We start from the raw sequence: 72,089 nt of genomic DNA on the forward strand, positions 1-72,089 counted from the left end.
CCGTCCGATCTAGGAGATGATATCCTGCGTTCCTTGTTGTAGTTCCAACAGTTGGTTCCGTGCTGTAGCAGCCTGATTAGGAGATTTGAACAAGTCAAAATTTGCTTTCTAAAACCCAGCAAAGTCGTTAAGCAAAGGACTCTGAGATGAGACCTACGGCATCACCCGAGCCAATGCATTTCCAGCAAGGTGACTGATTATGTATCCGATTTTGGCATTATCCGTAGCAAAGTGGGTTAGACGGAGCATGAACTGGATGGTGCAATGATTACAGAATTCTGTTAACTTCCGGGAGTCACCATCGTACTTCGTGACATTGGACTGTCTGATTCCGATTACACTTTCTAAATAGGTGGAAAGGGCACCTTATAGGGTGGAGTTCTCAACGCGCAAGCCAGCCACCTCACCCCTCAGCTGCCTTAATTCGTCTCTGACTTCCTATAGTTCTTCCATCTCACGGTCAGAAGTGTCTGTCAGCTGTCACAATCTATCCTGATGTGCCCCAGTGATTCCCGAATACCTGTGGAGTGACGTAGATGAACCAGGATATTCAAAGTGGAGGTCTCCGTTCAGTCCAGTGGAAGAATCACATCCGGGTACCCAGCTGGTCCCGATGGGAGAGCACCGTGGAATTCTACCCCCGGAGCCAGGCTGAAAATATATAACTAGTCTGAAACTGGGAGCAGTTCCCCAGCATCATGGTAGATCGGCCTTCCCACTATTAACCTGGTACCAGGGAGTGCAAGCACTGAAGGTGGGAGGCCTTGATACTCAGGTGAGTACAGAAAAGAAATGAAGAAGGAATGAGCCCAAGGTAACAAAAGAGGAGCCTGCAGGCAGCCAAGCAGGAGCCCAGGGAAACAGAGAAGAAAATAATGGTCAGAAGGGGCATACAGGAGACCAGAAGGCAGGCAAGCCAGCAAGGAGGACAAGGGCGAGCCTAGAGCACAGCAGCAGGTACAGCAAAGGTACAGTAACGAAGCGTTTCACCTAGAGAAAAGGATGCAAAGCACCGAGCACCGTGGCTGGTGAGTTTATGTGGGACAGTGTGGCCAATGGAGCTGCGCACAGAGGCGCTGGTTGCCCGTGACAACAGACTATGTCGCATTCACAGCGCATGCACAAAATCCAACTGCCGGTTCCGGGCGCAAGCGCGGAACTCGCAACACGGCGGCCCACCACCCGTGAAAGATGATCTACATGTCGATACGGCTGCAGGGTGTCCCGGATCCTCCAGCGGGCTCGCCAAAGTAGGACACCAGTGCGTGCCGTGACACTCACTGAGGTTAGTACAGCCATTATCCTAGCTGGATAAGTAAGGCCAGTAACTTCCTCCGATTCCTTTTTTGGAACATATTATGCATGAAAATTGAATTAAGGTGACTTAGATCCCTAAAACAAATTGTTTGTGGGGAGAAGATTTCTGATTTATTTGTATTTACGACAAACCCTCGTGCCCTGCAGGAGATGTCATGTCTTCCGAGGATGAACTACTGCTTCTCAATGAGACTGTTATGACAAAAGGGTCCCAGCATGTATGTTTTAAATTTCATAAACTTTCCTATATTTTTAACACAGCACTAAATGCAAACCCTGTATATGCCAAGGCATAGTGTCAATAATTTAAATTGTCCACTTAATGTCTTCAATTATTTTTGTGTTCTTATGTTCATTTCACATCCTTGTGAAATTCAACTGACCAGGCCGCTACGAAGAGGACTATTATTTTTCGTATCTCAATCGGGCTATATCAGCCCAAATTCCACCTGAAGGCGCAGTCCTCGTCTTAACGGCCGCGGGTACAGGCTTCACACCAGATTAGTTGGCTTTAACAGGTTCTGTTTGGTCGAATTCCTTCCGCCCACTCACACAGTCGGCTCATCTGCAACTTCTCAGTGGTCAGGGTTTAAGGCCTCGCCCTGCAGTGAGACTATGCCATGATCAGCATGTAGTCTAGATATAGCAACAGAGGAATCCCTTGACTCTTGAGTGCAGCCATCGATGGACACATGAGCTTTGGGTAGCACCATGAAGCAAGAACTGCCTGAATGGAAGACATGTCTCGGGAGGATAGCTCAGGGGCAACGTGCTCGCCTTGGAAGCAATACGACATGAAGCAACACAGGTTCGATCCCCGTTAGGCGCTTAGAAACCTCTGGGTATTAACCGTGTTATAAATAACCTATCATATCATGTGATTTGAAAGTAGTAGCTGGCCCAAATGAACCGGAGAGTTTGTCTGTATGGTGAAAAGATACGCACTGATAGCTATGATCAAAAAACCATGTGATGTCACACCTGCTGACCCTGTGTTTGTGAGACAATTATGGGCTCAGCTGCTCCTTTTGAGGTGGAGCCTTGCATATGGTCTTTCCCCTTCGGTGATGGCTTGGCGTCCTTGAATAATGACAATCTGGGGGGTTGCTCAAAGCAATGTCCATGGTTATGATTAATTTAAACCTTCCAGTCAATACCCTTTAGTTTTCCTTAAAGTGACCCCTATTAGGGTAGGTATGTGCAGTGGGGGATCCCGAGTAGAACCATTTTTCTCCACACTGATGTGTCTGGGGTTGCTTGTGGTCTCATGCACACAGAATGTGACCTAGCAGTTGGGGATGGACTGGCCCAATTGGTATGTTGACAAAGACTGATTTGCATATGGTCTTTCCTCTTCCCAAAACCAATGATCTGGATGGTTGCACAGAGCAATGCCTGTCTTTATAATTAATTCAAAAATGTCCAGCTATCAGTCTTCAGTTTTGCTCTGATAAAATTACACCACAGGACTAACTATATATGCGCTGTGCTGCAAACCTGTATCTCAATTTAGTTGTCAAAAAAGCTAAAGCAAATCCCCAGTTTAAAAAGCTTTTTAGAATGTGCACATTGTCAAATATGGAATAGCTACACAAGTATGATCTTTGCTGCAGTTTTTAAATGATTGCAACAGATTCTCTATGTGGCAAATAATTTTGTACTGGTAGTCATAACCCCTAGCTAAACAGCAGATGTCACTGTTGCCCAGCTAATAAGAACCCATTTTTGTTAAGGTAATTTCTAGATAAACTCTGAAAATATCAGCACTGGCAGAAGCAATCTTTGTGTACTGCACTGCACAAAGCATTTGGCTTTAAGGCGAGAATTCTGAGAATTCACAGCATGGTAAACAAATGTTTTTCCCAAGTGCATTGCATTGTAACCATGACAATAATATAAGCTCAAGATGAAACCGAAGTGGTTAAACTATAGAGTAGAGAGTAAATCTTTGAATAGTGTCCAACAGATAATTAAGCCTTGTAAACCAATGCAGGAGTCATTATTGCAGCATAATGGCTTGCCCTCAAGTTATTGCCTGTGGAGAATCCTAGGGCTATATAGTAAATCGGGGAAAAGTCATAATCCCATGCGATAATTACTCCTTCCAAGGTCCATGCGGCTATTAGCATCTAAAAAGGAAAGTGTTTATATTGGGGAGGAGGGTCTTGGGGGGAGAATAAACACACACAAATACGTTCTAATGTTAATTTAACGAAAATTGTACTAGCAACAATCAACTGCATATTTTGTGTTTCTTTGCTGTCAATTAGGAGAATTGAGCAGCACCTGCTCCCGCTGCCTTTGCACAGCTGAAGACAATTATTGCTGAGCTGCTTGTCGTGCTGCCGTTCAAGCCAGAATGTTTGGAACGAGGTGCATGCCAGAGATGATGGGTAAGAGGAGGGTTGTCATAGAATCCAGGTGGCAATTAAAGTTATGTGTCTTGAGCGGACATGCATGTGTGCACTTAATGTTCACATCAGGTCCAAGGTCAAGAGGGCTCCCCCCACCGTTAGGGGAGTGCTTTCAAACCGGGTTCAGATATTCCAATACACTTTGCTGGAGATGGTAAGCATTCGAGGTCGCTCTGACTCTTGCTATCCAACGTAGATCCCACTGGTGTTAAAGGTGTGGCCAGATGTTTTGTTTGGTTCTGTGCATTTGGCAGCACCAGCGCTAGCATCAGGCAACCTAGGTACTCGCCTGGAGCAGCATTATAGAGGGGATTTACCTCTCCTCTAAGGTAGCATAAAATGCTTTTGTTTCGTGGGTAATGGTAATATTTGGCTGCAAGATATTCACAATGTCAGAGCACCCCCTTTTTTAGTGATGGTCTTGTCCATGAATGGCATGACAGTGCTCTTGTCTTGCGGTAGGTTGTCATAGTATTTGTGAAGGTTAGGACAGGCTGGTGTAGTCACACACGTGTTTCCATTGGATTGGTAAAGCCGCATGCGCGTTTTACGACAAGGTTAACGTCTAGATCTATAGCACCTTTTGAATTTTTATATTCTGACTGTCAGTGAACAAAACAACCTGGCCTAGATATGTAAGTGAACAAATATAAGTGGCCCTGATATGTGACCTCATCAGTGATGTCATCAATGACATTTGTGATGTCATCTTTGATGTCCTGGGTGTTAGTTTTAGTAGTGCACAAACATTCAAAATTGGGTCTCTAATCCTACTGAAAACTTATGTCCACATTCATCACACGGCAACAAAGTTATAAGCCATCTAAACATGTGAAGACCCCTCTCTAATTTAGCCCCCTCTTGACAAAATCCCACCAAACTTTTCAAAAACATTTATATCTAGATCTAAAATCATTTTACAAACTTTTGTGCAGATTCGTCAAATGGCACCACATTTATAAGCCTTTACAATATGTTCCCCCCCTCTAATTGTGTTCCCTCTTGACAAAACAGCAACGCACTTTCCAAAACCACTCAGAATCAGGTCTAGAATGAAATTCCAAAATTTCATGTAGTTTCATTGAATGGTGCCAAAGTAATAAGCCATCCAAAAACGGCTTTTCATCAACTCTGTAATGTAAACATAAGCATAGATGCCCCGTACATCTAAGATGTTCGCGGACATCACAATGTTGTCCCGGACTGTTCGCGGACCTTGGAGAAGAAAAATGCCTGTTTTTTGGCTTTTTAAGGCCATATCCCATCCCATCCTTATAACTCCTCACCTCCCCAAAGATTGTTTGATAAGTCTGACAAGTGCAATGTTGTGTTTTCTTATATGTTTATACTGCAATGTTCACGAACACCGGCATCTGTCTGTGAATTAAACATGGCGGGTGTTTCCATATATCAGACGCACTTCATGCTTTTCACCATCGAATCAATAGGTGCGTCCGATGTCCGCGGACCTCACGTCGGCCCCTGGGCCGATCGGAGGCCCATCCACAGAGCAAACAGGGAAGTGAGTCTGCAGACCAAACCCAGATATCACTAATTTCTTTTTACCTGCTTTTTGGTCGTTCTAAAAAATAAACTACTAGATGGATTTACACCAAATTTACAAAAGCACACTTTCGGGACCAAGCCACTGCTCCTGCCACAAATTTGTTGAAGATCCGTCCAGCGGTTTGGGCAGCATGCATGAGCAAATATTTTTTTTCCATTGCATCTGTGGGAAAGACACACATTTTGGGACCCCCCTATAACTTTGCCCCCATTTGACAAAACCTCACTGAACTTCGCAAAGATTGGTGAGGATTCGTCCTTTGGGGGCAAAGTTAGAAGCCCCCAAAAAGTGCTCTTCCTATGGGTTGAGCAACTTAACCATAACTACAGGGCCGCTACCGCAGGCCCTGCAAAATATATATATAAAACCTAAAAACCCCAGAATTTCGCAAGTTATGGTACACTACGCAACCATAACTCGAGCTACCACTGTGCACTGCAAGGACTAACACCCATGACATCACAAGTGTCATTGATGAAATCACTTGTGACATCACAACTCTGGCACCCTCTTTTGTAGTGTAGTGAGATATATACACTAGGTGATTTACTTGACTAGCAGTGAGGAATTGCAAAGTGAGAAGGTACTACATTTGTACACCTTACCATTCTCATATGTTCTTACACTTCTTTCTTTAGAGTTCAGTGACATCACATGCTACATATATATACAGGAAGAAAGAAGCCTGAAATACAGCACTTATTTCTGTGCATTAAAATAATCAGTTAGGTTATGAACACTTTGTGGTATTACTGCTACGTTTTTGCTTACTTTACATGCTTTGTATATGCTGCTATTGGTATGCTTTGTGCTGTCTTTCAATTTTGTGTGCAGTAGTATATTCATATGGTAACCAAGGGATTGGTAGCTACTTATCACATGTTTAACAATCCACAAAGGTCTAGCAGCAAAGCATGCATCATTTCACTATGCAACATGGGAAAAATGTGGATATTGCACCTGTAGTATGCATGCTGCACCCACTGCTTACGTTTGTACATGAGTTTGGTCTTGTAATGGAAAGAAATGTGTAATGCAATACTTTTCATAGCAATGCCTTGTGTAATGACCTACTTATGTAATGATAGTTCTCCCCATGATCTCTGATAGTTTTATGGCAACATAACAAAGACAATCCCTTCTGGAGGCTTTTCATGACAAATACATATACATGTTATGTCATCATTGATGTCATCTTTGATGTCATGGGTGTTAGTCCTTGCGGTGCACAGTGGTAGCGTGAGTTATGGTTGCGTAGCGTACCATAACTTGCGAATTTCTGGGGTTTTTAGGTTTTACCTGTAACCATAACGTCCCTGTAGCAACGTTTTTCCATTGAATTTCATGTTTTGTAGTGGTGCAACTTAACCATAATGTCCCTTTAACAAGGTTTTTTGTTAGTGAATTTCATAGGTTTTTAATAGTGCACTGTAACCATAACAATGCTCTAGGCTACTTTTTTTTGCAATAAAGTGGATATGGTTTTAGTACCACAACTTAACCATAACGTCCCTTTGACAATGTTTTTTGTGAGTCAATTGCATAGGTTTTTAATAGTGCACTGTAACCATAACGATGCTTTAGACTAGTTTTGTAAATAAAGCGGAAATAGTTGTAGTAGCACAACTTAACCATAACGTTCCTTTAACAATGTTTTTTGTTAGTGAATTACATAGGTTTTTAGTACGGCACTTTAACCATAATGTTGCTGTAGGGTATTTTTTTGCAGTAAAGGCAAAAGTTGTTTACTAGAGCAACTTAACCATAATGTCTTTTTAGGAATGTTTTTTGTTAGTGAATTTCATACGTTTTTAGTAGGGCACTGTAAGTAGAATGTTGCTTTAGGGTCGGTTTTTCAGGAAAGGCAAAAGGTTTGTAGTGGTGTAACTTAAACATAACGTCCCTTCAACAACGTTTTTTCTTAGTAAATTTCATAGGTTTTTATTACGGCATGGTAAACATAACTTTGCTTTAGCATACTGTATTTACAAATGATGCTATGTTTGTAATAGCGCACGTGTATCTTAACGTCCCTTTAGGAATGGTTTGTCTAAGTGATTATCACAGAAAGCACCTTTTGCAGTGTCAAAAAGTAAGTGGCAATGAAGGGAGTAAGTGTGACATGCATCGTATTCCCACCACACAATTGTTTGCTAAATGGAAGGAACGGTAGTAGTGTGGAAAACACTGCAGTGGAAACAGGTACAAATAGGTACCTGATGCAAGTGCGCAACAGCAATGATAAACCTTTTTTTTCGAGTACTTCCAAAAAATGCACCAAAACAATCAGTGTACAGCGGGCACAAAAGGAAAATGCAGTAATAGGAAAAAGAACGCTATTTGTGGGGGAAAAATGCTCATGCTGGCAAAAGATAGATTCCCATTTGTATAGTACGACAATGGCACAAGTTGTAAAAAGACACAAATACAATTCTTCACAATATACTGCACTTTCTCCATTTCCGCACCAAATGAAAAATAACGTCCCTACATGGGTAGCTGCATATTGGGAAATGAAATTATGCAGGAGATTGGAAACAGAATCATTGCCTGCCCTACTACCTCCCTGAGCACAAACACCACTAACCATTGTGTTACATGGTGTGCATTTCACCCTACACAATCAACAACAATAATGTCATCTGGATATAGCATCACCAAAGTCTCACACAAAGAAACCAAAAGCAATCACTGCAGTGTAGGTCCTCCATAGGCATACAAACCCACATGATACACTGCACACAACTCCCATCAGATGCACTTTTTCATTCACTATCAAGTAATGTATGTACAAATCACCCACAACATTCTGTGCATGCATTGCACACCCACAAAGCGTATTGCGCAATCCTGTGTTCTGCACAATCCCAAACAGAATATGTGCATTTGTAAAATCAGCGTATGTTACACGTACAACCCTGCAACTGTGGCGATGTCTGTCATTTTTTGCAAGTGTGCGCGCGCAGGACCAGGGGAATAAATGTCAACCAAGGTAGGGGATGTCCTTTGTAGTGGTGACTTTTAAAAATAGCCGTTTTGTGTTTTTTTTAAAAACACCTTCCACAGTTACAACTCCTTTTTTGGGCTTTTATAATGGTTTTTATTTGTTGCTCTGTGCCTCACATTCTTACAATAGCGTCTTCACTGCAGCCTGTAGATTCGAAAACCATATGTCATTGCCACTGTGCGACAATGAAATGCCATTTCCATTGAGAAGGTGCAGATATTGATGACCAATGTTCTCATTCTTACAGGAATACATCCCAGTAGCATGCAAAAAGTTGCCATACTTCTGTTGATAAAACGCCTTCCCCCTCTGGCTGCCGACAATATTCATTAGAATAGTTATTTACTGGACTTGGTGATATACATGAGAAAAATCACCTTTGCAGTGGCAAAAATGTGCTTCACTTCTTTCATCATCTTTTTCAGTTGACGGTACACACTTGCACAAGCTATTGTACCCAAAAGCAATGCTCCATAATGCACTTTCACTACGTGTACAGTACCTAAAGTGGCCACTCGTCGACATTCTTCAACCAAATGATGGAAACTATGGACAGGGACACCGCACCACAAATTCTACACTTCGTCCACATTCAAATTGCTATTAAGGCCTCTTTCAACAACATACTGGAGCAGATCGAGCACAAAGTGATCACCCACTATGAAAACTTTGCATTTCACCATCTCTTCCCGCCTCACTACACACAGGAATTAAACAAAATATGGCTGCCTTCCATCGTGTCACACAATCTAAGCACCTCATTGGACGATTGCAACAATCGCATTTCCATTGGCCAGCATGTTCAAAGGCACAGAATATAGCATGTGCTCCGCGCAAAGTACCGTTAGAGCCGCACCCCAACAGTTCAGTAACAGTCCTTCATCCCTTTCCACTATCCTCTTTCCACCACGCCCTGATTAGGCATTTGTAAGTACTGACACATGCATTCACCAATGGCCTCCAAGACTTCAGAATCCTACAATGTCACTTCTCCAAACAGTCCATATGTACCGTTACAACATTAGGCTGCATGTGTGCTGTTATTGGGAAGCACTTCCAGTTAAAACTTCAGTGAAACATTGGTGTAATTATACATGCACATTCAAGCACCCATCACCACAAAAGAAACTGATGGACATTTTTGTAGCCGTGTGTGCACAACTCTGTTAGAAGTACCTGTGTGCACGATATCTGCTTAGAAGCATCCACTACGTCTTTAAAAAGCATACTACTGTTCCACCCATCTGCCACCATGAAGTGGCAATTTGTTGGTACATGCTTCCAATGTTTTTATTTACCCATTCATACACTATATAAGCTAATCAGTAACATTGTTCTTGCCTTCCCACATTGATACCAAATGTGTTCCCCACTAACCCACCTACTACATAACTCGTAAATATAAGGCACTAAATGCACCACTGAATGTATTTTAGCAACCTACAGGCACTTTCCAAAAGGTTAGTGTCTGCACGGGTGTGGTGCTTTGTACGCTGCACTGTTGCCACAGGCTCTTTTTAAATTTGCCCACCTCCACTTTCTGTCCTCACCAACTCATGCATAAAAGAGGGTGCAACTTGTCCTTCACCTGCACGGCAGGTATCCTATCCCTGCTTTAGTAAAATGTGTGCATTACCTCCCACTAACTGCAAACAATAAAATAAAAGCTATGTGCATTATGCAGAATGACATCTGGTCCCTGGGACATCAATACCTTCCACTCTCACTTCCTAAATATGTGCTTGCTCCACCTTTTCCCTCATCAGCCTCCTACTACGTCCGGGGTCAGTTGCTTGTACATGCAAACAGATGATGGTACATGTCTTTCTTCTGCTGCAGCCTCCCTGTGCAACACGCTCTCTGTCTCCCTGCACCTTGAGGAGAATAATGGTAGGCTCTCAAAGCACCTGAAAACCTTTCCATGTACTTCTTATTTTTCCCCTCCTGTCCCCTGCTAACTTCCTGGCTAAAATGTATTGTGCACTGGTTTCTTACCCAACTTATCACTGTCCCATTCCACCTGCCTCCCTACACATCCACCCCTTCACTAGCTTTCAGCCAACCCCCGCACTTGTGTACTGCTTTCTAGAACCCTAACAGTGCACACATTACTTTATCTCAAGACTTTTCCTTCCACTTGCCAGCACTGGCCATAGTTGCATGTAGTTCTGTTTCTTATTGTTCCCATATACTGCACTTTGCCCTCCCCCTCACATTCACTTGCGCACCATCAATGTCATCTAGCCTAGAGGAAGCAATATCTCTGTATGACCTCCGTTCTTCATCCCTTTCCTCGGCGCTCCTTCACACATTTCTATGTATGTGCAATACAAATGGCAGAATGTACCATAGCACATCAAATGATAAAATGCACATGTGGGATGTATTGATCCACTCTGCTATCTTATGCGCCATCACTCTGATAGTTATGGTGCAAGAAACAGCAACAATGGCGGCAAAACTCTTGTGTGCGCCAAAAACCTCCAAAACCGTGTGTTTAAACGCACAAAAAGATGGATGCACAACCTGCCACCCATGGTGCATATGTGGTGGGATAGAGCACACACTGCAGAAAATGTGCCAGTGGGCTCCACGACCAGCAAACAGAGTGCAGAGAGAGAAGCAGTGCTTTGCAAATGAATCTCCAAAATGTGCCTATAAATGACATTTACCTTGTTGCTAAAAACTCCAAAATGCCTATACACAACACTTCTCAACATTTAAAATATTGCTTGGCGCTAAAATTCATGTAATCTAATGAAGCATGGCAAATATACAAAGTCCTAAAGTGTAAAGAGCAAAACATTTCCTCAGACAATCTGGATTGTCTGTAAACTGACAGCTCCTGTCAAATTCTGTGTGCAGTATACTGGGCTACCTGTGAATGACAGCTGTCAGATGATCTCCTGATGAAATTTCAAAGTATCTAAACTAAAAGTCTTCCGGATTTGCAAACATCAAAGGATTGTTGCTAAAAGGAATACAGACCTCAGTTGTGTTTTTGATCCCACAGAGTTAAAGCTAAGAGAGTTATGTATTCATGTTATATGATGCAACAAGTTTGGTTTCTGCTGGATTTAAGAAGTTAAGAATAAATTATCCTGGCTGAGCTGCAAGAAGTGGAAAAACAGGCTTCTCCCAAGGGGAGGGAAATCCTCTCAGCAGAAACTCACTGATAGATGATAATTGTGGGTTAGGCCAGACTCTTGTCTACAGAAAGAGAATGAATAATGGCAGAACCTTCAGCCCAGGAAATGGACATGTGAAAGGGTCATAAACTGCTCCTGGAAGGAATTCCCCAAAGGACGGGGCTGTTCCTGGACTCCCGGGAGAGACAACGGGGCGGACCATTTGCTGTTAAGAATGAACAATGAACAATTTTTAGAGACTCATAACTTGTGATTCAAAGTGGTGAAAAATATACAAAGGACAGATTGTTGGCTGTACGTTTTAAGAGGCGGTAGAACTGTGTAACATGTTCGGGACAGGAATGGCAATATATGCGGTTTTATGTGAACTGTGTTAATACTAGAATTGTGAAAATGTACACACACATCCCTATGTTAAACGCACACATTTGTGGTAATTTGCAGAAAATTTTGAAAATGTGTTCATGGCGAAAAGGACAAAATTCTGTAGAAAGGTGAAACAAGATCCCACAACTGCAGGATTTTGATGAACAGATGCTACATAAAATATGGAATCTTTGTGTATGATTTGTGTAGAGATTACCAATGTAGAAATATGTATTTAGGATCAAATCCAATTTGACACTAGTGGCTGAGGGGAGGTTTCTAAGGACTGTAAAGCTAAACCATAAATGTGACATCATCCGTCCAATCACTCAGATGCAAGGCGGAGATGAGATTCTGATCCAATCCCAGTTCACAGGGGCGAGCTTAGCTAAGCCGGCCCATACACCCATTTTGTGATGTCATTTGAAAGGATAAATAGAGACAGCTGACAACACAAAGAAACTCACTGATTCACTTCCTTTCCTGATTCCGGCGAAGCACTCTGATCCAGCATTCAACATCCAGCTTTAACATCCTTCCAGATCCAGATGCCAAGACTCTTGCCAAGCAGTAGAGAACTATTGACTTTCAGCAAGGCCTAAATCCTCAAACTTATTCTCGCAACCCAGTGAAGCGCTGTGGGAAAGCCTTCTGAGCTAGTATCCTGAAACTATCTGGCTTGATACCACAAGGCTTGCCTGAAGAACTCGCTATCCAGCTGATTTGAAATACCCACAAACAAGGAGGGCAGATCCTGTGCAAATCCGGTGACCGACCTAGCTGATCCAGTCCCACGCCTGATGTGCCGTCCTTCCAGACCCAATCCATGACCAGAACTGATGGTACAATTTAATTACAAAGGACTGTAAGTATTAATAGGAAGAACAGTGACCGATAATATATCTGCATTGTATGACCCCAATCTCAAACCCATCCCATCTTTAATTCAGAACCATAGTATTGCTAGAACTATCCTTGTGCTGACTTTTCTCTCATCTGTGTTACTAAACCCTAACTTCTTATTGATTTGATTAAGAAAAGTAATTCCCAAACCAAACGGAAACTAGAGTATCACACATTAATGGTTATGAGCGGTGTGAATGACTGATTCCTGTGTGGCATTATCTTTTTTGTAGTCCTTAATATAGCCTAAGAAAACCTATCTGTCATTTTTAAACCCGAATTTCTGTTTTCCATTCTCACAAAACGGCTTTTGCTAAAACCTCTATAACTCCCTCAGTTTTTATGATAGAAGTGACATTTCCACTCCCACTTGTGCCTAACATCCTTACCTATCCATAGAACTCTAAACCGCAGTGCCCATTATAGTGAATATCGTATAAGGACAAGTTTGCCGGGATTTGAGATTCTGAACAGTTTTACATGTGTGAATTAGCTTTAAATTATTTCCTACTTTGACTTTGAGATTTCAAATGTTTTCTTCTGACTGAATCATTGCTTGTGATTGTTTGCATCTGTTCAACGCGGCTCCCATAGGAATTTATAAGAATTTAAGTATTTCTGATGACATTTGGTGTTTGCTCAGCCAATTCCAAAGAGAATTTCAAAGCCATACTGACAGTTGAAAAGTCAATTCCGTTTTTCTCTTGTGTTTGAAGGGGGAAGGTGGGAGTGATATTCTGTTTGATTTGTGTTATTCCCGAGTACCAGCTCTCTCCTCACATCTATTTAAATTGCCTGTAGGTGGGTTGAGGTGTGTTGCAGGGGGAACCCCAACCATAGTGTCATCTGTTCTAAACCAACCCAACAGTATTCTTTTCTTTGCTGCATTTGTTTTTGTGCTCATTATTTGATTCCTAGTGCATTAAAGACTATTCAGTGTTCTGTCACCACATTGGTGATTGTTATTACCTATTAAAATATATTGTGATTACATTTCTAAATACATAAATAAATATTTACCTTTGCAAACTAGCCTGATTCCTGGTTCAGTGTGACCGGGGGGATCTCAGGAGAAGGGTGTGATATGAGTGGTTTATCGTTCCGAATATTTAACTTATAGATACAAATAAATAAGGGTTTCATTTGTGCACTACATGCTAGGCGTGACTTGGGTGTGTGCCAGATTGAAATCACTTACACACACACTGCATGCATTTCAACATCATGGCTGCCACATACTTTATACACTTCACAATATGGTCTTCCATTGTAATTCATGTACTACAAATGTCGGAAAAGTGATCCTACAAAAGCAGTAGGGAATGTATAGCAGCAACGTTACGCAAGTACGTTCAGTCCATGCATACACACATGATGCATGCCCCTTATCTTGCACACTTCACCATAGCCTCCTACCTGTATGTGTACAAACAAACCTTCTCTCACAGTCTTTGTGTACACACCACAACCAGTAAGCACATTGTCCAATTGCTTTGCCTCCTCAGTGGCATTGCTATAGTTGCCATCCTGAAAACAACCGGATGTGCCACGTGCAATCCTCACAGTACCGCGGATTGCGCAGAATTACCAGGCTATACACTAGAGGGGGGATTGAGAGGGTGTTAGGGGTGGGTGGAGGTGAAATAAAGGGGTGGGGATTGTGTCTTTAGGAAGGTGTGTAAAACCACTGTGGTGGCCTAGAAGGATGACAGGACGGTGTATGGTTTCTGTGGGTGTTTATTTAGACACCAGCACAATAACAATGTGGGGGGGTTGGGTATGGTCCAGAGCAGGGCAAGGGTCCGTACTCACTGGTGTGCTGTCTAATTATGTAGTTAACTTCACTGTATCCAAGGTGTCATGGAATGAGACACACTTAGCCAGCAAGAGAAACCAGGAAGCTGTCCTCAGCCTTGGTATTACGCTATGCTGGCTGTGCCTCTGTCAGGTGGGCCCTGTCACTTCATAAGGTCCTTCTCAGGAGGAGGGCCGGGACTGACAGCCTTGGTCATCTTCCCGCTGAGTTCTGACACTTTGTTCTCTTTGTGCTCTTCACGGTCCTCAATTCTTGCTAGATCGCGCAAGGGGGAATCCCAACAAACACATCTTTTTTTTTTCTTTTTGCAGTGTTTTTATTATATACATGCATTCATACTTTTTTTTCTTCTTCTTCTGTCTTTTGCTCACTGTCTGCTTCCTTCTCCTCCTGACATTTGTGTCCAATGAAGATTAACCGTTATCTTACATTTCTACAGGATTGTCTGCAAAGCTTCGTGCACAGTGGCAAACACAACAGCATTCCCAATGGAAGTTAAAAAAATGCCATTTCCCTGGAACCACTGGAAATCTCGCTAGTTATTAATGCTGTCATAGTCTGTGCACAACATCCCAACACTGGACATAAAGTCGCACATGCTTCTGTTGATCCAAAGTCTCTCAACCTCTAGCTGTGGACAACTGACACCGGCATGCTCCCATTTTCCTCTTGGTGTCATCGATGAGAAAATCACCTTTGCAGTAGGAAATATCTGCATCATAGCTCTCATCAACCTCTTTAAATAAACGAGCAAACATAAACACGACATGTGCCCCAAATGTAGTCCTCCAAAATGCACGACCACCACATCCACAGTACCAACAGAGGCCACATATTGCAAAGAAGATCCATGCAGCCCCATTCATAAACTGTGGCCCAAAAAGCCTGCACTCCTTCCAACTAAAAATCAGTATCAAAGCCTCTTTCCACGGCATACCTGTGCAGATCGTGCACAAAGCTATCACCGACTATAAGCACTCGCTGTCTCTCAATGTCCGCCAATCTCAATACATCTACCTTTCGGTAAATATGTCACCAACCCTTCACTTACACCACACCCTCCAATCCTCATTGGAGAATCCCCACAATTCCATTTGTGAAGACGCCATGCTCATAAAGCCATGATGTGGCACGTGCACTTTCCCAGCTACAGCTAGGGCCACACCCCAGTAAATCACACAAAATACTTCTTGTTGCACTCAATTTTTCCAAGAAACCCATGATGTGGCATGTGCGCTTTCCCAGCTACAGCTAAGGCCGCACTCCAGTAAAGCAGACACAATACTTCTTCCCTTTGCACTCGATTTCTCCAACAGTCCCTTACTGGCGCCTATTAACAACTATGACATTTTGTAAAACGCCTGCACCAATCACATACTTAAACTCTGCATTGCACACTTTCATTTCTGCACACAACTCCATATGTCCCCTGTAACACTCTGAGAACACGTTCCATTTGCTTCCAAAGCCCCTCCACCAGACAACAATCTGCCGGTGCACCCAGCACACCTTTTCCCATGCACACAACACTCCACCCTTGCGCACACCCACAACAACACTCTGAATGCATGCATACGACCATGTACGCAGCTAACATACTACACAAACGTAACATACATAGCGTCTCGGGAGGATAGCTCAGGTGCAACATGCTTGCCTTGGAAGCAAGATGACACTGAGCAACGCAGGTTCGATTCCCGGGTCTGTGCTTAGAAACCTCTGGGTATTAAGCGCGTTATAAATAACCTATCATATCATATCATAACCCAACTCCCTCACTCCATAAAGCACCCATTGACGAAAACAGGTCGCAATTACCAACATCCACAAACATACCATAGCCTCCATAACCCCTATCCACTACCATGCAGAAAATATTGTTTCACTAGCAACCTAACCACAACATTGTCACAATATTTGCCCTACCTCAACAATTCTGCACAGATCATAGTAAAGAACCCATATAAACTGCACTTCAACCATACCCTGTGCCATTCTGCCACTATGCACACACTGCACCAAGTGGGCACACTGCGTGACTTTTCATTGCACCATGTCCAATCACACATCCAGAACTTTACCATACTCTACGATCCACCTCACCTGCAGAACCAAACATACACACCTGCCAGCTCATTTGTACTGCTCTATGTCATCTGCAACGTACTGCACAACCATTCTTTGCAGGCCATCACTGTCTACCAGATGCACAGTCAACATTGCATTAGTGGCATGGTTGTCTCCAAATCCTAAGCTCTTCAATCCATGGCCAAAAATCTACCACCTTCGGCCATACACCCAATAGGCTACACCTTCAACACAGGCGCCGCAACTCCATAGTGACAGTATGCAAACCCAACACCCAGTGGACACACTGCATTTCTTTTCACAGCACCATCTCCAATTACACATCAAAAACTTTATCATGTTCTAACAGCGTCCTCTCCAGCAAAACCACACAAGCAGTCATGGCAGCTCACTTGTCCTGCTCTATTGAGTCTGAAATGTGCTCCACACCCATTATTTCCAGGTCACAACCCACTGCCTGCTGCTGAATCTAAAATGCCTTACTATCGTGTGTGCCCTAAACTCCTAGCCTCCTCAGTGCATGGCCTACGGCCTTCAGCCATGCACCCAACAGTCTAGGCCTTCAAGACTGTCACTGCTACGTAATAGCATCATCCATTTCACCATTTCACCAACTTCCCCTATCCACATACACAGCAGTACCACAAGCACTACTACCCAATCCGTGCACCGCCATGGACCTATACAGCAACAATTTGCAACACTTACCATAATGTAGAAAGAAAACACTCTCTCCTCCACCCCTGTGCATTTTCATTCACATACTATAGCCGTCCCCATTTCCATTCCCAAATTATAGTGCCACTGCCTAAGTAGCCACATTCAGTTCGCAACAGTAGCCTACTGCAATACATGTGCACAATCCACACTATGCAAGCACCACCCTGCACCATATGGACACCGACATTTGCTTTACTGCGGTAGATATGGTAAAGGCCCACAATCTTCACCTCATGCCCTACACTCTACGGCCTTCGTCCATGCAGCCAATATTATAATCCTTCCACAAACCAAGTGCACATCAAATACTGTACCATGTTGGAACAGTGTCCTCACCAGCCAAACTAAACATGCACCCATGGCACCTCACTTGTTCTGCTCTATTGCGTTTCAAATGTGCTCGACACCCTTTTTTTTACAAGTCACCTCCTTCTACGTGCTGCAAATGCAAAAATGCATTAGTACCATGTCTGGCCTAAAGTCCTAGCCTCTTGAGTGCATGGCTTACGGCCTACAGCCTTGGGCCATGCACCCAACAGTGTATACCTTCAACACTATCAGTGCTACATAATTGCACCATCCATTTGACCATGTGACCAACTTCACCTATCCACATACACAACACTACCACCAGCACTACTACCCAACCTGGCCACCGCCATGTACCTATACAGCAGCAAATAGCACCACTTACCATAATGTAGAAAGAAAACACTCTCTTTTGCACCCCTGCGCACTTTCATTCACATACTAGAGCCGTCTCCACTTCCATTCCTAAACTGTAGTGCCACTGCCATAACAATATCCAAACCCAGCACCCACTTCCCACACTACATTACTTTTCACATCACCATCTCCAAGTACACATCAAATACTTTACCATGTTGTAACAGTGTCCTCACCAGCAAAACCAAACATGCAGGCATGGCAGCTCACTTGCTCTGCTGTATTGTGTTTCATATGTGCTCAACACCCCTTTTTTTACAGGTCATCACCCTCTACATAGTGCAAATTCCAAGATACATTAGTACTGTGTCTCTCCTAAAGTCCTAGCCTCTTGAGTGCATGGCCTACGGCCTTCAGCCATGCACCCAACAGTCTAGGCCTTCAACAGTCTCACTTCTACATAATGACACCATTGTTTAACCAGACTGTAACTGCTGCACATTCCGAAAAGCATTAGTGCTGTGTGTGTCCTACAGTCCTAAGCGCTGTAGTGCATGGCCTACGGCCTACGGCCTTCGGCCATGCACCCAACAATTTACACATTCAACACTGTCACTGCTACATAATTGCACCATCCATTTCACCATGTGTCCAACTGCAACTATCCACATACACAGCACTACCACCAACACTACAACGCAACCTGCGCACTAGCATTTACCTACACAGCAACAAATTGCACAATTTAGCATAATTTACAAAAAAAACTCTCTCCTTCCCCCCTGTGCACTTTCCTTCACATACTATGCCCGTCCCCACTTCCATTCCTAAACTATAGTGGCACCGCCAAAGTACCCACATTTGGTTTGCACCACTACCCTTCTGCAATCAATTTCCACACACTGTACTATGCAAACACCACCCTGCACCGGATGTACACCCACACTTGCTGCGTTACTGCGTTATGTATGGTAAAGGCCTACGCTCTTCACTCCATGCCCTACGGTCTACGTCCTTACTCCATGTAGCTAATATTGTAATCCTTCCACTAACCCAACGCAAGTTCCTCAACCCATGCATACCACCATGTGGCCGACTACCGCATTTCATCCGCATCAGAAATAGGTGGGCGCAAACAAGTGGCAGCATAATGTATGGGGCCGTTGCGCCACCGGTCTCCAATCACCACACAAAATACTTGCCTGCGTAGGTACCCGCCAGTTCACAAAGTACGCGCCAACAGTGCAGGCACTCCTCGGTCTTCTTTCACCTACACACATATTTCACATAACCCAATTTTCACTCCTCCACCCATTCCGTATGGTCCATTTTCCACACCCTTCTACCACTGCACTGTCCTCCAATACACCATGGCGGCATTTCCCAAAAACTTTGACGCAGAGCACGCTTCCCTCCAACCAACCACCAGCTGCGTCCAACGTTTGCTGACATCGGGGCGTACCACAGGCCAATGACACTGCGGTCCGCGGAGTGAACAGGGAAATGGGTCTGCTGAGCGGACCCAGATATCACTAATTTATTGGGAAGGACATTTCAGTAATTTCCCAAAAAAGTACTGGTCGGATTTCCACCAAACACACAAAAGCACGCTTTCTGACCCAAGCCCCCGCTCCTGCTGCAAATTTGTAGAGCTGTTCGGCCTGTAGCCGTGCGCAATGTTTTTCCCGTTCACTCTATGGGGAAAAAATAAATGTGGGACCTACTATAACTTTGCCCCTTCCCCTACACCTCATCAAACTTGGAGAAAAAATTCAAAGCCACCCATATACTTTTTATGCAAAGTTTGGTGCAGATTCGTCATTGGGGAGTGAAGTTATAAGCCGCAGAAAAAATGCTCTTCCTATGAGTTTAGCAACTTATCCATAAGTACACGCCCGCTACCGCGGGCCATGTAATATATATATATGTATATATATAATCTATATAGATTATATATATATATAAATATATTTATTTATATTCAGTGAAAAAAACTTTGTTAAAGGGACGTTATGGTTAATTTGTGCTACTAAAAATCTAAAAACCTATGAAATTCAGTGAAAAAACTTTGTTAAAGGGATGTTATGGTTACACGTAAAACCGAAAAACCCTTGAAATTCCCCAGTTATGATAAACTCAGCACCCATAACTCGCGCAACCACCGTGCACTGCTAAGACTAACACCCAGGACATCCCATGTGATAACGTTACTTGACGCAGAACCCGGAATATCAACACACATAATCTCACTCATCTCACTATATAGCGCGTCCCAATTTTGAATATGAAACCATACTTAAAGGAAATAGCAAAACTGTACAATTTGTAAAGTACTTTTATTTCACAATAAACGCTCCGAGAACATCCAGAGACTTACATATGCAAGAAAATAGGTAATTGTTTTCTTTGTTCTTGATCCACAAATGTTTATCGTGAGTCACGCGGTGTTCCTTTTCTATATAGGAACGCATTGGACGCACTGTGAATCGCAAGACTTTGGCATGAACTTCACGCTAGGCCACCATAAACGATATCAAGTTGCTCCTTATCGCTGGTATGGCGTACGGGCATATGGGCCTGTGTCAATCATCCCAAAAAAGCGTCACTGTGATCCACCCACTCATGTGTATCTGTAGCTGACGGTTAAAAAAACATCAGTTGGTATCTGGAATCCATGACAATCGCAGAAAGTCAAGATGTAGCTGTTTAAAAAAATATAACAGAAATGTGTCTCAGTAACCGGTCTTATTACAGTTTATCATTTTAACCATTAATTTGGGCCCTGTTACAACTATTGATAAACACGGACGTCAAACAATGATAACTCAAACAAAACAACGTGCAAAGTACTCTTCAGTTTGCTGTACAAGTTACTGCTATGGAGTAAGGCCAGCTTGAAATGGGATGCTAAGGCTGACGCTGCAATCAGAAAGCTAAATAAAACCAAGATGAACACATACACAGAGTTTTAATTAAATATTAGTGTTCAATTACGCGTTTGTGAATCTGGGGGAACCCACTACTGAACTAAAGCCATCTCGATGCTGCACTGCCATGTGCTCACCACAAAACAAACTACACACACAAGTTTTAATTGCGTGTCATTGCAATATACCACACACAAGAAAAAATACAATGTAGCCCACCAATAATGTCACCAAATGATAATTTGACTAGTTCATGTATAAAATCGTCCAAAGTAAAACGTACATAATATTCAGCATTTCCATTCTATCGGCGTAAAACACACACTCTGTTCACTTCAACAAATTTTCATAAAATGAAATTGCATGTTCCTTTGTCCAATTTTTTAATGGTGAACATTATCATATTTGAAAGTCTTACATCCCTTCCTTCATGCATTCCGTTCGCAATCCTCCCTTTGTCCAAGGTCAAAAAACAATTGAACCTTCTACTGTGTTCCATGCGTGGGTTTGCTCAGCTAGGAAATAAAAATTCAACGGTGCTGACCTTCACTCAGAATGGGAGCCAATAGCGCTTCACACCACAGTGGCAATACAAATATTTTTGAAAAACATATGAATTGTTTGCTACCATTCACCAATGCGGACGACATTTGTACGGATTTATTTTGTTCCTCTGGAGAACTTCGCACTCTCCCAGCGACTCCCACAGTCAGACCACACCACCTGTCACCTCAACGCATCTCCTCTTCACACGGCAACTCACGCAAACATTTTTGAAAGGAGCAAGTCTCGAGCCCTGAAAAAAGTGGTCATATGAGAATGTCCAAACAAACCCTGCTACAACCCCCTCCGGCCACGCCGCCGACCCTGACCCCAATGACCGCACTTATATATTAATGGCCTATAAATTGCACACGTGTGTTTGTACTATCCCACTTTTGATCACTAGCGAAATGAACGGTGAGGGCATCTTACCACCTTACAAATACAGTCACATAGTAAAAACATAATAGCAATGCTTTCACGTTAGAATGCAAATGGTACCAAAAGCAACTGCAAGCTAACTGGATTTACAAATAGTAAACTATCACTTGATTAAAAAAAAACCTTCACACCATTATATATATTCCACCACACATCAGCCACAACCAATATACGTCACTATAATGCATATATAGAAAGGAATTGTGGATGGGTCAAATATAATGATACCAACATTACTGTAAAACAGAGAATGAGAAGTTCTGCCACCTACCTCAATAAACCACACCCTACATCTTCTTCTTTCCACCTGCTGAGCGCAAAAAACAAAACTATTGTCCCATATTGCACTAGGTACTAAACCAGAAAAAATAACCTTTACATTTGGAATTATTTTCATTACTGCCTAAACCAAATATTCAAAATCTGCCAACAAACTAGGGCCACTGCCATACCCCAAATACAAAGCATCACAGTGCAAAACAACTACATGTGTAATGTTTTCCCTGCCCACATCTCCACATACTTGACCAATTACCTGCACATTAAAACCAGGCATAGTGCTCCACACCACCTCCACTCCTTTAACATCAAAATGTTATGCCACATTCCTACATTTATCATACCACTCCAAACCATGCACAAACATATCTCCAACCATCAACACCCTGATTTTATCCACCTCTACCATCTTCATTACACACGGCCTCTTTCAACACAAACCACACCTCAACATCTGATTGGCTCATCCCTACATTCCCCTTTACATGCTGCATTTGTTGAGAAACCCCAGATGTAGCACACTCTGCCCGCGGACACCCAGAATGTTTGAGGCGCACGTAACACTGGGGCAGCCCTTCTACCCTTTCCACTTCACTCTCTGCACCATTTCCTCATTGGCTACTATTAAACAATCACACAATCATCCACCAATCACATCCAAGAACTCTACATCTAACTCTATCATCACACATAAGCACTTTAGATGTACTATTGATCACTCTCAGTACAATTCTGCTGTCACTGCAACAGACCTACAGCAACAACTACTATAAAACTGTCCAATATTTCTACTTGCAGATTCATGCACATCCACATGCATGAACACAGACTACAGGCATGAATATTTTCTACACAGTACATGTACAGCTCTTCTAAGAATACATATAAACAGAGTAACTTCCACTTGCCCTGTATAAACTGTCAAATGACCTTACTTCATTTATCCCATCTGGTATAATGAAGTATCAATTGCAAACCTGTCTTATCTCCAAATTTGTGTTTACTCACACAGTTATCTACATTTTTTATTTCATATTAAAAGATGGGAGAAATAACAGTATAATTATGAAAAAGACTGTCCCGTGTGTTATAAAATTACACGCAGCCAGGATGAGTACATGCATGTTCATTCAAGCACACACAGAGACAATATAATTACAAAGGCTCCCAGCTCAAACAACACCACTGCCTCTATATGAAATCCTACTCCTTTATTTCCCACACCTTCACAAATGCACACATTGCATGCTTCTCTGTACAGTCTCTGCTATTTACCCTGTAAAAATAGCAAAAAATGCATATGATTATTTCTTCCACCTCTTACCATCCAATAACATAACATTAAAATAACAAGTGTGCTCTATACGTTTACTATTATGCTCATTTGTAAAACATAATCAACTAACAGATTCTAAATAAAATATAAAAGATGCACATAGACAAAGGAAAGTGCATATGCATACTATGCTCAGTTGTAAGAAAACACTACTAATACAAAAACAAATAAAACAATGTCTACATTAACAAAAGTGCAATAAGCACACATATTCACTAACTTCTTTCTTTTACAATTGCATTGAAGACCACTCTCCTGAAAAGCAGCAGCGTCTGAAGTACGAACAAGGACTTAGAAGAAACCTACTCTTTCCATACAAAAAAGTAAGTACAATACTAACATAATGTTCTAACTGTTACTCAAACACACTAGCATTTTATTGTTGTAGAACAAAGAAGTGTATTAACCCTTTACCATTAGATGTATTATTACCGCTTCCCCTTACCAGTTGCATACTTTATATTGTCATCTCAAGCCCAGTATACTAACACACAAATACAAGAATAACCTTCCCAACTTAATATAGCTGCCCATTGCACAATCACACACCTCCACAATCATCCTTACCATCATACTCAGACACTCATGCACAAAGCACGCATACACTGCACAACAACCCAACCCACACTTTTTTTTCTCCAACAAACCCCAAAGAATTCCTACCAAAAAGCAACTCCGTAGAAACCAACGCAGAAGTAGTGCAAATCAAAATAAAAGTGTCCAAAATAATCATCCATCTCTACCAGATTTTGTACAAAAAGTTCAAACAAAAAAGCTAATACAGTCATTACGCGAAACAAAACAAGCTTCCACTACAGAAACTTTCCCTCCTTATAAAAATGTAAAACGAAACAAAAAGTGATTAACAAGCAGTGGTCGAAGTGAGCGGGAGCGGTCGGGAGCGGTGCTCCTCTACTTTTTTTAATTTCGTACTTTTATTTTAAAAAGAAACCATTCCAGAATGGTTTCATTTTAAAATGAAGGTATAGGAAGAAGTTGAAACGTGCACTTTCGGTGCTTTGTACTGAAAATTCCCTTAAACAGCAGGTGCAAGTGTTTGGGGGTTTGTATTGTGTGTGGAAGGGGTGTGGTGATGGGATTTGTGGGGAGTGGGGGCCGGCCAGCAGGGAACATAGTTCCACTACTTCTTTTCGTACACTTCGACGACTGTTAACAAGATTTCACTTACCACTATTGCTAACGCTGCACCTATAAATCTTGATAAAGTAGCAACTAACCATACCAAAAAACACATTTTACAAAAATTGTTCTGCCACAGACTCCTTCAGAACCTTATAAAAACAGGATAGAAATCGTGGACAACCCTTAAAACCTACCATAGAAAAGTAATCCTAAAAGCTCTCATAAACAGTGCAATCCTTCTGAAAAGGAAGTTATTTATTTTATATTAAACAGAATGAAACCACTAACAAAACTAACTACTAATTACAAAAAACACTTCTCAATAAACTGAATATAAACAAAAATAACTCCTTAAACATCTGTGGAGGTGAATGGAGTCACACCACGACCACAGAAGCATATTTTCATGAAGAAGCATATAAACAAAAACAAACAAACCCAATTGCCATACATAGCAGTGGACGAGGGTATGAAAAACATAATAACACCATTATGAAACAAGAAACTCTGCTCACAAATATATCCCCCAAAAACTCAGTAACACCTCTCCATTCTAATAAACCAAAATGTCCAGTGCACATCAATGTGTAACATTGCCGAAAAATCTTTCAAATCTTTACGCCACTTCCTCAATCAGTATGTAAAAAGCAAAGACAGAATCAAATTAAACTACTACAGAATATGGATACCTGTCCAGTGCACAAATACACATGACTACAAGCACATTCATTAGCCTGCATTTCAGGACCTATTTGCAAAACCACCTTTCATCATATCAAAATGATATCAACACATCATGCAACTATAAAAATCCGGTCCATAAACTCTACCATGCTAAAAGTCCTGCTTTAGCACTGGTCAATTTAAATAACAATCTACTACATGGTACAGTCAAACAACTACTCGAAGAAATAGAGCATATCCAGAGAAAATATTTTGGAAGTGAAAGCCACTTACAAAATGCATTAGCTTTACCACAAACTACCAACTACTGTTCAAATAGCAACCTTCTATTAAACTTTAAGTTTATAAGTACCTCTGCTGAAGTACCAAACCATGTGTGTGTGTTGCATAACACACCTATAATACCAAACATTTTGACTATGGTATGTGGGCTACTTATAGGGGATATTAATTACAATCAATCCTCTACTAACAACCCAAAACCAACATCATACTAAAATGAAATAGCCAGTAGTGCATTGATTATATCCACAGACAACCGCTACAACCGCGGACATGGCAAACACATCAGGGGCACCTGCCACATAAACAAATACAGTATTTGACACATCTCTTACTCCCCAACCCTCCCCAAGCACTTCTGCACACCAACACACTCAGCAAAATTGCGTTTTGCCTCTGTTCGCCGCCGCACTGTCAATACGCCTTCAACAAAAACAGCAAAAAGACCTCCCTCTAAATTAGCGTAAGACATTCGTGGCAAAGTAGTTTATTTACCATTAGATCTCAAAGAAAATGTACACAATCATACACCACAATCCAAAATATTTACTTCCAAAGGTAACTTATAACGCAGTCCTATTACAAACTCTACAATCTCAACTGCATAGCCTAGCCACAACTTCACATACAAACTCTACAAATGAAACAGTACACAAACTTTTGCATTCTGGATATTTGATGGGTATTTGATTCTATGGACGTGTTATGCTGCAGTGGTTGTGTCCAGGGCGTACAGTCTTGGGTGCATGGCCTACGGCTTATGGCCTTCGGCCATGCACCCAAGACTCTACGCCCTGGCCACAAGCACCCCAGCATAACCCACCTATATTACCAAACATTTTGACTGTGGTATATGAGCTGCTTATAGGGGATATTAATTACAATCAATCCTCTACTAACAACCCAAAACCAACATCATACTGAAGTGAAATAGCCAGTAGAGCATTGATTATATCCATGGACAACCGCTACGACCGCGGACATGGCAAACACATCAGGGGCACCTGCCACCTAAACAATTACAATATTTGACCCATCTCTTACTCCCCAAACCTCTCCAAGCACTTCTGCACACCAACACACTCCCCAAAATTGCATTTTGCCTCTGTTTGCCGCCACGCTGTCGGCGGATCCAAGATGGCGGGTGCATCGAAACAATGTGACGCACCTCACACCTCCCCCCAGCCAATCACAGAACACGTTGCCTGTCCGTAGACATGACGCAACCCAACTAGCCAAAAGTGTGTCCGCAGAGCCGACATAGATATCACAAATATTTCTGTCTTACGTTTTGGCCGTTTAAAAAAAACTACTGGATGGATTTACACCAAATTAACAAAAGAACGCTTTCCGGACTAAGCCGCCGCTCCTGCCGCAAATTTGGTGGAAATCCGTCCAGTGGTTTGAGCTGTAGGCGTGCGCAAAGTTTTTCCCATTATGTCTATGGGAAACAAAGACATTTTGGGACCCCCCCTATAAATTTTCCCCCCTTGAACAAAACCTCACTAAAATTTGCAAAGGAATTCAGAGTGGCCCATATACTTGGTTTGCACAGTTTGTTGAGGATTAGTCCAGGGGAAGCGAAGTTATAAGCTGCCCAAAAAGTGCACTTCCTATGGGATTAGCAACTGAACCATAACTACACAGCCACTACCATAGCTGTGTAATATATATATATATATATATATATATATATATATATATATATATATATATATATATATATATATATATATATATATTAATTGAAACAACTTTGTTAAAAGGACGTTATGGTTAATTTGCACTAATAAAAACCTATGAAATTCAATGAAAAACATTGTTAAAGGGGTGTTATGGTTACAAGTAACACCGAAAAACATCTGAAATTTGCCAGTTAGGGTAAGCTAAGCAACCATAACTCACACCACCACTTTACACTGCTAAGACTAACACCCCGGACATCAAAGATGACATCACAAATGTAATTGATGACATCACTGGTGACATCACATATGAAATGAATTTTGATGAAACGTCCCTACAAGGGTTGTGTTTATAATGTTGGTAACAAGGTGTCAGGGGTGATCGGGAGACCTATCATGAACTACTTAATCTACTAAAGAATGTACCATCCATTCAAAACATTATATCGGGGTGTTGTTGTTATGATCTTGTAATTTTGGATAGGAAATAATGAATACTACCTTATCAGAGTTTTGAGTAATGTTAAACATGCAATAACTTGCTAACAGTTCAAGACTTACTAGACATTTGTGCTAGTACAAACAATACATATGAAAACCCACAATGCATAAGAATCAGGGGCACATACAGGGAAATTAAAGAAAGGAAGAAAGAAGCAACTGAGGCTTGCTTATTGGCCCATGCATGTGCACCATGAGCTTAGATTAAACTCTAAGGAAAATTCTTTAAGAACATATAGAAAGATGAATGTGCAGATATATAAAACCTTTTACATTTTGGAAATTCTCATTGTCAGTAAAAACTAAAAACAAGCCTAATCATGTCAGTAAACAAAAACAAGTGGCCCAGCTATGTTATGTCATCAGTGATGTCATCAATACATGCGTGGTGTCATCTTTGATATCATGGGTGTTAATCTTAGCAGTGCACAGTGCTGGCGCGAGTTATGGTTGCTTAGTTTACCATAACTGGCTCATTTCTGGGGGTTTTCATGACGTCCCTGTAACAATGTTTTTTCAGTGCCCGGCAGACCAAGTTATCACCCAGAGCGAAGTGAGGGCAGATAACAGGGGCTCCAGACCGTTATCTCCCGTTCCTGCCCCTGCAATGGGGGTTGAAGGCCATGAGCACCCTGGGATCCCAAAGCGGGTACCCGAGGTGGTAAAAAAAAGGATTTTTCTTCCTTCCTGTGGCGTCCCGCTGTAGGAAGGAAAATCCTTTCCAAGATGGGCACCATGGAAAAGGGAAGGCAAAGAGAGAAGCCTATGACCATATTACCACAAGCAATTTTTTTCCCCTTTCAAACCTATCCAACTTTCAAATAACTTTACCACATAGCCGGTCCCGCGGTCCCATGGATGGACAGATGGACATGGCCACTTCAACCCCATTTGTCGTCCCTCGTGGTCATGGCCAGTAGCCAGATTGTCCAGGCCATGACCTTATGCCATGACCCGGACAATCTGGCCACTGCCCATGCCATATCATATCATATCATGACTACAGGCTATACCTCAGTCACCAAAGGTATATCACTATTTTTGTACGTACATTATGACACTTGTAATTTTTTTTTTAAAAAGGCACATTTGCAAAACCATGATTACACGAGTTTGCTGGAAATCCGGCCATGTTTTATTTTTTCAAAAGTGTCAAAATGTAAGTACATACAATAGTCCTATAACTTAGCCCCCACTTGACAAAATCCATTCAGACTTTACACAAACATTCAAGGTTGGGTCTATAATCTTTCTGAAAACCTTTGTCCACATTCGTCAAATGGCAACAAAGTTATAAGCCATATAAAAATGTTGAGACCACCCCTCTAATTTAACCCCATCTTGAAACAATCCCACCAAACTTTACAAAAACATTTATATCTAGATCTAAAAATAAATTCCGAACATTTGTGTAGATTTGTCAAATGGCACCACATTTATAAGCCTTTATAATATTTTGGGACCCCCCCCCCTCTAATTTTGTTATCTCTTGATCAAACAGCTCCACACTTTCCAAAACCATTCAGTATCAGGTCTAGAATAAAATTCTAAAATTCCATGTCATTTCATTGAGTGGTGCCAAATCTGAAGTGTTCGCGAACATCACAGTACTGTACCTGAACATCCGGACTGTTCGTGGATTTTGGGGACGCAAACCCACCATTTTTTGGCTTCTTACGGCCATATCCTATCCTATTCTCATCACCCCTCACCTCCCCAGAGTTCATTTGATAAGTTTGACAAGTACAATGTTTTGTTTATTAATATGTTTTTACTGTGATGTTCACGTACACCGCCGGATGTCTGCCAATCCAACATAGCAGGCATTTCTGAAAATCTGACGCACTGCACGCTTTTTAAAAAAACTACTGGACAGATTTACAGATCAAATTTACAAAAGCACGCTTTTGGGACCAAGCTGCCGCTCCTGCCGCACATTTGGTGAAAATCCATCCAGCTGTTTGTGCTGTAGATGTGAGCAAAACATTTTTTCTATTACGTCTACAGAAATAACTGACATTTTGGGAGCCCCTATAACTTTGCCCCCCCTTGACGAAACCTCAACAATCTTGCCAGAGAAAAATTCTGACAGGGCATATACTTTTTTGCAAAGTTTGGTAAGGATTGGTCATGGGGGGGCGAAGTTATAAGCTGCCCAAAAAGTGCTCTTCCTATGGGTTGAGCAACTTAACCATAACTACAGAGCTGCTACCGCAGGCCCAGTAAAATAAATATATATATATGTGTGTTTCAATTTATTATTTATTTATGTCCTTGTTTTTGGTTCAAAGAACCTTTACAAACAGCATAGATATCATGAAATACAATACATAGTAACATATTTCCAGTTTGTGCAAATTAGCATACATTCAATTCAATTAATCATAATACCATAATATAACAATTTTATAAAACAAATTTATACCATTTTAATACAGCATGCTATCTATTGTATTTATTATAAAACCTCAGAATATATTTCAAAACACTATCATACCTGATAATGCCCACTATAAGAACACCCTTCACAAACTAACGTTTACTGGTACCAACGCTATATATGAAACAATAATCCAAGACTGGGTTAAGCGAAGTCGCATACTAATTTGGCGGAAATAAACATTTCATTTCAATTCATCTCCAGGCAGGAATTCACAAATCTAGCTAATTTTAATGCAGATATATGTATTTTAATGCATTATACTGCACACTTTCTGAGAAAAATTGGCTAAAAGCCAGAGTGTTTGCAATTGTTTTGTAGGGTAACACCAATACAAAAATCTAACACATACAAGTCACAAACAGTGCACAGGAACATTCATGCTTTAATTAATGTACTGCTTTGCCATCCCACAATTAAAAAATGTCCAACTGGCTACACAATATAGACCAGTCTAGGCAGGTAATAACATACTACAGTAAGCAGGCCAGGCTACATTTAGACATACCAGGACTGGTTGCACCAAAATTCCAGTCGAAGCAATAACACTTATCATGGTTATTTTATCACAGATGCCCCGAAAAATATACAATGCCACATTAAGAAATGGCTAGACTGGCAGCACCCAAATGCCATTCTAGGAAGGTAATTTAGCAGGACTGCTTTATCAGAGATGCCCAGTTAAAAACAAATGAAGCCAAACTAAGAAATTACTAGATTGGCTGCACCAAAACGGCTCTCTAGCCATTAATACCACATATCATGCCTGCTTAGCCTGGACATGGACAACCATTGTGATTTATCACACAATCCCCACCCCACCCCCACACATAGGGGTAAAGCAGATTAGCAATACGTAATCATGGCATTAAACACAAGCAGTGGTGCAACACCATTGATCTGACTGGGCTTCAGCCCTCGCCAAGCCCCTGCACCTGAAATTATGGGCTATGTTGACTTGACCTGGCTGACCTACAGAGCAATTGCTGGACAGACCAGGACACACATGTTAAACTGCACCTGGGCTTTTGCATTAACAAAGGCCCAGCAATCACTAACGTAAAGCATTTCACTGTTAGTACCTGCATTCAAATGCATAATTATTTAGGCAATTGAAATCGTGATGTTGGTTTAGAACTTGCATGCCAGGGGAGTGATTGGAAGGGTAGACTAAGAAGAATATAAGCAATAGTGTTACAACCGGATCCTTTTATGTAGGTCTCAGTTGAAGGTCTATCGCTTGCGGCTCCAACATTACAAGCCCTAAGCCCAAGCATGGTCCACGTTTTAGCTATTTCGAGTGCATATCCATGCTGGCACCTAGACTTTTTGGCTACTAAATCCGGAATATCCCAGGTTTCATCTTATTCCTCCTAACACCCCTCAATTGATAAAATTGGTTCAAATTGTACATTCAGGTCGCCAAGTATTATGATATGAGTCTCTGTACCACCAGTTTCTCTCCTCGTTTCGATGCATGATTCGATCAAGTGAATGGTCTTTGTACTATTGTTCTTGGTGGGTCTATTGTATGAGTAAAACAGTAAGAACTCAGCTTCTCCTGGGAGCTTTATCAGGATTTCCTGGCAATCAACATTTTGTGCCCATTACTTGTAGAAATGTATTTAGGGAAACATTAATCCAAGTTGCTAGACCTCCACACACCCTGCCTATGACGCTCTTTCCGGAAAGTAGATCATAGCATGTGAACCCTTGGGGGCAAGAGGTGTCTAAGATCCAGGTTTCTTGGATGCAGATTATTTTCTGTTCTTTAATAAAGTTGCACCAGTATCATCAGTCAGGTGTTTCGACAGTCCGGCAATATTCCAAGATACAATATCCAAATTGCTACGAACACGGACGGTCTACACTCATCAGCTAATGAAATATTACGCCCTGCAGCATCTGGAGGTGGAATGCTTCATCAGGACTCTATAGGTCAGTGGGCTGCAACTTGAGACTCTCCAGATGTTTTGTATTAAGAATGCCATGATATCACACCTTTTAGTATTCAAGCAAGTTCTGCCAGGATTTGTAGTTCAAAACATCTGAAGAGCTAAAGGTTGAAGACTCCTGACCTGTCCAGATGAAGCATGCAAAGACACACTATATTCAGTTCATGAGGTTTTACAACTTGGCACAGTTGTTCACCACATCAGTGGAGCAGTTACAGAGAGCAACATACAGGCATCTCAGTTTCTCTGGTGCATGAGTCGCGTGTGTACAGAAATTGTCAGCAATGAAAGGATATACTCTGTATCTGCCACAGAGGTGCACGGCTCATCCACGGCAAATGAAGCAGTAACATAAACTCTGGAGTCAACCTCTGGGATGTCAACTAATGATGACGAGGCAGAACCAATTGTAATTCCAAGTTTAGATTTGCCACGCCCATTTACCAGTTTGGGCCACAATACTATTCCCTTACTGAAGCTTCACTGGTAAAATATACGCTGTGCTTTCTCTGTTACACTGGACAGGTTATTCAGGAATCCCGCAAAGTGTGTTAACTGGTTTAGTGAGTGCTTTAACAGATGCAAAAGTTACATAACTTGCAAAAAGTCTTGCAAAATAACGAAAAAAGTCATTAAATTGTCAGATTACAATTTGATAAATTGTCATCTTAGTAAAGGAGGAACAAATAACAGTAGGGTATTTCAGGCCTGCTATTGTGATTTCCTTCGAAATGATGCAACTCTTGTTATTTACAATGCAGTAAACAATATACAAAACTTAACACACAATATGCGCTGATAATGGTGTATTGTGTGTTCGGGAAGCAATATGAACAATATGGTTGCTGTTACAAAGTCCCATGATCTTGCCAGGATGTTATGTAGATCCAACTGGACCTCTGGGATACTTGGCACCAAAACCTCTAATGCATTCAATTCATCTTGATGGTGTCAGATGTCAGACTCTTTAACTTGTTTTGGGCACTGAGATAAACAGGCTTCTATCCCTTTTTTCCAGGTCTTTGACTGTCACCAGACACTTTTCCCATATTGGATGACTCTGCTTAGGGTAGAGGTTTGTGTCCCTCCTTCTCGTCCAGGTTCTTTTCTCTTTAGTTCTCTCTAGTCAGCAGTTCACTCCCTCTATCCATTTCTCTGGCCTACTGCAGTTCCCCCACAGAGCTCATTGCCTCACCTTTACCAACTCGCCATCCTTTCTGCCAACCTACAACCTCCTGCTTAATAGCTTTTTGTTATGATGTTGACTGTGTTGGACATCTCATGTTTGGTTTGTCATCGGAAAGAGAGGAGATGTGTTATGATGTTGCTTAGTGCATTGGTATGAGATGGCATGGAACACTTGGAAGGTGCTTGGAATCTTTGCCTATGAGACCTGCTCCAGAGTTCCAATGCTGTCAGTTGAGCCTGGGTGATGGGACCGGTGGTTTCTCTATGCTTATCAGCTCATGTAACTTATGATAAAGATCTTACAAGTAACCTAAGAAGTCTACTGAAGTGGCTATTTAACACTTTCTCTTCGCCTCTTAATCTCTTGGCTTCTCACCATCGTGTGTTCTTCTTTCGACCCCCACTCTTCTTTCTCCTGCCTTCCCTTTTCCTTTCGCTTGCTCCACTCCCCTCTTCAACTCTGTTACTGGATCTCCCACCGCCACTCGTTTTCCTTCACCCTCCAAGCTTCTTACCACTTTTGTACCTCTGTTTAGCACTGCTGTTCCTCGTCCACCCTCTGCTCTCATTTCTACCGCCACTCCTGCCTCTGATCTAATCTCTCAATCCTTCATCTACGCTTTGCTCCCTCTCTTTCCTCCTTGCCGCGCTGCTACACTTTGAACACCTCTCGTCCTCCGTATTCCTATCTCCCAGACAACCTATCTGGCATAGTACTTTTATATATGCATGGGAACCTGGTTTGCTGTTTTTAAAAGCTAAAAGGGTGCACATCTGTGTTTGGTGTGTGGGGAAAGAATGTGATTGGCCAGAAAGCCTCTGCCAGTGGCCCGCTTTGCATCTACACAGGGCAAAGTATCAAATCATCTGACCACCATCTTTGTTTCTGATTTATTTTAACTGTTCATGCAGGAACAGAGGCCCACAGCCTCCTGCTCTTTATTATGCTGACTCTGCTGGCTCACAATCTGTGCAGGCAAGGGCGCACAGAATCCCCGGACAGCCGGGTGAGCCACACTCGTGAGCTGTTGGCTTTGAACAAACCAGAGTTCGCTGTTTCGGAATCTCAGGAGGTCCGTGATGGTGGTTTTGTGATCTACTTGACCCTTGTTTGCCGTTCTGTTATCAGGCTGATATTGCAGCCTATCCTCATGCTGCCACGGTTAGTTGGGATTAACATGGTGGTTTACGCAGGAAACATTAGGGGTGGACTGGGAAGCCTGCAGTATCTACCACATACCTTGTCCGGGGCCTACATAATGGAGAGAGAGTTGAGGTCCCTACTCCTCATTGTCACCCCAGTCGCATCCCCTAGCCTCAAACAAGGGACTTCATTACTTTACATAGAGGTGGTTTTACCTTTACATACGTCACCATGGAAACACAATGCAAGGGAGCCTTCTTTCCAATTGTGTTTATTGGTGCAATATTTTTTGTGTACATGCTCTCTATGTTCCAGATTAATTCAGGAAGTGGAGAAGTGGGACTGGATTTGATTGACAAAGTGTCTGACATTGATTTGTATCGTTAGGTTCAGGCAACAATTGGGATGAGGGGACAATGAAGAACAACATAGCAAGTGCTGCGAAGGCATCTGACGCATTGCCATATGCATCACGGAAATCGCCTGCATGCTGATATGATTGGCATCACTGACCCACTTTCCTTCTCCTTAATCCATTGCGGCCATTTTGTCTTGTTTATTGGATGGGTGAAAAGGGGAAGGCAGAGTGGAGCACACAAAGTTACTGTTTTAGCTCAGTGTGACCATAGAGCCTAAAAGGCAAGTTGCTTTTGTCCAGCTAGTAAGCTTGAGTGATGCTCAGGAAAACCTCTATCTTTTCCCTTGACTTTAAGTGGGCGTGTCTCTGATTACTCTACTATTAATATTGTGGAGTACTCCTGCTTTCTGTGGATCTAAGCAGCCACTTACCCGTGGTGCTCTCTCACTTGATCTTACTACCATCTCTTTTCCCTGCACACCCCATCCCCTGCGATATCGAGTTTATGCACAAGTAACCAAGTACATTGCTCTTTTGCTGAATTCAAAGCTATGTCCAATTCAGAATATGTTTATGTACAATTTGATTTGATTTAAGTTTTGCGCAGTGTAAATTGCATTCCTTGTGCAGGGCTTGTTTGAGGCTAGCAGCTCCAGAACAAACAGGTGGCCTGGAATCCTTTGTGTGAGCACCAAATCCATTAGTTATTTCACATGTGAGGTCATGTGAGTTATCAGGAAAAGTGCCAAACGAAACCCGTGTGTCAATTAATCGTCCTTGTTAGTGGTGTTATTGATATTATTCAGAGAACAACATATTCAGAGAACAACATGCACTTTTTCCCTAAGCACATCTTTTACAGAATGCCTGCTTCTGTTTATTAATACACTGGAAATGCATGTGGATCCCCTGTTTTGAGTTTTTTTCTAGCCCAGGGTATTTTCAATACTTTTCGCTGCCATGGAACACACTGGCACCACCCCACCATTACAGACCAGCTGCTCTGGTGAGGCGCTGAGCAACTTGAAAATAAAATGGTTAATACAGGAGATGGACTACACCCTGAGTTCTTAGATGGCTAATGGACGCAGACATCAGAGTCAAGTTTTCTAGGTATCCCAGTGGGGACCCCTTTTTTATTAATCAATCTCAAATAGCCTTTCTTTTCTCCTTAAGAGTCCCCTGGCATGAGCAAAAGCTGAATGGGGCCCGCTGGAATAGCTCATCATGCCCTAGAGGGGTATCAGGGACCCTTAGGGGGTATCAGGTAATATTATCCCCATATATATGGTCGCCGTAAATAATATCGCCGGGAAAAGGTTGCAGCGATATTATATGGGTGACCATATATATGGGGACAGGGGCAAAAAACATTAAAAAAAAAAATTTTAAAAAAAAAAATCAAAAACAAAAAAAAATGGGAGTTGCGGGGGTGTCCCCTGCATGTTCCATGCAATAATGTTGCCACAAAAAAAAACGGCCATTTTTTGGTTTACATCGAACCCCTTAGGGTGAGTCTGCCGCAGAAGACCCCTTACCTAACCTCAGGTACCACCCACATAGAGTGTGAGGCCAGAGGGTGGTCCCCGTGGGTGGACCCAACATGCTAGGCAAGCCACCACACCATCCCACTACCTCATGCCAGGGTACCTCCCCTCTACCCCTTCGTAAACGAATGGTCATCTATATAACTTCCTATTCCGAATTAACAGTTAGCCTACTTAACATTCCCCCTAGTACTCAAGCTCTTTACTTCCCCTTACTTAACATTTACTCTACATAGCATTAATTAAATAAATATATAGACATAACTACTCATACATATATACATAGACTCACAAAATACAATGCTATGTCACAATGGGGTGACTGCTGCAGTCAGTCACCCCCTTCATAGTACCTTGCTGTCTGACCATTGGCGCTGGCTCTGTGCAGGCAGGTGGCTGATGTGTGGCTGTAGACAGAGCTGCTCCCATCGCTCCTGGTGGCTGGGGGCCTGATATTCACAGATGGCACTGGAGGGGTAGGTGGGGCCTAAGTCTCTGGATGGGCTTGTCCCCCTCTTCCTGCTGCAGGGTGGCCCTGTCCACCATATGGGGCCACCAGCATTCACTGTGCTGCCCGGCTCTTATTGTATTCCTGGTTGGCCCTCTGTGCAGTGGGGGTCCACCCACGCTTCACCGCCGCACCCATGGTATTCATAATATTCTGGGTGGGCTGCATTGGCTGGAGGGCCCACCTGACATCACCGCCAAGCCACACGGCAGACTTTATTTACACTGGGTGGGCCCCGTTGTCTGGGAGGCGACCCAGGCACCATTTCTCATCAATGTCCCAGTTGCCATGGGGATGCAGCCATGCTCACGGCCGATCCCACTGCCTTCATTTTCAGGCCCCTCCGCTGTGTGGCGAGGGGCTTTCTTCACCCGGGCCGCTTAATAGAGCAGCCTGGGACACCACTCCTCCTCTTCGCTCGGGTTGCCCACCAAAGCCAATCCGGGACTTATTTTTTCACCCCAGGGCGGTGAGGCGAGCTTTGTTGCTTTCCCTTCTTCACTTCTTGGGCTGCACCTTGTATGCACAGCCCGGGAGGACTTTAATGATGACGGGCCCACCTCACTGGCCTTTGGGAACAAAGCTGGGCAGCCCGGTCTGGGCATCACCCCACATATGGTCCGGGCCGGGCTGTCCGTTGTGGGCCCAGGCAGCCCCTGCCATGCTGCCTGGACCACGGATGTCCGTGGGTCCATCCAGTCTGGCCCCCGGACAGCCGGCAAGCGCCACAGCCCCTGCCCCTGGCATAGCAGCTCAGCCCCCATTGGCAAAAGTCTCTGGAGGGCTCCCTCATGCGCCACCGGCACTGCCAGATGGATTTAGGCCCCACCGGGGTTGCTCGAGGCAGCAACCCCCCTTTCCCCTTGCTTTCTCTTCTCATTCTCAACTGTTCTTTTTCAACCGTTTCTAGGAAAGTGGAGGAACTACCATGGTTGGGTGAAGGTATTTCCTCCATGCTATTACCAAAAAGGAAGGCAATATCACCAGTGGAATTGCCATTTGCGGTAAACCCACCAATCTGCAATGAAGTCCTATGGAAATACCACCACCTCACAATCTGTGGGATTCACTTTCAGTTCCAAGTTGGTATTGAGGCATTAACAGCAACCTATTATGGCAGAATGTCTACTGGTACTTGACCAGACTCGTAATGAGGTTCATGTCCTCAAATATGTGTCAGAGACACATGCCTCGTGACACTGCTTCACCTAAAGCCAACTTTCAAGATGGTAGATCTTAATACCCTCCATTGATGCGTCGCTGAAGAAGTGAAAAGGGTGGACAGCTCCATCTCGCTCATTTGCTTGTCTCTATCTAACTCAGCACTGCAACTGAAGCACCACCCCATTTTAGCTGAGTTCCCATGTTATGACATGGAGGGTGTCTATTTTATGGACACATTTAGAGTTGTCTGAAAAGAATGTGGAGATTTTTCCTTTCAAAAATATATTGATGACCTTATTCCAGGGGTCAGGAGTTATAAACTGCTCCGCACCCTGCACCAAACCCTGGTGCCTTGGCAACAAATAGAAAATGTTGTGCCCATCATTGTGGGCTTTTGGACGCATTGCAATGTAGAGGTTTATTATCACCACTGTCACATGTGCACTTAAGCATTAACCTCAAGACCATCAGTAACTGTGCCCTCTGTACCACTCCTTTCCCAAAGTCATAGTGCTCTAGCAGTGCATCGCCAAAAAGCAAGACCATTAGCAGGTCACAAAACCGGTGTGACTCAGACATAGAAAGATCCTCAAGAAACAATGAGAAAGCATTTTTATTCAAGGGAGCTTTAGTGTCCAAGAAAATTATTTTGAGGGGTTGGAAATTCCGGATCCCGCCTACAGCGGAAGGCTGGATTGATGATGTGATCTCTTTGGCGACTATTGAGAAGGTGATGTACAGACAGTTGGGGAAACTCCGTGTACATGCTAAGGTGTGGGATGTATTCTGAAATATGTATTAGCTAAAGGAATATATATTAATCTGTATTAGCAAGAGGAATGTATGTAATAAAGAATTTTTTTTTCTGTATTCAAATGTTTGTATTGATGCTCTTCGTTCGTACTATGATGTATTTGCTTCGTGATCCATGTATTCTTGTTTTGGTAAAATGTAAATAAACAATTAAAAAAAAACAACAAAAAAAATGATGTGACCTTCCTTGTTGTGTGAATGCTGATGAGCTCTCTCAACCCTGAGCACTCTGAGACAGAGCCATACTTATTCAACTCTAAATGCCACACCAGCTCCGCAACACCCTCATTCCACCTCCGGTGTGAGGCCAGTCGGGGGGGGGGGGGGGGAGGAGAGGTGGGCTGTTGGAGGGGTGTCGTCTTGATAGAAAAGCTTATTGCATGCAGGTGGCAGCCAATGTTTGCTTGTGGTTGGGTTCCTTGCAGGCAATTCTCATGCCTCAGTAATGGAGTCTAATTGCCTTTGCTTTTGCTCTCTGCTTTGTGACAAATAATAAGCTGCCTGCAAACAACACAGCAGGCAGTGCTTTATAATGGATTCCTATGGAACCCGCCTGCTATTTACCAGGTGTGAATGCACGGCAGATTCCTTAGAAAGCCTTTGGTTTCACAATGGCACGCAAATCTCACCTGGGTGTAAAACCGAGTGCCCTTCCGAGATGAAGGAAAAAAGTAACATGGTGATGCAAATTCCATTTGGAGCCCCGCCTATATTTCGTAAAGGCACGAGAAATGAGGCAGAGTGTTACATGGAGGCATAAAAAGCAGTGTTCCTCGCTTATGCACCTCCATTTAATGCACCACCACCTATGTCATTCTAAGCTCTCTGCTAAAAAACCACGTGAGTGGTCATCTCTTCCACGCAGGCATCATTCTTGATGCCCGTATGTAGCCTGTGCATGTATGCCAATGTGCCCCGTTCCATTCCGGAGAAGCTTGTGCAGTTTGGGTTCTTTTCTTTTTTTATCTCTAACTTGTAGTCCTGGTTTTCCATTGTGAAAAGAGGACTACAAATCACAAAATGTAAAAAAATAAAACAGATCCGGACAAAGATCCCCTGAAAGAATAACGCGGATTGGCATGCATGCTTGTGGCCAGTGCCTCTCACCTTGTCTTGTCCTGTGGTCTGACTCCTTTTACCCCATGGCAAGAGACATTATTCGTAGTTGGTAGCTGGAATCCTAAACAGCATATTGTTGTATGCTCTGAACCTATTACAAGGTTACCTGAATGACACTGTCAAACCTCCATTTTCAAATTGCCCTGTATGTTGCTTCCGGGTAAATTGATGTTTTAATAGGAGGGGCGGAAGTGTTTCCCGCGAATATGCGGCAAGCGACCAAATCTAGCGAGGGACCCCCAACTAAGCAAGGAGAATTCAGCGGCTTCTCCCTCAGGAATATTTTTAAAATATGGTGTTAAAATCGTGTATTTTCATCACACTTTCTGTGAAAAAAAGGGCAAAAAGCAAAGGTATGCAATGGGTTTTTTAGGGTAACACATGAAAAAAATGCAATAGATGCAAGTCATAGACATTGCACAGGAGCATTTTCCAGCTCATTTTTATGATGCCTTTGCACACCAGTGTCATGGTCCGCACCCGGGCCCAATGCGCCTTTGCACACCAGTGTCATGGTCCGCACCCGGGCCCAACGCGGTTGTTCAGCTTGGAAGTTGCCATGGTGACCTATACAGCATCTATTACAACTTCGACGGCTTGTCGGCGCAATCTGGCACAGGGACTGTGTCACACGACGGATGAAAACGGCACGCAACGTCATCACGAAACCCAAAACACTGTTCAGTGCAGCCCACCGAGAAGATTTAAGTCATGGACAGGCAGCTCTCTCTGTGCTTCTCAAACAAAGCAAGTCCCGTGGTGTTTGAACTGTGCTTTATTCTGAATGTCTGCTTCTGTGTACCAGACCCTATTCTGTGTTTTTGGATTCTGCTTTTTGGATTACTCTCTGGTTATGTTGACTGGTTTACTGCCTTCCTGTTCACGACCCTGCCTGTCTCTCAACGCTGCCTTTACCCTGCATTTTTCTACAGTCCTTTTGTTAGTCTCTATTCCCTTCCTATTTTCGAAAATGTTACTGTGAATTGAGACTTCTGTTTGAAACTACCCTTCATGTAACTTTTGTTCATTGCCCTTGCTTATATCATAAAGCATACATCATCTGGATTAACTGAATGTTTTCGACGTGGATTGGTTGCTTACTGGAGTTCTTCGTAAATTCTTCCCACAGACCTCTGCAGCTGATCTGCAGCTGATCAAAGACTATTATTTTTATTTTCTATTGTTCCTTAGTTTTCGAGCCCTCGTGCCACTGGGTCAGGTCCCGTCGAACTTTTTACTTATACTAACCTTTAACCCATTGGCACCTAATCGTCACGTGGTTCTCTGGTCTATGGACTTCTTTGACTACGTGTGATTAAGCTCCTTCTATGTGTCCTAACCATTCTAGACTAACCACAGGCAGGAACAGTTAATGGGGGGTGTCGTATTAGATACATAGTGTAACCAGAGCCATCCTTAACCTATTGTGTTTCTTAGTTTTCACACCCTCGAGAGCCCGCCTTTTCACTCAAATCCTTTGTCATCCGTGTATTCGCTTTTATCCGGGGACAATGTCTTTGGGAGGAAAGTCACCGTCCATTGAGGAGACAGACCCTGTGCATAAGCAGTTCCTGGCAACTATACATGCAAGTATAAAAATATGTTCATGTTGTCTGTGTCCATACATGTCCTTGTAGGCTGCACCAATATATGTCAGCGTTACAATATGAGAACATACTCATATTGGTTGTACCAGTACCAAATACCCTGGCACAGTAAGAAAATATTTCCAGACTGGACCACCAATGTGGGAAAGTACTATGTAGGAACACTCATCATGCTGCCTTCACACTTGAAGCCAAGTCAAAAACGACAATGCCACAGTAAAGAAACAAGTGTAGACTGGATGCACCAATGTGGGCCAATACTGCATAGGAACACTCATCATGCTTTCTTGTCCTTTGATGCCAAGTAGGAAATGCCCATGCCACAGTAAATATTTGTCTAAACTGGAGCCACCAATTTGGGCCAGTGCCATGTAGGAAGACTCATCGAGATGCCTTCACCCCTGATGTACACTAAAACATGCCATCCCACAGTAAATAAATATTCCCAGACTGGACCCACCAATGTGGGAGAGTATCACATAGAAACACTCATTATGCTGCGTTCAGCCCTGATGTCCAGTAAAATACATGCCATTGTATTCTAAAGCAACATGTCCAGAGTGGACCCCCTAATGTGGGCCATTGCCAGTAGAAATTCTCATTGTTCAGCCTTCTCCCTTGTTGCCAAGTAAACCAATGCTATGCCACTGTGAATATTTGTCCAAATTTGTCCAAACTGAACACACCATCTTGGTGTGTCCAGGTTGGACAAATATTCACATCACCAATAAAAAAAAGTCCTTCTGGCTGCCATCCTGCCCTCCTACTCTTCCTTGCCCCAATAAGAGGCCTGCTGCCCATCTGGCACACACACATCCGCATACATCAATGATCATTCCAACAGCCTTCATTCTTCATTCACTCTCACATTAACGCTCTCAGATATGGAGGACTCTTTGCTTTGGTCAATGCCCAGAATCACTGCCTCCTCCTCCTCCTCACCTGAATCTGGTCCTTCTGAGGAGCTCTCCGTGGATATCGTCCTTCTTTCTCTCCAGGCGCTGTCCAGCCTTTTTTTTGCAGAGTTTAGGACAGACTCTTCTGGAGGCCACCTTGCCAGTTAGCTATCTGCTTGGCAGTGGGACCCTCAGGTCATCCGCTCCCAATTCCAGGGAAAAAGCGTAGCTGAAAAAACCTTGGTAGGATGTTTCTATGTAGCACCGTTGATCGCAAAGTAGGAGGTGACTACAATTCCCAGAAGTCTCTTCCGGTGACTCGAATAGTGCGGGATCCAGGAATCCGAGTAGGACGAGCGTTCCAAATAAACTCCGAAAGGAAAGCAACAACAAATCAGGAACGGAGTTAGCCAACAGGTAAGCAAACAGAGCAGAGACCAAGCAATGCCGGAAAGGGGGAACGTAGTCAGGAGGCAGGCAGAATTAGGAGAAGACAGCAGGCGGGAGGAACAAGGAAAGAAAGATGGAAACGGTATGAGGGAAGGGGGAGGGATAACTGCAGCGGAATACTCACAAAGAAGAACGAAGGAAAGTAACACAGCGTCTTCACCCGAAGCAGAAGCAAGGGTTGCAATGCATTGGCGTTACTGACAGATGCGTACATGTACGCGTCGATCCCCTGGAGGCATGGTGAGCGATGCGAACACTAAACCGCTGCAGTCTGTTCCCATTAACGCTTCCTCCATAGCATCCACATTTTCCATGGCGGGTGCGCCATGACAGTATGACCTCTTCTCCACTGGCCCCCTCTGGGTTTTCCCAGATTATTTCTATGGAAAAGGCGTAGAAGTCTGGGCGCACTGAGATTTCTTGCCGGTTCTCAGGACCTCTCAGTCCAAGGGTATCCTTTCCATAGTATGAGATATTGAAGTACTCCGTGTCTGTATCGAGAGTCCAGGATGCGAGAAACTTCATATTCAGGGGTATCTTCTAGGCTTGGTACGTTCTTCTTGATCTGCCTCCTATAAGGATAATCTTTATATTCCTTGAGAAGGGACACGTGGAATACCGGATTAATCTTCCATAAGGAGTAGGGTAACTTAAGTGGGAAAGCCACTGGATTGATTTGTTGTTCGATGACATATGGGCCAATATACCTTGGGGTGAACTTTCCTGGATGTATCCGCCTAGGTAAGTATTTTGTGGATAACCAAACTTTTACCCTGGCTGCCATGTTGGGTTTGCTCATCGATTCCTGTCGGCCCATCTTTTATATGACTGACAGCTGGCTGACAAATTTCCCTGAGCCCTCAAATGGGTTTGTTTGAGAATGTCCAGCAATTGATCCACTGTGGGTATGTTGGTGGTTGGGATAGTTGACTGTGGGATATGTCGGGGTTCGTAACCGTAAGTACACTTGAAAGGACTCATTCCGATCGCCAAATGCAATGTGTTATTATAGGAGAACTCGGCTATTGGTAGAAGTTGACTCCAATTATCCTGTGTTTGGTTACATTAACATCTGAGATATTGTTCAAGCGTGGCATTCAGCCATTTTGTCTGCCCGTTACTCTCGGGTGGAATCTGAGGATAAAGCCTGCTGGATCTGTAATTGTTTACACAACAAGGTCCAGAATTTGGAGGTAAATTGAGTCCCTCTATCTGAGACTATTGTTTGCGGTAATCCGTGTAGTTTTACTATGTCTTTCAAAACAACTTCTGCAGTCTTAGTGGCAGATGGAGTCCCCTGGAGAGGAGAGAAATGAGCGAGCTTACTGAAGGAGTCAACTACTACCATGATTGCCGTGAATCCTTCGGATGGAGGTAATTCCACAATAAAGTCCATGGATATATGTTGCCATGGTCTTGCGGGTAACTTATCTTGTTGGAGAAGACCCAAAGGTTTTGCTGTACTATACTTGTTCTGCGCACAAGTAGGACAGGGGGATACGTATGCACAAACGTCTTTAACCATTCTTGGACACCAAAAGTGTCTCTTCAGTAGGTTCACCGTGGCAGATGGACACTTGTGTAATAAAGATGCTCCAGCAGAAGAGCTGGATTCTTGTATCAGTCCGTTCTGAAGATTGGTTGCCAAGTATTCTCTTAATGCTTCAGGGACAGCGGGAACATTCGTCCGAAAGGAACCACTGCTTCTGGTATAAGGTCAATCTTGCAATCCTCATTACGATGCAGAGGTAGAGATCTGGGTTGAATGTCTGCGAATACATCTACAAACTCTTGATAAGGTAGAGGTATGGTGTTAATACTCCTTACTGGTAGAGAAGTTCCTTGATGACACAATAGTTCTTCGTTGGAAAGGCTCTTATTAAATCGAATACCATTATTTCCTGATGTGACTTCATCTTGACTCCTAGCTCCTGAGTTTCTTGTCTGATCGGACCAGAGGATAAAGGGGTGCCGTCCACACCCTCTACAGGGACTGGAAGCGGTTTCTCCCTTCTCGGTACGGCATGTTCTTTAGCCCATTGATCGTCCATAAAGTTCCCTGCCGCTCCACAATCCAGCATGGCCAGACATTCCACTGAGGGACCCTTCTTCCATTCTAGAACCACTGAAAAAACCATCAATTGATGAGAGGTATCTGAAAACCTGGGTGTATTAGTGATACAGGGACCAGCCGTTTGAACCCCTTCCATGTCCCTGTTCAGGGTCGGGGCCTTTCGTTTCCCGACCTCATGGGAGGTACCTCGGGACAGTCTCGCAGAAGATGTTTCTCAGAGCCACAGTACATACATAGGCTTAAGTCCTTTCTTCGTTTTCTTTCAATGGCAGTCAGGGGGCCCCTGGCAGTTCCAATTTGCATGGGTTCTTCTGTCGGCTGCACCGGTCTTTCCGGCGGCATTGGTGTGTAGGTGGTTGAGGAAGGTGGAATTCCGGGCTTGTTCTTCCTTCTTTTGGTCCGTCGCTCTGAAATGCGATATTCTATCTGAAGGGCTAAATTAACCAGCTCCTGAAAAGAAGCTGGTCTACCCACCCTCGAGAGTTCATCTTTGAAATCATCATGTAATCCCCTTCTGAAGAGTGTTTGTTTGGCCGAGTCCGGCATCCGGTTTCCAACGCAATCCTTTGAAAAATTGACACGTACGTCTGTACGTCTAGAGGACCCTGTTTGGTATCTAAAAGGTTCTTGTATGATGTGTATAGCACTTCTGGTCTTTCAAACCTTGTGCAGAACTGTTGAACAAAAGCTCTGTAATCGTCAGAATGGGATCAGAGTCGGTCACTAACGGGGTTGCCCAAGCCAAAGCATTTCCCCCTAGATTGGAGATAGGAAATCCGACCCTTGCCTTGTCGGATCCGAACATTTTTGGGCGGAAAGTAAAGTAGACCTGACACGCGTCGAGGAATTCTTTCATTCTTTTAGGATTGCCTTCATACTTGCCACAGGGCAAAGGCATAGGTGGAAGGTCATCCCGAACATCCTCCCTTTGTGTGACTTGTTGTCGTAAGGCAGCTTTATCAGCCTTTAGTGCATTGTTCTCTGCCTGTAGTTCAGCTGTGATTCCCTGGATGGCATTGACCAGTTCCTGGTACTGCTCCAAGCTGGCCATCTTTTGGCGTTGCAAACTCTCAGAAATGGAGGACTCTTTGCTTTGGTCAATGCCCAGAATCACCTCCTCCTCCTCCACCTCCCTTGAATCTGGTCCTGCTGAGGAGCTCTCGGTGGATATAGTCCTTCTTGTGTTGCAGGGGAAATCTTTAACTGTGTTACCATTTAAAAAGTGAATTTTGCTTTCTTTCAAGTGTGTAGTGTTTATCTTACATGAAAAAGTCTAACTAAGTGCATTCCATCAATCTACCTTGTAATTGTCACCCCTCTGGTGGTTGCTGTCCAACATTAATTTTGTGTGATTTCGTTTGAATTTTAAAATAAATAAATATTAAATTACCATCCACTGGCCTGGTTCATGGTCCATTGTGTCCCGGGGTATTTGTAACGGGGTGCAAGACGGGTTGAGTGTCATCTCAATCTGAATCCATAATAAATAAAGTAAAAGTGATTTAATTGTGCGCTGCAGCCTAGGTCGGTATCGAGAGTCCTGGTCTGGTGTGTGTCGCCCCGTTAGAATCCTTAACAACATACATCAGCATTCATAGAGCATCATTCATTTTGCTTATGCTCTCACATCCAAACACATTCATCAGCATTCATATGGCATCATTCATTCTTCATTTACTCTCAAATTCACACACACATCAGCATTTTTGTGGCATCATTCATTCTGCATCCACTCTCACATCACTTCCCTCTTCCTCATCCCGGTAATTACTTGTGAGATAACCTTACCTCATAGTTAAGTACTGGAATGAGGAAGGGTATGACTAGAAGTAAGTAATCCCAGCATTACCTTCACGTGCCTTTTCCTAGTCCCAGTATTTACTTTTCAGTTTTCAGGGCTAGGAGTAGCAAAGATTACCAATAAGTAATACCAGCATTCACACACACACATCAACATTCATATGGCATCACTCATTCTTCTTTCACTCTCAGATTCACAAACATGCATCAGCATTCATACAGCATCATTCGTTCTTCATTAATTCTCACATTCACACACACGCATCAGCTTCCACAAAGCATCATTCATTCTTCTTCACTCTCACACTCAAACACACGCATCAGCATTCATATGGCATAATTTATTCTTCTTTACTCTCACATTCACACATATGCATCATCATTCATATGGCATCATTAATTATTTATTCCCTCCCATATTCACACACTGTGGGATACATCTACCGGCCAGCAGAACTCCCCTACACCACCAAACCACATCTCAGCAGTCACTAACTGAATGGCTGTGCTGGCGCTGTTGAGCACTATCGCCTTGCCTTAAAACTGCGTTTTGCAGTCCCCAAAATAATGGCTGCGCTGTCTTACCAGCCACACATCGGGCAAGATGAAACACAAAATACCACGAGAATTGTTGCCAGTATTTTCTTTAGTGTCTCCAGAGGAAAGTTCATTTGCACCAAAAAGAAAAGAATTCAAAGGCAGCGCTGCTAGGCTGCCAGCCAAAAGCTTTTCACTAAAAAAGGAAATATTCTGAGTTTTAAAATGTCTGCACCCGATGCCCTTTTTCATCTGTTCAACAGTACACAGTTCTGATCCAGTGAGACCCAGCTAGGTCCATTCATATTCAGGGTGCTCCAGCAAAATGGGGCATTTCTCACTGAATTACAGTCTGTGCCAGGCAAGATCTGTGAAATAACAAAGAACTTCACTCCAAGCCATAAGAAGAAAAACACTTTACTTTTCAACAAAATATCACAACTAAATTCTTCATAAGAAGCCCTCTCTCTCTTAGCATGTCAGTTTCAAAGGATCCTTGTGTAGAACACATTCTTGTGTAGTAGAAATTAACTATGGCCATGGAAATGCTCAGAATAAAGATACCAGGAAAAGCCACATTTGAAAGTGATATCCCAGCAGAATTAACCCACGTGTAAAATGTGCTTTTGAAAAACAAGAAAATGCTGTTTTAAAGTGAAATGTTGAATTAAGGCCCTGTCCTTGCTTAGAAGTGTGAGGGGGATTTCTTTGTAAACATGTATGGGATATTTAATTCCAACAGATTTGCTTTCTGGTTCAGAAAAAACAATAAATAAATAAATAAATAAGTGCATTTACTGTGCTGAAGCCACAGAACAGGTTTTTCCTGGCCTGTCTTCAAAGGACATTTGCTTCCTGGGAACAGGATCTGCATCCCTTCCATTGGACCAGCCCCCGAGGCATATGAATTGGCAATGGTGGTGGATCTCGCACACTCGTCAGACTCTGTGGCTGTGCTCCAGCTTGGCAGAATGGATTTCTTAGACACATAGGTGTGACTTTTTTTGCAGCACCTCCCCTCAAGCTGAAACTGGGGAGCTTCAAAGGCAACTCCATGGCAACACAGGACTAGGGCTGACAGTTGGCTGTGGGTTGGAAGGAAATGCCCTTTTTTGGAAGACAAAAGCCGGCCCATCTGGGGCAAAAGACTATTTTATTTAATAAACTCTCAGACTTTTATTTCTGCAACCGAACAATGCAGCAATGCGAAAGTTTAACAGTTTAAATGCAATTTTCGTATCATTAAAACAAGACATAGTAGTTGTCGCTAGTATGTAGGGATCGCAAATGGCAGAAAAATGGAAATCATGGGGAAAGTGTACATGGTGCAACTTTAAAATGTAATGCAAACATGCTATGTGATATTAGGTACACATGTATAACATTGTGGAATTTTAGGTGAAATATTTCCCACTGAAAATTGCAAAAGGTTATTAGGAGGGCGAAATGACAAAGTACAGACTTGGGAGTCGGAATGCCATGCTCTGTATGATTCCAGATTCCACTGCCAGGCCAGAGCATAGCTAACCCTATCCAGGCAGGACCACTAATCCAGGGAAACCCCACTAAAAATCCCACTAATTCCAGGAGAAAGGGGAAAGGTGGTGGAACCCTCATTGGGATTATCCAGCATTGCCTGCGTGCCCTTCCACCTGTTTTATCCAGCTGATGCACCTCGCTATCTATTGAAACCCGACCCCAGTTACCAGCTGTCCCCTTCTTGGAGAACCCGCTGATGGGCCATGATCAGGTTCTTTTAGTCCAGAAACCTGGTTGGCTGTCCCAAATCCTAAACTCGAGTGTTGATTGTGAGTATAACCCCATCCCATAGCATACCCCATTTTGATACCTTGCCTTTGTTCCACCCCATAAGTAATCCTGAAAGTACCCTAGTAACTGTTTAATTTATCCGAATCCTCTGTGTATTCTGTTCCTTGATTTCTAGGTTTTAGCGTCATTTTTCCCTTCCTTACCGTTCTTTGCTTAAATCTTAGTCATATTTTGGATAATTTAATTAATTCCCGTATAGAGCTGAACGCGGCATGAAGGTTAACATTGCAAATTAACAGTGTACTGTGTCTTTCTTTAACAATATAGTCACTGAAATCTAGTTTAAGTAAAACTTGTAATTCCTTGTAAACCGATTTTCCTTGCCCACTGCTTTTATTTGCAAACCAAATTTCCTTTCCTACTAAGAATCTCATCTTGGCATTCATCTTGAGTTACCCTTTCACTTGCCTATCATTCCTGTGATGTGTATCTATTATTTAGCATAAAACACGTATTCTTACTCTGCCTATTCAACCACGTTTTTCAAACGTTTTGACATTTTAACCTGTAAAAATAAGAAAATGGAAGTTTTCAACATGTGATTTGGCTGCACTTGTTTTTCATTTCCAAGTCGATTTCTGAACTGCTTACGACATTGATTGATAGTGTGCTAGTGTCCTGATACTGTTATACCCAATTAATGCTCTTTTCATTCAACCGCGCCTGGAAATAAACATTTAGTAATTTCGGGGGACGTTTTGCTCAGTTTTCAGGGGAGCTAAATCCGGTTTCTGCCTCCTATTCAGTGGGGGTGGGTCCGATTTTAATTCCGATTGCTCCATGTGGTACTTGACTCCTTGCTACACCTCCCCATCCATGCAAAGTTTGATTAATAGGGGTTTGAGGGAGTGTTGCAGGGGAAATCTTTAACTGTGTTACCATTTAAAAAGTGAATTTTGCTTTCTTTCAAGTGTGTAGTGTTTATCTTACATGAAAAAGTCTAACTAAGTGCATTCCATCAATCTACCTTGTAATTGTCACCCCTCTGGTGGTTGCTTTCCAACATTAATTTTGTGTGATTTCGTTTGAATTTTAAAATAAATAAATATTATATTACCATCCACTGGCCTGGTTCATGGTCCATTGTGTCCCGGGGTATTTGTAACGGGGTGCAAGACGGGTTGAGTGTCATCTCAATCTGAATCCATAATAAATAAAGTAAAAGTGATTTAATTGTGCGCTGCAGCCTAGGTCGGTATCAAGAGTCCTGGTCTGGTGTGTGTCGCCCCGTTAGAATCCTTAACAACATACATCAGCATTCATAGAGCATCATTCATTTTGCTTATGCTCTCACATCCAAACACATTCATCAGCATTCATATGGCATCATTCATTCTTCATTTACTCTCAAATTCACACACACATCAGCATTTGTGTGGCATCATTCATTCTGCATCCACTCTCACATCACTCCCCTCTTCCTCATCCCGGTAATTACTTGTGAGATAACCTTACCTCATAGTTAAGTACTGGAATGAGGAAGGGTATGACTAGAAGTAAGTAATCCCAGCATTACCTTCATGTGCCTTTTCCTAGTCCCAGTATTTACTTTTCAGTTTTCAGGGCTAGGAGTAGCAAAGATTACCAATAAGTAATACCAGCATTCACACACACACATCAACATTCATATGGCATCACTCATTCTTCTTTCACTCTCAGATTCACAAACATGCATCAGCATTCATACAGCATCATTCGTTCTTCATTAATTCTCACATTCACACACACGCATCAGCTTCCACAAAGCATCATTCATTCTTCTTCACTCTCACACTCAAACACACGCATCAGCATTCATATGGCATAATTTATTCTTCTTTACTCTCACATTCACACATATGCATCAGCATTCATATGGCATCATTAATTATTTATTCCCTCCCACATTCACACACTGTGGGATACATCTACCGGCCAGCAGAACTCCCCTACACCACCAAACCACATCTCAGGAGTCACTAACTAAATGGCTGTGCTTGCGCTGTTGAGTACTATCGCCTTGCCTTAAAACTGAGTTTTGCAGTCCCCAAAATAATGGCTGCGCTGTCTTACCAGCCACACATCGGGCAAGATGAAACACAAAATACCACGAGAAATGTTGCCAGTATTTTCTTTAGTGTCTCCAGAGGAAAGTTCATTTGCACCAAAAAGAAAAGAATTCAAAGGCAGCGCTGCTAGGCTGCCAGCCAAAAGCTTTTCACTAAAAAAGGAAATATTCTGTCTTTTAAAATGTCTGCACCCGATGCCCTTTTTCATCTGTTCAACAGTACACAGTTCTGATCCAGTGAGACCCAGCTAGGTCCATTCATATTCAGGGTGCTCCAGCAAAATGGGGCATTTCTCACTGAATTACAGTCTGTGCCAGGCAAGATCTGTGAAATAACAAAGAACTTCACTCCAAGCCATAAGAAGAAAAACACTTTACTTTTCAACAAAATATCACAACTAAATTCTTCATAAGAAGCCCTCTCTCTCTTAGCATGTCAGTTTCAAAGGATCCTTGTGTAGAACACATTCTTGTGTAGTAGAAATTAACTATGGCCATGGAAATGCTCAGAATAAAGATACCAGGAAAAGCCGCATTTGAAAGTGACATCCCAGCAGAATTAACCCACGTGTAAAATGTGCTTTTGAAAAACAAGAAAATGCTGTTTTAAAGTGAAATGTTGAATTAAGGCCCTGTCCTTGCTTAGAAGTGTGAGCGGGATTTGTTTGTAAACATGTATGGGATATTTAATTCCAACAGATTTGCTTTCTGGTTCAGAAAAAACAATAAATAAATAAATAAGTGCATTTACTGTGCTGAAGCCACAGAACAGGTTTTTCCTGGCCTGTCTTCAAAGGACATTTGCTTCCTGGGAACAGGATCTGCATCCCTTCCATTGGACCAGCCCCTGAGGCATATGAATTGGCAATGGTGGTGGATCTCGCACACTCGTCAGACTCTGTGGCTGTGCTCCAGCTTGGCAGAATGGATTTCTTAGACACATAGGTGTGACTTTTTTTGCAGCACCTCCCCTCAAACTGAAACTGGGGAGCTTCAAAGGCAACTCCATGGCAACACAGGACTAGGGCTGACAGTTGGCTGTGGGTTGGAAGGAAATGCCCTTTTTTGGAAGACAAAAGCCGGCCCATCTGGGGCAAAAGACTATTTTATTTAATAAACTCTCAGACTTTTATTTCTGCAACCGAACAATGCAGCAATGCGAAAGTTTAACAGTTTAAATGCAATTTTCGTATCATTAAAACAAGACATAGTAGTTGTTGCTAGTATGTAGGGATCGCAAATGGCAGAAAAATGGAAATCATGGGGAAAGTGTACATGGTGCAACTTTAAAATGTAATGCAAACATGCTATGTGATATTAGGTACACATGTATAACATTGTGGAATTTTAGGTGAAATATTTCCCACTGAAAATTGCAAAAGGTTATTAGGAGGGCGAAATGACAAAGTACAGACTTGGGAGTCGGAATGCCATGCTCTGTATGATTCCAGATTCCACTGCCAGGCCAGAGCATAGCTGACCCTATCCAGGCAGGACCACTAATCCAGGGAAACCCCACTAAAAATCCCACTAATTCCAGGAGAAAGGGGAAAGGTGGTGGAACCCTCATTGGGATTATCCAGCGTTGCCTGCGTGCCCTTCCACCTGTTTTATCCAGCTGATGCACCTCGCTATCTATTGAGACCCGACCCCAGTTACCAGCTGTCCCCTTCTTGGAGAACCCGCTAATGGGCCATGATCAGGTTCTTTGAGTCCAGAAACCTGGTTGGCTGTCCCAAATCCCAAACTCGAGTGTTGATTGTGAGTATAACCCCATCCCATAGCATAGCATACCCCATTTTGATACCTTGCCTTTGTTCCACCCCATAAGTAATCCTGAAAGTACCCTAGTAACTGTTTAATTTATCCGAATCCTCTGTGTATTCTGTTCCTTGATTTCTAGGTGTTAGCGTCATTTTTCCCTTCCTTACCGTTCTTTGCTTAAATCTTAGTCATATTTTGAATAATTTAATTAATTCCCATATAGAGCTGAACGCGGCATGAAGGTTAACATTGCAAATTAACAGTGTACTGTGTCTTTCTTTAACAATATAGTCACTGAAATCTAGTTTAAGTAAAACTTGTAATTCCTTGTAAACCGATTTTCCTTGCCCACTGCTTTTATTTGCAAACCAAATTTCCTTTCCTACTAAGAATCTCATCTTGGCATTCATCTTGAGTTACCCTTTCACTTGCCTATCATTCCTGTGATGTGTATCTATTATTTAGCATAAAACACGTATTCTTACTCTGCCTATTCAACCACGTTTTTCATACGTTTTGACATTTTAACCTGTAAAAATAAGAAAATGGAAGTTTTCAACATGTGATTTGGCTGCACTTGTTTTTCATTTCCAAGTCGATTCCTGATCTGCTTAGGACATTGATTGATAGTGTGCTAGTGTCCTGATACTGTTATACCCAATTAATGCTCTTTTCATTCAACCGCGCCTGGAAATAAACATTTAGTAATTTCGGGGGACGTTTTGCTCAGTTTTCAGGGGAGCTAAATCCGGTTTCTGCCTCCTATTCAGTGGGGGTGGGTCCGATTTTAATTCCGATTGCTCCATGTGGTACTTGACTCCTTGCTACACCTCCCCATCCATGCAAAGTTTGATTAATAGGGGTTTGAGGGAGTGTTGCAGGGGAAATCTTTAACTGTGTTACCATTTAAAAAGTGAATTTTGCTTTCTTTCAAGTGTGTAGTGTTTATCTTACATGAAAAAGTCTAACTAAGTGCATTCCATCAATCTACCTGGTAATTGTCACCCCTCTGGTGGTTGCATTCCAACATTAATTTTGTGTGATTTCGTTTGAATTTTAAAATAAATAAATATTATATTACCATCCACTGGCCTGGTTCATGGTCCATTTTGTCCCGGGGTATTTGTAACGGGGTGCAAGACGGGTTGAGTGTCATCTCAATCTGAATCCATAATAAATAAAGTAAAAGTGATTTAATTGTGCGCTGCAGCCTAGGTCGGTATCAAGAGTCCTGGTCTGGTGTGTGTCGCCCCGTTAGAATCCTTAACAACATACATCAGCATTCATAGAGCATCATTCATTTTGCTTATGCTCTCACATCCAAACACATTCATCAGCATTCATATGGCATCATTCATTCTTCATTTACTCTCAAATTCACACACACATTAGCATTTGTGTGGCATCATTCATTCTGCATCCGCTCTCACATCAGTTCCCTCTTCCTCATCCCGGTAATTACTTGTGAGATAACCTTACCTCATAGTTAAGTACTGGAATGAGGAAGGGTATGACTAGAAGTAAGTAATCCCAGCATTACCTTCATGTGCCTTTTCCTAGTCCCAGTATTTACTTTTCAGTTTTCAGGGCTAGGAGTAGCAAAGATTACCAATAAGTAATACCAGCATTCACACACACACATCAACATTCATATGGCATCACTCATTCTTCTTTCACTCTCAGATTCACAAACATGCATCAGCATTCATACAGCATCATTCGTTCTTCATTAATTCTCACATTCACACACACGCATCAGCTTCCACAAAGCATCATTCATTCTTCTTCACTCTTACACTCAAACACACGCATCAGCATTCATATGGCATAATTTATTCTTCTTTACTCTCACATTCTCACATATGCATCAGCATTCATATGGCATCATTAATTATTTATTCCCTCCCACATTCACACACTGTGGGATACATCTACCGGCCAGCAGAACTCCACTACACCACCAAACCACATCTCAGGAGTCACTAACTAAATGGCTGTGCTGGCGCTGTTGAGCACTATCGCCTTGCCTTAAAACTGCGTTTTGCAGTCCCCAAAATAATGGCTGCGCTGTCTTACCAGCCACACATCGGGCAAGATGAAACACAAAATACCACGAGAAATGTTGCCAGTATTTTCTTTATTGTCTCCAGAGGAAAGTTCATTTGCACCAAAAAGAAAAGAATTCAAAGGCAGCGCTGCTAGGCTGCCAGCCAAAAGCTTTTCACTAAAAAAGGAAATATTCTGCCTTTTAAAATGTCTGCACCCGATGCCCTTTTTCATCTGTTCAACAGTACACAGTTCTGATCCAGTGAGACCCAGCTAGGTCCATTCATATTCAGGGTGCTCCAGCAAAATGGGGCATTTCTCACTGAATTACAGTCTGTGCCAGGCAAGATCTGTGAAATAACAAAGAACTTCACTCCAAGCCATAAGAAGAAAAACACTTTACTTTTCAACAAAATATCACAACTAAATTCTTCATAAGAAGCCCTCTCTCTCTTAGCATGTCAGTTTCAAAGGATCCTTGTGTAGAACACATTCTTGTGTAGTAGAAATTAACTATGGCCATGGAAATGCTCAGAATAAAGATACCAGGAAAAGCCGCATTTGAAAGTGACATCCCAGCAGAATTAACCCACGTGTAAAATGTGCTTTTGAAAAACAAGAAAATGCTGTTTTAAAGTGAAATGTTGAATTAAGGCCCTGTCCTTGCTTAGAAGTGTGAGGGGGATTTGTTTGTAAACATGTATGGGATATTTAATTCCAACAGATTTGCTTTCTGGTTCAGAAAAAACAATAAATAAATAAATAAATGCATTTACTGTGCTGAAGCCACAGAACAGGTTTTTCCTGGCCTGTCTTCAAAGGACATTTGCTTCCTGGGAACAGGATCTGCATCCCTTCCATTGGACCAGCCCCCGAGGCATATGAATTGGCAATGGTGGTGGATCTCGCGCACTCGTCAGACTCTGTGGCTGTGCTCCAGCTTGGCAGAATGGATTTCTGAGACACATAGGTGTGACTTTATTTGCAGCACCTCCCCTCAAACTGAAACTGGGGAGCTTCAAAGGCAACTCCATGGCAACACAGGACTAGGGCTGACAGTTGGCTGTGGGTTGGAAGGAAATGCCCTTTTTTGGAAGACAAAAGCCGGCCCATCTGGGGCAAAAGACTATTTTATTTAATAAACTCTCAGACTTTTATTTCTGCAACCGAACAATGCAGCAATGCGAAAGTTTAACAGTTTAAATGCAATTTTCGTATCATTAAAACAAGACATAGTAGTTGTCGCTAGTATGTAGGGATCGCAAATGGCAGAAAAATGGAAATCATGGGGAAAGTGTACATGGTGCAACTTTAAAATGTAATGCAAACATGCTATGTGATATTAGGTACACATGTATAACATTGTGGAATTTTAGGTGAAATATTTCCCACTGAAAATTGCAAAAGGTTATTAGGAGGGCGAAATGACAAAGTACAGACTTGGGAGTCGGAATGCCATGCTCTGTATGATTCCAGATTCCACTGCCAGGCCAGAGCATAGCTGACCCTATCCAGGCAGGACCACTAATCCAGGGAAACCCCACTAAAAATCCCACTAATTCCAGGAGAAAGGGGAAAGGTGGTGGAACCCTCATTGGGATTTTCCAGCGTTGCCTGCGTGCCCTTCCACCTGTTTTATCCAGCTGATGCACCTCGCTATCTATTGAGACCCGACCCCAGTTACCAGCTGTCCTCTTCTTGGAGAACCCGCTGATGGGCCATGATCAGATTCTTTGAGTCCAGAAACCTGGTTGGCTGTCCCAAATCCCAAACTCGAGTGTTGATTGTGAGTATAACCCCATCCCATAGCATAGCATACCCCATTTTGATACCTTGCCTTTGTTCCACCCCATAAGTAATCCTGAAAGTACCCTAGTAACTGTTTAATTTATCCAAATCCTCTGTGTATTCTGTTCCTTGATTTCTAGGTGTTAGCGTCATTTTTCCCTTCCTTACCGTTCTTTGCTTAAATCTTAGTCATATTTTGAATAATTTAATTAATTCCCATATAGAGCTGAACGCGGCATGAAGGTTAACATTGCAAATTAACCATCGAGTGTACTGTGTCTTTCTTTAACAATATAGTCACTGAAATCTAGTTTAAGTAAAACTTGTAATTCCTTGTAAACTGATTTTCCTTGCCCACTGCTTTTATTTGCTAACCAAATTTCCTTTCCTACTAAGAATCTCATCTTGGCATTCATCTTGAGTTACCCTTTCACTTGCCTATCATTCCTGTGATGTGTATCTATTATTTAGCATAAAACACGTATTCTTACTCTGCCTATTCAACCACGTTTTTCAAACGTTTTGACATTTTAACCTGTAAAAATAAGAAAATGGAAGTTTTCAACATGTGATTTGGCTGCACTTGTTTTTCATTTCCAAGTCGATTTCTGAACTGCTTAGGACATTGATTGATAGTGTGCTAGTGTCCTGATACTGTTATACCCAATTAATGCTCTTTTCATTCAACCGCGCCTGGAAATAAACATTTAGTAATTTCGGGGGACGTTTTGCTCAGTTTTCAGGGGAGCTAAATCCGGTTTCTGCCTCCTATTCAGTGGGGGTGGGTCCGATTTTAATTCCGATTGCTCCATGTGGTACTTGACTCCTTGCTACACCTCCCCATCCATGCAAAGTTTGATTAATAGGGGTTTGAGGGAGTGTTGCAGGGGAAATCTTTAACTGTGTTACCATTTAAAAAGTGAATTTTGCTTTCTTTCAAGTGTGTAGTGTTTATCTTACATGAAAAAGTCTAACTAAGTGCATTCCATCAATCTACCTTGTAATTGTCACCCCTCTGGTGGTTGCTGTCCAACATTAATTTTGTGTGATTTCGTTTGAATTTTAAAATAAATAAATATTATATTACCATCCACTGGCCTGGTTCATGGTCCATTGTGTCCCGGGGTATTTGTAACGGGGTGCAAGACGGGTTGAGTGTCATCTCAATCTGAATCCATAATAAATAAATTAAAAGTGATTTAATTGTGCGCTGCAGCCTAGGTCGGTATCAAGAGTCCTGGTCTGGTGTGTGTCGCCCCGTTAGAATCCTTAACAACATACATCAGCATTCATAGAGCATCATTCATTTTGCTTATGCTCTCACATCCAAACACATTCATCAGCATTCATATGGCATCATTCATTCTTCATTTACTCTCAAATTCACACACACATCAGCATTTGTGTGGCATCATTCATTCTGCATCCACTCTCACATCACTTCCCTCTTCCTCATCCCGGTAATTACTTGTGAGATAACCTTACCTCATAGTTTAGTACTGGAATGAGGAAGGGTATGACTAGAAGTAAGTAATCCCAGCATTACCTTCACGTGCCTTTTCCTAGTCCCAGTATTTACTTTTCAGTTTTCAGGGCTAGGAGTAGCAAAGATTACCAATAAGTAATACCAGCATTCACACACACACATCAACATTCATATGGCATCACTCATTCTTCTTTCACTCTCATATTCACAAACATGCATCAGCATTCATACAGCATCATTCGTTCTTCATTAATTCTCACATTCACACACACGCATCAGCTTCCACAAAGCATCATTCATTCTTCTTCACTCTCACACTCAAACACACGCATCAGCATTCATATGGCATAATGTATTCTTCTTTACTCTCACATTCACACATATGCATCAGCATTCATATGGCATCATTAATTATTTATTCCCTCCCACATTCACACACTGTGGGATACATCTACCGGCCAGCAGAACTCCCCTACACCACCAAACCACATCTCAGCAGTGACTAACTGAATGGCTGTGCTGGCGCTGTTGAGCACTATCGCTTTGCCTTAAAACTGCGTTTTGCAGTCCCCAAAATAATGGCTGCGCTGTCTTACCAGCCACACATCGGGCAAGATGAAACACAAAATACCACGAGAATTGTTTCCAGTATTTTCGTTAGTGTCTCCAGAGGAAAGTTCATTTGCACCAAAAAGAAAAGAATTCAAAGGCAGCGCTGCTAGGCTGCCAGCCAAAAGCTTTTCACTAAAAAAGGAAATATTCTGCCTTTTAAAATGTCTGCACCCGATGCCCTTTTTCATCTGTTCAACAGTACACAGTTCTGATCCAGTGAGACCCAGCTAGGTCCATTCATATTCAGGGTGCTCCAGCAAAATGGGGCATTCCTCACTGAATTACAGTCTGTGCCAGGCAAGATCTGTGAAATAACGAAGAACTTCACTCCAAGCCATAAGAAGAAAAACACTTTACTTTTCAACAAGATATCACAACTAAATTCTTCATAAGAAGCCCTCTCTCTCTTAGCATGTCAGTTTCAAAGGATCCTTGTGTAGAACAGATTCTTGTGTAGTAGAAATTAACTATGGCCATGGAAATGCTCAGAATAAAGATACCAGGAAAAGCCGTATTTGAAAATGACATCCCAGCAGAATTAGCCCACATGTAAAATGTGCTTTTGAAAAACAAGAAAATGCTGTTTAAAAGTGAAATGTTGAATTAAGGCCCTGTCCTTGCTTAGAAGTGTGAGGGGGTTTTGTTTGTAAACATGTATGGGATATTTAATTCCAACAGATTTGCTTTCCGGTTCAGAAAAAAACAATAAATAAATAAATAAATGCATTTACTGTGCTGAAGCCACAGAACAGGTTTTTCCTGGCCGGTCTTCAAAGTACATTTGCTTCCTGGGAACAGGATCTGCATCCCTTCCATTGGACCAGCCCCCGAGGCATATGAATAGGCAGTGGTGGTGGATCTTGCACCCTTGGCAGACTCTGTGGCTGTGCTCCAGCTTGGCAGAATGGATTTCTGAGACACATAGGTGTGACTTTTTTTGCAGCACCTCCCCTCAAACTCAAACTGGGGAGCTTCAAAGGCAACTCCATGGCAACACAGGACTAGGGCTGACAGTTGGCTGTGGGTTGGAAGGAAATGCCCTTTTTTGGAAGACAAAAGCCGGCCCATCTGGGGCAAAAGACTATTTTATTTAATAAACTTTCAGACTTTTATTTCTGCAACCGAACAATGCAGCAATGCGAAAGTTTAACAGTTTAAATGCAATTTTTGTATCATTAAAACAAGACATAGTAGTTGTTGCTAGTATGTAGGGAATGCAAATGGCAGAAAAATGGAAATCATGGGGAAAGTGTACATGGTGCAACTTTAAAATGTAATGCAAACATGCTCTGTGATAATAGGTACACATGTATAAAATTGTAGAATTTTAGGTGAAATATTTCCCTCTGAAAATTGCAAAAGGTTATTAGGAGGGCGAAATGACAAAGTACAGACTTGGGAGTCGGAATTCCATGCTCTGTATGATTCCAGATTCCACTGCCAGGCCAGAGCATAGCTGACCCTATCCAGGCAGGACCACTGATCCAGGGAAACCCCACTAAAAATCCCACTATTTCCAGGAGAAAGGGGAAAGGGGGTGGAACCCTCATTGGGATTATCCAGCGTTGCCTGCCTGCCCTGTCACCTGTTTTATCCAGCTGATGCACCTCGCTATCTATTGCGACCCAACCCCGGCTACCAGCTGTCCCCTTCTTGGAGAGCCTGCTTATGTGCCGTGATCAGATTCTTTGAGTCCAGAAACCTGGTTGGCTGTCCCAAATCCCAATCTCGAGTGTTGATTGTGAGTATAACCCCATCCCATAGCAAAACATAGCATACCCCATTTTGATACCTTGCCTTTGTTCCACCCCATAAGTAATCCTGAAAGTACCCTAGTAACTGTTTAATTTATCCGAATCCTCTGTGTATTCTGTGCCTTGATTTCTAGGTGTTGGCGTCATTTTTCCCTTCCTTGCCATTCTTTGCTTAAATCTTAGTCATATTTTGAATAATTTAATTAATTCCCATATAGAGCTGAACGCGGCATGAAGGTTAACATTCCAAATGAACCTTCAAGTGTACTGTGTCTTTCTTTAACAATATAGTCACTGAAATCTAGTTTAAGTAAAACTTGTAATTCCTTGTAAACCGATTTTCCTTGCCCACTGCTTTTATTTGCAAACCAAATTTCCTTTCCTACTAAGAATCTCATCTTGGCATTCATCTTGAGTTACCCTTTCACTTGCCTATAATTCCTGTGATGTGTATCTATTATTTAGCATAAAACCCGTATTCTTACTCTGCCTATTCAACCACGTTTTTCAAACGTTTTGACATTTTAACCTGTAAAAATAAGAAAATGGAAGTTTTCAACGTGTGGTTTGGCTGCACTTGTTTTTCATTTCCAAGTCGATTTCTGAACCGCTTAGGACATTGATTGATAGTGTGCTAGTGTCCTGATACTGTTATACCCATGTTATAATTCATGCTCTTTTCATTCAACCGCGCCTGGAAATAAACATTTATTAATTTCGGGGGACGTTTTGCTCAGTTTTCGAGGGAGCTAAATCTGGTTTCTGCCTCCTATTCAGTGGGGGTGGGTCAGATTTTAATTCTGATTGCTCCATGGGGTACCTGACCTCCCCATCTATGCAAAGTTTGATTAATAGGGGTTTGAGGGAGTGTTGCAGGGGAAATCATGAACCGTGTTACCATTTAAAAAGTGAACGTTGCTTTCTTTCAAGTGTGTAGTGTTTATCTTACATGAAAAAGTCTAACTAAGTGCATTCCATCAATCTACCTTGTAATTATCAACCCACTGGTCGTTGCTGCCCAATATTAATTTTGTGTGATTTTGTTTGAATTTTAAAATAAATAAATATTATATTGCCATCCACTGGCCTGGTTCATGGTCCATTGTGGCCTGGGGTATTTGTAACAGGGGATGTGAGAGGGGTTGAGTGTCATCTCAATCTGAATCCATAGTAAATAAAGTAAAAGAGTTTTAATTGGGCGCTGCAGCCTAGGTCGGTATCGAGAGTCCTGGTCTGGTGTGTGTCGCCCCGTTAGAATCCTTAACAACATGCATCAGCGTTCATATGGCATCATTCATTCTTCTTCACTCTCACATTCAAACACACGCATCAGCATTCATATGGCATCATGTATTCTTCATTTACTCTCACATTCACACACATGCATCAGCATTCATATAGCATCATTTATTCTTGATTTACTCTCACTGTCACACACATGCATCAGCATTCATATGGCATCATTCATTCGTTTTTCACTCCCACATTCACACATGCATCAGCTTTCATACAGCATCATTCATTCTTCATTTACTCTCCATTCACACACACGCATCAGCAAGAGCACCCCCTCGCAAATTCATGCCTGCAGTACCCAGCCTGCATCCCCAATGGGCCATGCAACGCTGGGGAAGCAAAACTCGCCTGGCCTTGTGTGGCTCATTGGTCATGTGTGCTGTGGCACATTTCCCTTTGACAGTTCAGTTAAAGCCATCCCAGGACCACTCCCTCAGCTTCCGCAGCTGCAGGGTGCTCTGTTTTTTCACTGCACTGGCTTGGCTCGTCCATACTGGGTGTGGATCAATGCCCATTGTTCATAATGAACTAGCCACTCCTAGCGCATCTATTCCAGTAACTAGATACATGCTCTAGGATGATGTCATTCTGACCCTCGGGAGGCTTTGCTGTCTCACTCTGAATACTGAACTGACACTCAAAATGTTCTGACATGACCACATGAATGGATTACATCCGTCTTTTGATCCATGCCAAGAATTCGTATCATACAGAGACGACCAATCTGTTGCGCTAATACCCTTTCTTTATTTGACCAGTATGTCATTGCTTTTAAGTTGTACAGGTTGCATGTCAATAGCAAAACATGTTTCAGGGACTGTCCACCTGGGTCAATTGCCAGCGGTTGAATAAGAAAATGTGTTTGTTAAGCCATTGGCGTCTTGATGATGCCAATGCATTTCAGGAAAAGATACTGAATACTTTCTGTTATGATAGGTTATTTATAACGCGCTTACTACCCAAAGGTTTCTAAGCATGGACCTGGGGATTTAACCCGCATTGTTCCGTGTTGTCTTGCTTTCAAGGTGAGCACGTTGCCCCTGAGCTATCCACCCGAGACATTGGATAACCCCTCCACCCCAGTAACCACATGTAATCCACATTCCCTGAACAAACAGCAACTCCAAAGGTGTTCCATGAGAAGTTGAGGAACCCCCATAAGCTATATACTGTATAGGGTGGGAGGTGCAGTGGTAGAAGTGTACTGAACAAAGCAGTGGAAATGTGGTCTCGGCAGGGGAGGGGTAGGCGGAATTATAGTGCAACATGTGACAAGGTGTAGCAGCTGGGGTCTAAGTAACTAAGTCTCGGGAGGATAGCTCAGGGGCAACGTGCTCGCCTTGGAAGTAAGACGACACGGGGCAATGCAGGTTTGATCTCTGGGTCTGCGCTTAGAAACCTTTGGGTATTAAGCGCGTTATAACCAATCATATTACAACTTTACACTTGCACAAGGACATGAATGGACACATCCTCTATATAGAATGATGAATATGGTGGTAAAAAGTAGATGACTGGTAAACAGATACAAAGAAAAGTAGTGGAAGGCCGCTCCCGACCGTCCCCTTCACTCCGATCACTGGTGAGGTGGAGGCCTACAATTGACACAGAATACCTTGTAATTCGATTGTGCATGTATGCATTACGCTCCCCATATTTAGGGTTTGAAAGGGAAAGAAATAAACGCATGTCTTCAGAATCACACAATTTGTAGAGGAATCACCACAGCAAGGATTACTCATGTGTTCAGTTGCTGAGGCCAGGCCAGCACTTCAGTAGAAGGCGCCTACCTCTTCATAAAGCTCTGCACAGAGAACGCACGAGTAAACTTACCCCTGATTTACAAAAGCGGACTATTTGACCTCTCCAGTTTTGAGTCAAGAGTAAGTCAGAGTAACGTCTTTGTGAATTTGTCTCCAAAGTCCTAAGAAAGAAATCCACCAATTCTCTTTTCTGAACGAATCTTTTTTGGTGAGAAATGTCAAGCAGTGCATAGAGGTGGTTTACCTCATGGTATGCAGGTACACGAAGCTCTCGCACTCACTGGCTTAATCAAACAGGGTGGCACGTTTTAGTGGCATGCCAAGCACGGACACGCTGAGGCAAAACAAAAAAAAATGATTCCATGAAACAAACTTAATTATAGGCCAGGCTCTGTTTTTCCGGTTTTAACCGGAGCACCAGTATCACAGAAATAATATCTCCCCCCACGTGCTGCTTGGAGGTTTTATTTATGTTCACGGCAGCTGTAATTAAGGTGCATTAGGAAAATGAACCCATACACTCAATGGCAGGCAGTGGAGTGTGGTGTCTCCAGTCGCATGCTTGCCAGTTCGCATAAGAACAGGGAGCAAAGCAAGCACACCGTGAACTAGACACAGAGAAGTCGCCATAGCTCGCTAGCAGCCCAAAGGCTGCAGCTCTGCAATTCTTTACACACATGTGTCATTTTCTACAGTCAGTTCTTTTTTTAAGAATGCTTTTGTCTGTGCGCTGGAAGCACCACATCAACAAGTATACACACGGATAGTATATTATGAAAAATGCTATCTCGTGGGAGAACTTTCAAGCATGGCGGTTCTTCGAACACGTGCCATAGGATGCCATGGTACCAACCATGTGATGCTGCATAACCCTGAGAAAAGCAAATGCCATCATATTGTCTATTTAGCCGTACATTATGTTTCATATTATGTGTAAGGCAAACATGCCCTACTCTTAAGGAAAAACATAACATTAATTTTAACTGAAAGCAAGAATGTGCAATTTGAGGGGGAAAAATAATGTTTGAGTTCACACCTCACTGTCCAGTGGCTTATTTCACCAACAACATTATTTTTATAATATTAAATTGATATTTATAGCAAACGCATCTTAAGACATTGTAATTTAGGTACAGTACATTCAATGGCTCTCATTTGTAACTGTCTGGTAAACACTAAAGTCGAGGGTGCAAGCGGGTGGACGTTTTTCAAAGGGTGGCCTCAGTCCCAACCCAGCTACAATGAGAAACATTGAAAGTCTTCCTTGAATTTAAGAATTAAAGCCGACCTCAGGGATCGAACCGCAGTCGTCAGGTTTGCAGGCCGGACACCTCACCACTGCATAGAATAACCAACAACTAAAGGTAAAATGTCTCATTTCAGGACTGTATGTTCCAGGGAAAACATTTGTATTGGTTCCTGGAGTTTAAAACACGCACAGCTTTTAACAATATTGTGTGTGTGTTGATTTTATCAAAGGCAAATGTGATTCGTCCTGTGCAATTTGGGTGGTTATACAAAGCCAATTTAATGAAATGTGCATATTTCACCTTTATATGCTAATTTCTGGCGACGTCATATCAGATTGCGTTTGTTGATGAGTCCCCCCACTTTTCTTTTTAGGACTTGACCCCTGCTGTTACTGTTACCCATCTTTGCTGGATTTGAGTGGTTATAGCAAATGGCAGCCTTAGGTTGTGGTCTGTATTTGGTGGTCCTGTGGCTAGATTATCGAAGAAGCGTGGCTACATTATCAAAGGACCTGCTACGGCCCTGACACAGCACACACAGGTGGGCCAGATGCATTCTGGAGCAATGTGTGACATTGTCTTGATAAATGCTGCACCTTTATGAAACCACTGAGCACAATACCACGACAGTACAGTATTACGGAGCAGTCGATTGTCCTGCTGCACTGTCAGACTACAGGTGGCACACCTGTGCTAATAGCGGCACCGCGGCTTCTGCCACACACTGCATTCGACCAGTATGCCCTCCCTCAGCCACTACCAGCTCCAGCACGAGCCCGTGAGGTCTAAGCAGGATTCTGGCACTCTGGAGCCCAATTGAGGTGGCAGGCCCTCCCACTACTGTGAATAAATATCCTAGGGCTTCCTTGAGGAGCCCCATTCGGCCAGCATGCCCTCCCACTCATTCACATGAATCCATGACTTGAGCAGCCATTGTAATGGATCCGGATTAGTGCAGCACCAACCATGTGACCTTCTCCTCACTCACTTGGGTGTTCCCGTGCTTGCCGTCCCAGTATAGGGCACCACTGTTTAGGACAAGGTCTGTTTGCCCCTGATCAAGCCTGTTTTTTTATTTATGTATTACTTGTATGGCACTGAACAAAAAAAAGGCCATGGGCATCAGGGTGCTCACAAGGACAAACAAACAGAGATACAATCATCACCCAATCAATATTCAATGGCCAATCTTGCTTAATTTCCCCCTGGCTACTGATGATCACCCAGCCTGCAGGGTTATTTTGGTCCTCTGGTTTATTGTACGTGTGGCCTCCTGATTATTGGTCCAGATCTGCTCACTGGCCTTACTGTGCCTACTTCTGGATTAAGCGTCCGGGGGGCTCAGAGTTCAATCATTTGGGAAGCCCAGGTGAATGGGAGCATCTATGGAGCAAACATACTAGCCAGCTGAGCTATCTTACTAGGATTGAACCAGAAGAGGAACATTTGAATTGACTTCCCTTGAGATCACTGCTAAGAGGTACCATTACCCTCTATAATGGTATCTATATTACCACCCTATAAAGGATGAAAGCCTGACATGTGAACATTAGGTTCTGGGATTTTGAGACGTTTGCAAACGTCACACATATTGCAGCTGTGATGCCAAACAAAAAAAATAAAGCTGGGGTCTAGCAGTGCATTTGGTGTGCAGCTAATGGGGTAAAGTCATGCTTGACTATCAGGACCATCTCTGCTCTTGGGTCTGTAATGGATGGTGTCACCTTCATGCCATCTCTTTGGAATTCATTCCAACTCACTGGCCTGTGCTTGACAAAGCACACACACACATTGCCATGAGTGCTTCCGTATACAGCAACTCTTCGCATGGAAGCTTGATCAGCCATGATGCACTGCAGATTTAGGGAAGTGATGCAAACCACCCAGAAAGCAGTCTCTCAATAGAATAATCTTTTAAGAATGCTTTATTTGCTGTATCCAGCCAAACAAAAAGCTGATGGCTGGGGGTTTTGAATAAATCATAGCCTCTGCCATTGTTCCGGCCAACCCGCCAGATCTTTGTATTTTTTTTTATCTGCCATGCCATTACAGAAGAGGAAAGGCCATGACCAAATCAGGTTTTGTACAATTCAAAAGGGGCAGTCCAGCCCCAACTGCTAGGTCACATCCCTTAGCACGAAACCGCAAGCAACCACAGCCATTTTTCAGGATCATTGGCCATCATCAGTGGGGTGTGGTCTTGGTCTATAGGCATGGCAAGCTCAGGACCCACCTCTAGACATAGCCGTCCCACTTGGAGACTTATTTGCAGCACCATCGGGATTATAAGCATGTCTAGGGTTGCTTGTGTTTCCATGCAAATGGGATGGGGCCTGGCAGTCCGGGTTGGACTGCTCCCGTTGGTACCAGACTGATATGTATATGGGTGGTCCCCTATTGCAGTTGCGCAAATGGGACACAATACAGTGGTGTGGAAGGTTGACCAAAGCACTGCCAGTGGTTAAGATTAATTCAAAACCTTCCATCCATCACATGTTTTGGCCATAGTATTAGCTGTATCCAACAGTGACTATACAGTTTACGATTAATAAAAGTGGATGGACAGTTGACTAATGAGTGATTACAACTTTATTTGTTCTGTATTTTTACAGTGTAGTGTACACTGGGTCACTTGGGTTCGCCATTAATCACACAAGGAAAGCTACAAGCTATCATACGAAAGTAAAATAAATCAGCGGTGCCCGCTCATGTTCTTCATTTTTGCCTTATACTTTACACTAATTAGGGGCGGAGGCACACATCATACATTAATTACAAATATGTCATATGAGGAAATCTCAAAAATAACGGACAAATATGCACAAACAATGGGATTTTCAGTAGAGGAAGCAGAACTGATTCTCAATCTAATCAAGGACACCAGTACCAGTTTGACCAATACAGATCCAACTAAGAAAATTAGACAATTAGAATATTTAATTAGGAAAGAGATCAATCGAAAGCTACATGCAACAACATGAATGAAATATAATAGAGCACAGTGCATTCCCAAGAGGATTACGGATGCCTGTATGACCAACTCTCTGTAAAGAAAATAAAGAATTTGTTTGTAAATGGGAGAATATACTCAATAAGTACTTGCTTGATCTGATCCTTTTGACTATACAAGAATTGGCTAACGAGCTGAAGACAATCACAGCTGACATTGAAATAAATAAAACTGATCTAAGCATGTGCCTAAGTGGGGATGACATGAAAACCATGCTATAAGACATTAACGTTAAATTGGAGCAATACTGTCATGCCCTGCATTCCTGTTTCTGGACGCTCGCGGGTGTTTACTTCCAGGTGGAAACTGCCCTGGCGACTGTTTGCAGCTCATGGAATCCGCCGCACTACAAGGTCCAGAGTTCCATCTGCTCGCGGTCACGTGAAACGCCCGCAACGTGCCTCGCGTTCTGGAACAGATTCCAGTACTTAGCATGGCGTGTCCCTGTAACGGGTGCTCCTAAAACTGAGTATTCAGTTCGAGCACTCGACCTTCTGTTACTCTGATTCCTGTTTTATTCCTGACCCGGTTTTGTATAAAGGACTATTCTGAACGTCTTATCCTTCGATTTCTGGCTCCTGACTCCCTCGGTTGTTTCCCCTGGCAAACAAACTCCTGGCTCCCATTTCGGATTTGTTCTCCTCCTGCTCCCGTGTGTTGTGGTATTTTGGACTTTTGCAAAAGAAGACCTCCAGTGCAACTCTCTGTTGAAAACGGAGTGAAACCCAAACTGAATTTCCACGCACGTTTCTTTCTCTCTATTGTGCTATCACTTTTGCACGAGCTTTCCTGACTCTCTTCACCTTCACATATTATACAGAACACAAACAAAACTCTTTACCGCGGACTGATCCACGGCGCTGCCCGCATCATAAGAAGACAACACTCTACATACTGAAGTGACCAAACGGACGCTCTCCTGTTTCTGGTGGTCACTCCCTGGATTGGTTACTTTCACTTGGGGACGCTCTGCTGAATACACTTGGGGATTATTTTGGACACTACTAGTTGCACCCTTGTGCCGTTCGGGTTAGGTGGACCATTGCACAGACTTCCTTCAATTGGAACTTCCCTCTTCCATCATCAAGTCACCATCTTACTGAACTCTCTTAGGTTACGGGACTTCCTGTCTTGCTAAGCAGGTAAGAGAGGGTAATTACAGGAGTGGGGGCAAGTGCTGTACTTTCGTAACTCTTTGGCTGCTATCTTGAACTATCCTTTTCTTTGTTCCCTTAGCTCTGTTGTCGCTGCTCCTGCCTTTCCACTTAAGCCCCTGGCCTGTTAGTTATAGTATACTTTCTACAGGCTGCGCTCTTGGGGGGAAAGTATTGTTCAAACATCGCGTTCAAGATATCCCAGAACCATCTTGGTGATAGTCCAGGACATCCCAGAGTGAAGGGGTTCCTAAAGCGGATGCTGACCTTGTATCCTTTATAAATCTGTATCCTTTTTCCAAATTGGTTAAAAGTTGCGACAAATACAAATCAGAATTGGAAAACAAAAGAATTCACAAATTTAAAAGGGATACCTATGATATTCATAACGACAAAGTATACACTTGGATGGACAAATATAGACATCCTGGGCAAGCACAGCAAGCCAAAAGTTCTACCGACCAATCAAGCTCTGACTCTGATTCCCAACCACGCCCAAGTACTTCAAGAGTTCCAACTCCTTTGAATAGTGAAGATCAATCAACTGCTACAGACAACATCGGAAGAAGAGAAGATAGACTATCCAGGCAGTCTTTTTTAGACGAGGACAAAGAAAGAAACGAACCAGGAGGGACCGTAGGAAAAGAGAGCACACAGAGAACAGAAAGCAGGTACCCGATATTAATATATCCAAATGCAGTCGGAGTATTGCAGAGAAAAACATCTTACAAAAGGGACTCAGTTTTGTGCCCACATTTAGAACCAGCTTCTTTGGTACCAAAATAGAACTTTTCAAGTTCATTCGGAAAATGTAATTGAAAGCTTACTTCGCAGATGTCAACATTCCAGAAACACATTCAACTAACAACTACCTAGAACTCAAACCAATGAGTCATTTTACACCACCATTACCACACAGCACAATTGACATCTTCCACAAAGCCATCCTACGAGATCTAAAGAAAATCTCCTTTAAGACACCCAAGTTTTGCAATCTTAGCAAGAGCGATCTGTCGATCATCAGGAACTTATATGAAGATGAGGCCATCACTATCCATCCAGCAGATAAAGGTGGGGCATTAGTAGTAATGGATACAGATGACTACAGAGAGGAATGTTTAAGGCAATTGAACAACACTAATGTGTATAGAGTCTTACCTTGTAATGCAACTGGAGAGATCTCAGAGAACTTGAAAGCCATCCTGGAGATGGCAGAGGAAAATGAATGGATAAACGAAAAAACCAAAACCTTTTTGATACAAAATTTTCCAATGACACCACATCTGTACTTGCTTTCCAAAATTCATAAATCCTTACTTAAACCACCTGGACTAGCAATAGTAGCAGCCACTCGTAGTATCCTTCAACCTCTAGGCATTTACATCAACACCATATTACAACCTATAATACAGAGCCATTCTACGTACATCATGTACATCAAGGATACAACAGACTTTCTAAACAGACTTGCACAAATTCAATTAGACAAACATGATCTTCTAGTGACTATCAATGTCAACAGCCTCAACAGCCTCTATACATCAATCCCACACTGCTTAGGACAGCAAGCAGTAGAATGGCTGCTACTCCAAGAAGAGGAAATAGGCGCTTCAAAGGAATGGATTATGATGTTATTGAAATGTATTGCACAAAAGGCCTATTTTCAATACGAGAAAATGTAATATTCACAAATTAGTGGCACAGCAATGGGGGCCACAATAGCACCCGCATATGCAAACTCCTTTATGCTGAAATTTGAAGATGAGCATATCATCAGACACCCTGTATGGCATCGATACATAAAATATTGGGGGAGGTATATAGATGATGTTTTTCTGATCTGGAACGAAACACAAGAGACCCTATGCTCATTCCTAACATACATCAATATGATTGATAACAGGATACAAATCACACATGAAATTGGCCAACCAAGTGTTCATTTCTTGGACTTCTTAGTAACCCCCAGGGCACCAACTTTTGACACCAACGTATATCACAAACCAACAAATAAGAACAATCTTCTACATAGAATGAGCTTTCGTCATCCAGCTACAATAAAGAGTCTACCATACAGCCAGCTGCTATGCATAAAAAGAATCACCAACACAGACTGCAAATATGAATTGGAAAAGGAGGAGATGTTGAACAAATTCAAGATGCGAGGGTACAGAGGACGAACTCCTAACCGCCTCAGAGAAAGCAGTATCACAAGAAAGAACCAGTCTGTTGACAGCCAAAAGAATAACCCAGGAAGAGAATCCACTAGAATTTGTAAATAAATACAGTGTACAATAATCAAAAATTTAAAAAATTATACTTAAGCATTGGCCGATACTAACTTGTGATGGCAAACTTCAAAGCCTATTCCAGGAGAAACCTGTTTTTGCCAATAAATGGAGTAGTAATCTGAGAGACTTACTTGTGAAGACCAAACCCAAGAGGAGTAGAAGATCCATTTCTAAAAAAACAGGGAACTTTCCCCTGCATGTCATGTAGTAACTGCAATAACATTATAAAAGGTAACACAGTTACACACCCCAGAACAGGAGAAAAGGTAAGGATTAAACATTACGCAACTTGTATAACACAGGGAGTAGTTTACTGTATCAAATGTCCGTGTGGACTGCTATACATCGGACAAACCAGCAGGAAAGCCAGATTGCGATGGAATGAGCACAAATCCAATGTAAGAATACGCAACAAGCACTAGCCAGTTGCCAGACATTTTAGTGAGGCCAAACATCAAGTTTCGCAAATGCGTATCCAGATCTTGGAAGTCATAGAAACTATGAACATCAGGACCAGTGTGACAAAGAAACTTGGAAAACGAGAGGCATACTGGATTGAGAGGC

The sequence above is a fragment of the Ambystoma mexicanum genome, chromosome 7q, assembly GCF_040938575.1.
Source record: "Ambystoma mexicanum isolate Mex_15411 chromosome 7q, UKY_AmexF1_1, whole genome shotgun sequence".
NCBI classification, from domain to species: domain Eukaryota; kingdom Metazoa; phylum Chordata; class Amphibia; order Caudata; family Ambystomatidae; genus Ambystoma; species Ambystoma mexicanum.